This window comes from Kogia breviceps, chromosome 6 (assembly GCF_026419965.1).
Source record: "Kogia breviceps isolate mKogBre1 chromosome 6, mKogBre1 haplotype 1, whole genome shotgun sequence".
NCBI classification, from domain to species: Eukaryota; Metazoa; Chordata; class Mammalia; order Artiodactyla; family Physeteridae; genus Kogia; species Kogia breviceps.
Window position 1 is genome coordinate 24,315,611 of NC_081315.1, and position 72,089 is coordinate 24,387,699.

A 72,089-nucleotide genomic window follows, 5' to 3' on the forward strand; every position below is an offset into this window, starting at 1 on the left:
AAACACCTATTCATTATGCATTTGGAAATAATACCTATAACTAACAATTGTCACAAAGTGTCAGTTAATGTCACTAGTCATTTGGAAAATGCTTCTCAGTGCCTCATCGTGAGGAACTGTGCTACTCTGAATTGTGGCTTGATGTGTAAAGCCCCAGCTGCATGTCTACAGATTATAAATATAATGGGTTTAAAAAAAAATAAAGTTACACATTCAGGGAAAAGTAAGTAACTTGAGATAGAAGAATTAGAAAGTTGGGTAAGAGAAAAAGTCAGATTGCATATCAGACAGATTCTCCATTTTCTTCCCCTAGCTGTTTCCCTTTGATCTTGGAGCTGTAGGTAGCAATCTAAAAAATGTGCTTTGTTAGGTGAAATATGCCACATTCCCTTCTTGCACAGGAATATTTATTATTCCACTCCCATTTCTTTTGTGTAATTCACTTCTCTTCCGTGATTCCTTGGCCTGCCTGGTTGTCTGCCTTCAATGGGTGCAAACGCCCATGTCCCGGGGCTGTGGAGGAGAGCTGTCTCCTCTTGGAGTCTCCTATCTCAAAGGGTCACGTCCATTCTCTTTTTGAGAAATAATAGGCTGTTTTGTGTAGGCTCACATCAGGTTCTTGCGGGAACCCAGAGCAAACAGATAAGCTATCTGCTTTCATTTCTCTCCTTGTGTTCTCCTCAGCTACAGCAAGCTTCCTCCCATGCAATGCTTCTAAATCCCCTTCTGCAGTCTTTGGAAATGTGGGAGCAGGTGGTGGAGGGAGAAGCCTTTGTGCTCACCTGGTGGGCAGGTGAGGACAGCAGGTTTAATGTGTTTTATTTTTATTATTTTTTTTTAATTTAGTTATTTATTTTTGGCTGTGTTGGGTCTTCATTGCTGCATGCGGGCTTCCTCTAGTAGCCGTGAGCAGGGGTTATTCTTCGTTGTGGTGCGCGGGCTTCTCATTGCAGTGGCTTCTCTTGTTGCAGAGCACGGGCTCTAGGTGCGCGGGCTTCAGTAGTTGTGGCACGTGGGCTCAGTAGTTGTGACTCGCGGGCTCTAGAGCGTAGGCTCAGTAGTCGTGGCGCACGGGCTTAGTTGCTCCGCAGCATGTGAGATCTTCGTGGACCAGGCATCGAACCTGTGTCCGCTGCATTGGCAGGCGGATTCTTAACCACTGCGCACCAGGGAAGCCCTAATGTGTTTTAAAAAGAAGTGTTTGGTATATTCTTTTGGGAGATGTCTCCAAACTGTCTTGATGATATATTTGGCTCTCCATTTCGAAAGCTATGAACCCAACATGTTACTGCTATGGATAGCAATACAAGTTTTCTGTGTCCTTTCCCTCCTTCTTAGAGTTTTTCAATATAAACTCAGTGGAAGCGGTGTGAAAAAATACAGAGCACAAGCTTTTATTAGATTCTTCCGTAAGCCTCAGTACGGGCACCATTGGCTGCTTTGGACACAAAATAAAATTATCCAAGAAACTCTGAAAGCAAGACTTTAGAGAACAATAATAATTTTAAAAAGATTATATATGTTAATTACTTGATTACACAAATCTATACATGTGATAAAATGACACAGAACTATGCAAACCCAGTGTACCAATGTCAATTTCCTAGTTTCCAACTAGCAGAAAAGTAGAAATACACTTAATGGCCATTTGCGAATGGCCATTTCTGTTTGGGAGTTAGGGCTCCATATGGGTTAACTGGAAGGCAGAAAACATTATGCCTTCTTCCTTCTCTAGAGTGTATAGGATTCAAGGAAGATGTGAAACATATTCTTCCTTCCAGAGAATGTAATGTAATATAATGTAATATAGCAACTTCCTATTTGAAAATCAGAATAATCATTCTCATTTTTGGATACAATCTAGATAGATCCAGACAAAGTGATGGGGTAATTTCATGTATTTAACGAAAGAATCTTTTAATCTAATTTTTAAAAATCTCACTCTATTTTCTTTGCCCTCCTCATTGGAGGTGGAGACTATATTTGCTTACTATGCTTTAGGGCCAGGGATGCTAGGGGTCTCTGTTCCCTAAGCAATCTAGCAATTTAAATAAATTGCCCATGACAGAGTCTTGATTTTTCATCAGGGAGAAGACCAGAGGCAGTGAATTCCAGCTCCACACACCAGACTAATGGGGGTGTTGAGGCAGCAAGAGGGGTCGTGGCCCTCAGTATCCCAGAGAGCCAGTCGGTGCCTGACTCGGTAAGTACCACATCCAGGTGCATCCTCTGTGCTTAGTATCACTTATTTCATATTCATGCTTCTGATTACTGACCCTGTGAAACAACTTACACTCACTTCCAAAATATTTATTTGGTGATATATTAATATAACTTTTCTTTCAGAGATTCTTCCCTCTGTGTTGAGATTGTAATTAGGATCAAATGTGATAAGGGATGTGGACGTTTTGGAAAAGTTTGAATTTCCCTAAAGCCAAGTTTGCAGGGATCTGAGTGGGAAGAGAGCCTTCCCCACCGGCAGAGGCAGAGGTCATGGAGGGAGTGGACTTTGGGCAGCAAGGTGGCCAGCTGAGCAAGTCCTTCTGTAGATCAAACCACAGGAAATGCTTGTTTTCTTCAGATCAAAAATGTCAGCAATTTTGTGTAGCTCAACTTGGTACGTAGAGATGAGGCAGGATGCAGTGGGAAGAGAACCAGACTCAGGGTGAGGAGACCTGGGCTGCGGTCTTAGGGGCACCACTAACTAGAGGTGTAGCCCTTAAGGAAATACTTCCTTCTCAGGACCTCATTTCTTCTCCTCTCAAATGAGGGAGCGGAATTAGAACCTTTCTGAGTTCCTTTGCAGGCTGACTATTTCATGATGCACAGCGATTAGAGAAAACATATTAACTGACTATGTCCCCGTTTGGACAAACGATAATATTACTTCGTCTAAGTTGGTGTAACTTGACAAATTAAATGTGAGCGGTAAGCTCTCTGAAGCCCTATGCACAGGTGAGGAGAATAAGTTCTCCAGAAGGCACACAAATTATCTGGGTCCTGAGGTGCACTGGCTCATCTAGAGGCGTGATCTTTACCTCGGCTGCATGTTATAACTAAGCCCTTTCATATCCATTATCTCGCGTGAAAATCCAGTCAGCACAACCATCTGGAAGAGGAGCAAGCATGCTTGACACTATACTTACAAATGAAGTACCTGCGGTTCCGGAACTGTGCCCACTCGAGGTCACAGAATCAGTCAATACATTAAAAAATATGCAAAGGAACTTCCCTGGTGGCACAGTGGTTAAGAATCTGCCTGCCAATGCAGAGGACATGGCTTAGATCCCTGGTCCGGGAAGATCCCACATGCTGTGGAGCAACTAAGCCCATGCGCCACAACTACTGAGCCTGTGCCCTAGAGCCCACAAGCCACAACTACTGAGGCCACATGCTGCAACTACTGAAGCCCGCATGCTTAGAGCCTGTGCTCCACAACAAGAGAAGCCACTGCAATGAGAAGACTGCAGTGCAACAAAGAGTAGCCCCTGCTCGCTGCAACTAGAGAAAGCCTGCGTGCAGTAACAAACACCCAACGCAGCCAAAAAAAAAAAAAAAATATGCAAAGCTCTCCACAGTCTGGATCCTCTGCACCTCTCCATCATCTCCTACTCTCTTGCTGCCTTGGAGTCTATAAGCTAACTATATACTAAGCTATGTGCAGTTTGCAAATCTTGTGGTGCTGTTTCTGAATTCAGCTCTGAAAACTCTTATTCATCCTTCAAAGCCCATAGTGGGCATTGCTTCTTGATGAAACTTCCCTGGGTGATGGCTCATCTCTGCCCTTCATGCACATACTTCCTTGGTAGTGCCTCTCACAGTACTGTGGTTAATTGTCTCTGTTTCTGGCTCCCTTCCTATATTTGGAGCTGATTGCTTGTGGCTTTTCATCATGGAGTCCCTAGCATGTAGCACAGTTCCCAGAGATTAATCAGGACTCATTAAATACCTGTTGAATATGACTAAATCCCTCCTGGATAAAAACTGACCTAAATATAGATTTAAAGAATAGACTGAGCACTGCTAATAATTTAACCTATTTACAAGCTGTAAATGTATTACTTCTATTACCTTGCTTCATAAGAATATAGATGATGGTTTAAAAAATCTAGTAATATCATAATATAAAGCTGTAGTTATAGTCTAGCTAGAGCCAGGACCTGCATGCCAGGCTTTTAGATTCTTAGCTTAGAGCTTGTTCTTCTACAAAATACTATGCGTACAGAGTGTGAAACAATCTTTAAGTTTGAGGGTCTTGTTCTAGAGAAATCTTTTTAAAAATGATAAAAACAATGCTTTGCATTTCCAGAGTACCTATTATTTAACCTTTTCCCCATGGTCCAGCATTCTTCTCGTGTTCTAGAAATTGATACCGTAACACTTGTCATATAAATTTGTGCTTGATTGGCATTTGAAATGAGATTGTATAAGAAAGGGAGGAAGGAAGGAAGGAAAGAAAGAGAAAGGAAAAGGCCCATTTCCTGAAAAGCCCTCATGCACTGTATGCCTTAGGAAGACATGATCCCTTACCAAACCAAGCCCCTGCAGTTCCGTATAGATGTCCAACAACAGGACAGAGTCCCCATGGTGGCTATGCTAATGTCAGTGACAAGTGACTCTGAAATAGTGGGCATGATACCCAGATCACCTATTCTCCTAAAAAGAAAGAGATCAATGTCACATCCCATCCCAGCTCATGTACGTAGTACAAAGGATATATAAGACAGTTCCAAGAGCAATTTGATTCATAAATATTAGGAAAGGAGGAGCCACGTGAAGGTCCACATGAAGAAAAAAGGGATCAAAAGGAAGTTGTGGAGGAATAAAAATAAAGTTCTACTGATGACAGGCCAGATTTTAGAGCCAAGTGTATCGACAAGCTATTGTTAGTGGGTTTGGCCAAACCTTGGAACCACCCAACAAACCTCTAAACAAATGGAGGATGACCTGTGGTTGTGAGCTCTTCCTGAGTTTTGACAAAACAATAATTAAGGAGGAAAGGTTGGGAGTTAAAGTAAACCACAGCCCAGCTCTGAAGTAATCATCTCCATTGTTAGTCAACGCTTTACAAAAACGGTCAAGCCAGGGAGCCCAACAGATATCATTAGCCTGGTGCTTGGCAAGCACTTATCAGGCGAAGAATATAAGCTGAGCTTTTCTTTCCAAGGGAAGCATTCCATGTGTCAGCAATTCCTTTCTGCCAGACCACAAATCAACAGTTGCTAGATAAATGAAAAGCTTCCACGCAACTTACAAACTCTTGGGTAGAATATTCATTTTCTAGAAAGTAAAATGCCTTTTTAAAATAGCACAAGCTATAAACGGTCCCAGGGGGTTCCACTAAAGCGATCAAATGTTAAATTCATAAATCTTATGGACCCTTAAGGAAAATGGAAATTGAATTATGCTATAGATTGGCAAGAATTTAAAAATGGCAGAATAGGTCTTAGCTCATAGGTCTGTGAGAGTCTGGACTGAACCCCAGATACTGCCTGTATTAATGGTAAAGAAAAATTCAGTTTGAAAATCACTTAGGATATATTTTATTAAAATAAAAATCATTTTGATGACTTTGGATTACATGTATTATCTTGCGAATTACGTTGCTGCATAATTTGACATGGGATACTATTATATAATGATCATTGGACATTTAAAGTGGAAAGAAATGTTGTAACTGGGGCCAAACACACACAGAATAGCCTAGGCTTCCTGACTTTCTGCGTCTTTCCTTCTCTCATATTCCCTTCCTGGGTGTGTGTGTGTGTGTGTGTGTGTGTGTGTGTGTGTGTGACTGGTTAGTATTTTTGTATACACTCTCTTTTTAAAGTTTAAACACACAAGAAATGATTATTTAATAAGCAGCATCTACAAAGAGCTTTCTTAATTTATTCTCTTTGCCTTTAGCCTACCATTGGACTTAAACCTAGTAGTTCCCTTGAAATTTGTGATACAATCTCAAGGTAAATCTCCTACATCTTTCATTGAACAAAGGAACAAAAATGGGTATGATCTCTGAAGTCATTTCTAGTCTTTAGGTCTGTGATTCTAAGTGAGTATTATCATAATAACAACAATAATAGTTTCTATAATTTTGCTCTTTTTTAAATAAAAAAAATGAAACCTCAATCTGAAAAGCATGTAATTTCTTTTAAAAAGTGTTTCTTGGTGTCTGTAAGGAAAAGAAACATTTCCCCACTAAGAGCATATGAACTGTATTGTCCAAGACATAGAACAAAAATATGACTGCCCCTTAAGCCAAGGTCCTGTGTTTGCCCAGCATGGAGTTTCCACGGTTATAGTAGAGTAGTTCTATAGTTATATATAGAGTAGGTGGCTTTGGGGTTTCTCCAGGCAGGCCCAGGCAGAAGACATGAATCAAGAATTAAAATATGCCATTTCTGTCACAACTACCCTTTCTACAATTATTATACTCATAATTTCCCAGAGACTAGCCCTCACTCTACATATCAATAATGGGTGACATGACAAACTGGGAATAAGTATCACTGGGGAAAAGAGGAGAAGTACTTCTTGAGACATATGACACTGTTTTCTCAAGCACCCTGTGCGCATGAGATTCCGGAAGGGCCTGACGGTGGGTCTGTAGTCTGCCTCAGGAGGAGGGAAACTCAGTGCTTTGGGAGGATGGTGAGATGATCAGTGAAAACACTGAGCTTTTGCTGGGGTGAGTGAAGAGCTCAGTGGTCTCTGGAACTGCTTATCAGCTCTTCTAAATGCCCCTAGTAGTGAAGCCTGAGAAAAAGAGACACTCAAGCTAGCTATATGTTAGGTGTTGTTAATTTCTCTAATCAGGGATTCACATCCTAGGGATTGTCACGTGTCCTTTAATCAGAACAGCTCCATTTTAGAAGCAGATCCATCTGAAATACATGTGTACTTCATTATTTCATTTGTCATTATTTCTGGTCATATATTACACAATTCAATTTTTGTTACAGGGATTCACTGCTGAAATTAGTGGCTTGTCAATTAGCATAATGAATGACAGGAATAAAATCTCATTGGTGAAATCCATGAAAATAAAGATAAGAAAATTTGCTATAACATTATAGATACACTCTCCACATTAGCTGAATAGGTTATGCATCTAGCAGGTCCTATAGCCTGTGCAGTTGAGAAGCGTGCTTAGGACTTTATTCTTAAAGAATTATTTGTCCATTTGTTGGCAGGATTTTCACTGGTTGAGGATGATTATAAGCTATCTCTAAGGGTATAGGATTCCACATTTAGAATATTATTGTACCTGCCTCAAGTAAACTCATGCAAGATCAGGTCAGTGCCTGAAAAAAAAGGAGATGGGATGTTATCAAACTGATAGAACAGGTTATGTAAACTATTTTCTTTCTTCATCTGAAGAATTCAATAAATGTTGGTATGTGGTTAAAAAAAAAAAAAAGACACTGATTTACCCTGATGTCTTTTCATCAAGTGAATGTACTTCTATTTGCTTCAGGAGTGGCTAAAACTTTTTGACAGTAACATCACCGTGATAGTTAATTTTGTGTAAACTTGGCAAAGCTATGACGCTCAGTTGTTTTGTCAAACACTTGTCTAGATGGTGTTGTGGTTCTGTAGATGTGATGAAGACATCAGTTGACTTTTTTTTTTTCAGTTTCATTTATTTAGGGACCTCCCTGGCAGTCCAGTGGTTAAAACTCCACGCTTCCACTGCCAGGGGCATGGGTTTTATCCCCAGTAGGGGAACTAAGATCCCGTATGCCACATGGCCAAAAAAAGAAAATTATTTATTTACTTATTGAAGTATATTTGATTTATAATGTTTCAGGTATACAGCAAAGTGATTCAGATATATACATATATATATATATATCTACATACACACACACACACACACACACACACACATATATATATATATATTTTTCAGATTCTTTTCCATTATAGGTTATTACAAGATATTGAATATAGTTCCCTCTTCTATACAGTAGGTCCTTGTTGTTTATCTATTTTACATATAGTAGTGTGTATATGTTAATCCCAAACTCCTAATTTATCCCTCCCCCCTTCCCCTTTGGTAACCATAAGTTTGTTCTCTATGTCTGTGAGGTTTTTTTTGGTTCTGTAAATAAGTTTATTTGTATCATTTTTAAAGATTCCACATGTAAGTGATATCATATGGTGTTTCTCTTTCTATGTCTGACTTACTTCACTTACTATGATAATCTCTAGCTCTGTCCATGTTGCTGCAAATGGCATTATTTCATTCTCCTTTATGGCTGGGTAATATTCCATTGTATATATGTACCACATCTGCTTTATCCATTCATCTGTCGATGGACAGTTAGGTTGCTTCCATGTCTTGGCCATTGTAAATAGTGCTGCTATTCAGTTGACTTTGGGTAAAGCATAATGTGGATGGATTTCATCTAATCAGTTGAAGGCCAAAAGAGCACAGACTGAGGTTTCCCCAGGAAGAAGCAATTCTACCTCAAGGCTGTAATACAGAAACTCTGCCTGAGTTTCCTTCCTGCTGGCCTGCCCTAAAAATTTCAGATTCACCAGTCCCACAAATGTGCGAGTCAAAAAATTTCTGACTCTCTCTGTCTTTCTCTCTCTCTCTCTCTCTCTCTCTCTCACACACACACACACACACACCCCTCCTACTGTTCTGTTTCTCTGGAGAAACTTGAATACTACAGTCACGACAATACTCCCCTCCACCTCTTTTTTCTCTGATATGTTAAACTTTTCTGAAACTTTTCTAGATGCAGGCACCTCCCAACATGTCCTGCCCTAGTTACCTTTCATCATATTTACATGTTCAGACCCTGTCTTCCTGTTTCATTTGCTTGTTTTAATCCAGTCAGAAGTATTTAGCACATAGACTTTGCAGAGAAACTCTCTGTAGGGAGAAATCTTCTCCTTCCCCAGTGAGAGAGATAAAACACTTTAATGCTACTGAATTTGCCAGAGAACTATCAGGATGCTTTAAACCCAGATTAATCATAAAGGAAAACATAATGGATGGAAAAGAAAGATAAATCTGTGTTTCTAAAACCTACGGAACATTTAGAATTGCTTGAAAATGCTAGGAAATATTAGAAATATAATACAAAGGCTTAAGAGTGTTTTATATAAAATATACCTAATATTCATTCAAAGATCCTACAGAGGAAAACTTGAGTTGTAAAAGTGATGCATTAGCAAGCATTACTTAGGATCATGTTGGGATATATCCTGGTGTATTTTCTGGAGCTAAGGATTAGTTTTTTGGTTTTTTTTTAACTTAAATTCTGTGGTTTACAAACCTTAGTTTTTACAAAATAGAGCCAAGTTCACATTTTAATAAGGATAGTTAAATTAGGTTCCTGAACCCAACTGTAATGTGTGTGTGTGCTTCCCACGCAACACCAAGCAATTTTCAACACCAGCAGGGTATGCAAAAATCCAACTCAATTCTGTCACTATCTACCCAGAGATGGCATCAGATTCCACACGTTAAGGGTTCACTGTCCCCCCAACCCCCCGCCTCTAATTCAGATGCCAGTCTGTCACCTGTGCTGCTGACCAGCTGGCTATAGATTGGAAATTCCGATGATCCTCTCCTTGGTGACTCAGTTCAGATACCAGTCGAAAGCCCGGTTTATTACCTGTACTTCTGACCTACAGGCTACAAATCTGAGCTTCCCAAGAACCCCTCCATCAGATCCCTCAGGTTGTTAGTGAAGATCAAAGGAAGAGATAAATTTGAGTAAATCTAATTCCTTCCAATCTTCTAGCTGTACTTGCTTCCCATTAAATGTGGTTCATAGATTTTGCTGTAAGATGTACACACCAGGTTCCTCCTAAACAACTGTGACTAAAGCAATGCCATCCACTAATCTGGACTGGCCCTGTGTTCCTTGATATTTGGAATTCCTGCTCAAAGAAAAGGAAGATTCCACTTTCCTGAACTTGCCAAACAATAACTCTTGAAACAGTATTTCCAAACCTGTGTTCTTTCTACTGTGCCATGCTACTTTGCAGTAAGCTGTGCAGAGAGTATTTTGGTCTGGGTAAGGAAACAGGTTAGAGTTAAAGAGAGATTACGAGGAGCCAATGGCTGGTGGGAATGGTCATAGTGCAGCTGTTCTCTCCATTTCCGCATCAGGTGGTTCAGGCAGGTAAGTGAGTCCTCGGGGTGTAAGGCTGTGGCTAGGACCTACAGTCTCCGTAGTAATCTGACTGTCAGATCCCTTCCAGATATCCCCATCATACCATGTACTCTCCAACTTAGGAGAACTGAAAACTCTTTGTCTTAACAAATGAATTCAAGGGAGAGAAAAATCGAAGCTGCAAAGGGAAATCAATTAACAGCATGAAAGGTGAAATTATGTAGAAAAATATCACCCTTTCATGCTTAATGAATCAAAGAAAATGTGTCTGCCAACATGAAGCTATTTTATCAGAAAATAGCCCAGGTGAAACACTTAAAGGAAAGGGCATTACCAAGTCCAACTCTGTCACAAATGACCAAGTGAGAGAAGAGGAACATTGCAGACCAACAAAACTGTATTCAGAGGTTCATAAAATTGTAGTGTTTTACATCTAGAGAGTACTTTTTCCATGAATCTCTTCTCAGTGCAACCAAATTAACATTTGGGATGATTTCTAATTAATTTTTCAGTCAACTTAACTTTTGAAATTAAAGGCAAAGGTGTAAATTAAAAAAACAACCCCATTTACAATTGCAAAAAAAGAATAAAAGGAGGTGAAAGACCTGTACAGTGAAAACTGTAAGACATTGCTGAAAGACATTGAAGATGACACAAAGAAATGGAAAGATATTCTGTGCTTGTGGAATGGAGGAATTAACATTGTTAAATGTCCATATTACCTAGAGCAATCTACAGATTCAATGCAATCTCCATCAAAATCTCAATGACATTTTTCACAAAAACAGAACAAAAAAATCCTAAAATTTATGTGGAGCGACAAAAGACCCTGAATAGTCAAAACAATCCTGAGAAAAAAGGACAAAGTTGGAGGTATCACAATGTAATACATTCACATTATATTAAAAGCTATAGTAATCAAAATAACATGGTATTGGCAGAAAAACAGATACATAGACCAATGGAACAGAACTGAGAGCCCAGAAATAAATCCACATATACATGGACAATTAATTTATAACAAAAGAGAAATGACCACACGATGTAGAAAGGAGAGTCTCTTCAATAAATGGTGTTGAGAAAATTGGATAGTCACATGCAAAAAAGTGAAACTAGACTACGATCTCATACCATGTACAAAAGTCAACTCAAAATAGATTAAAGACTTGAATGTAAGACCTGAACATAAAGCATAAAACTCCTAGAAGAAAGCATAAGCAGTACATTCTTTGACATTGGTTTTATTTCTTTCTGGATGTCTCCTCAGGCAGGGGAAACAAAAGCCAAAATAAACAAATGAGACTACATCAAACTAAAAAGCTTCTGCACAGCAAAGGAAACCATCAGTAAAATGACAAGAAAACTACTGAATGGGAGAAGAGATTTGCAAATGGAAACTAAGCTTTTGGTAGTGAGCACACTGTAGTGTATACAGAAGTAGAAATACAATATTGTACATATAAAACTTACATAATGTTATATATAATGTTATAAACAGCAACAACAAAAAAAAGGCAAGGTTGTAACTTTGGTGAAGTGCTCTACAGGCTTGTGGCCCACTCACAGGGATCACAGTTTGAAGACTGTACCGGGTAGTTCTAGATCTTTTGTTTTGAGCAAGAGCTAAGAGAATTCTGCCATCTGAGAAGTTTTAAATTAAAGAAACTATACATTTGATAAACCGATTATTTCTTAAATATATTTAAACACAGGATTTTTTTTTCTTTTAATGCAACCCCTTTTAACTACTAGTTCTACAGGACTCCATTCAGGAAATAACATTTAAATTATTTTGAAGTCATGTCAAAACTACCTGAAGGAAATAGATTCTTTCCATCAGTGCTTCTCAGAACCAGAATAACCCTCAGGGCATATGACAATGAACCTGTCCTGAGGAGGGGCAAGGAATGGGACCTGAGGCATAGCTACAGGCTATGAGCTTTGAAGTCTCAGAGATACCTTTCAAAATTCCCTATTGTATTCTGATTCATAATATAAGCACTTGTATGTAAAGAAAAGTAAAACTCTGCTCGGTGGATTTGTGCCAATTTTATTGAGTCTTCCCACACACCCATGCTCATGGACACAACCCCTGTATTAATGACCAAAATCACTTGCAACAAGTGTTATCGAAGCTTTGAATTCTCTTAAGAAAAAAGATCGAAATCTTAGGTAACCGAACCTCTCTAATGTATTGCACTACAAATTTCTCAGCCCATCGTAATTATAAAATGACTGATTTGTGCAACTCAGAAAATGCCCAGGTCTAGATGTGTTTTCAAAAGAAATTCAGGGACTTTCCTGGCAGTCCAGGGCTTAAGACTCCATGCTTCCAATGCAGGAGGCGTGGGTTCGATCCCTGGTGAGGGGGCTAAGATCCCGCATGCCATGCGGCATGGCCAAAAAATTGCTTTCCTATCAGTTGACAATCATTATTATTCTACCTACTGAATAAAAAGGGTTCCCCAAGGCATCAATGAGAGCAGATATCAAGCCCTGAGTTCTCAAAGCTGAGGGGAAGGCTTCCACTCCTAGGTGTATACCCGAGAGAAATGAAAATATATGACCACACGATAACTTGTTCGTGAATGTTCCTGACAGTATTATACATAGTAGGCCCAAAGTGGAAGCAATCCAAATGTCCATCAGCTAATGAGCAGATATATAAAAAGCGGCGTATCATACAATGGAACATTATGCGTCCATAAAGGCAATGAAATACTGATACATACCACAACCGGGAAGAGCCTTGAAAACACTATGTTAAGTGGCAGGAGCCCGACAAAAGACCACATAGTACATGATTCCATTTATATGAAGGGTCCTTAATAGGCAAATTTATAGAGATGGAAAGTAGATTAGTGGTTGCCTGGGCCTAGAGTGAGGAGGTGGGGTAGGAGGAAATGAAAGTGACTGCTGGGAATTCCCAGGTGGTCCAGTGGTTAGGACTCCAAGCTCTCACTGCTGAGGGCCTGGGTTTGATCCCTGGTCGGGTAACTAAGATCCCACAAGCCACGTGGCATGGCCAAAACAGAGGGAAAAAAAAAAAAAAAAGTGACTGCTAATAGGTATGAGTTTCTTTCTGGGGGGATGAAAATGTTCTAAAATTTGTGGTGATGGCTGCATACGCTGTGAATATACTAAAAACCACTGAGTTGTATACGTTAATTATGCAAATCATTATGATTTGTCACAAGATATTGAATGTATCAGTAAGACCTTGTTATTTATCCATCCTATATATAATATTTTGCCTCTGCTAATCCCAAACTCCCTTCCTTCCCTCCCCTAGACCCTTCCCCTTGGCAACCACAAATCTATTCTCTATATCTGTGAGTCTGTTTCTGTTTCATAGATATGTTGATTTGTATCATATTTTAGATTCCATATATAAGTGATATTTGTCTTTCTCTTTCTGACTTACTTCACTTAGTATAATAATCTCTAGGTCTATCCATGTTGCTGCAGATGACATTATTTCATTTGATTCTTTTAAACTAGGATTTGAATGAGTTAAAATTTGTTAAGTTGTTGAAAAATCATATACACACTGGCTGCTAACATTACAACAAACAGATATACATCTTAATATGAAAAAAATAGTTTTTAAGACTACAGCACGTTAAAAAAATAGGATCACATTCCTCCTAAGGTGTACAGACTAAGTTATCTTATTGATGAATTAGGAAACAAAATCTCTCTGTTTCACCCTTTTTTGAAACATTTATCTTTCAACTTTCAAGAACTATTTTTGCAGAGTCACCACACATTTCAATCACACCCAAAAACATGTTTCATGAGATACGGGTAATGGTATGCCAAAATGTCTCTGGTGTCCAGTTTTGAAATAGAGCTCTAACTTAAAGATATTCAGCATGAACCTACAAACACTGGTAGCATTTTACTTTTAAACTAGTGGCACTAGTTCTTAAACAACAACAGGAATAAAGAAACTATTGAATATTGTTGCCCATTTTTTCTGAACTTGTTCATTTATGCACCTGTACTTCTGATTTGTTCAGAGTAAACAGGCTATGTTTTCTACCTTTTCACTTAAAAAGTAATTTATACACACATTTTCACATGGAAACAGAGTCAACATACTTGTAACTTTTTATGGCTATGGAACAGTCTATTTTGTTAAGATGCTAACAAGAAAAATATGACAGACATACAGACAGTACTGAGTTGTTGGACATTTGTGCTATTTTCTTTATTCATGTTGTTATTAGCCACTGCTATGAGTATATATTATTTTGTAATAAATTACAAGATAATAAATTACAAATTGCTCTTCTATTTTTTATTGGAGTACCTTCTTCAAAATGGAAATACTGAGCCAAAATGTATGGGCAAATTTGTAAACTTGGGGATACATTTTTCTACTGTTTCTGAGTCAATTTAGAGAGTTATACTGATAATGTATGTGTTCTTATCATTATGCCTTATCTATTTTTCATCAACAAATGGTTTTCCTACATTAATAATTCTATCAGTATAATGGTTAAATTGACTGAATAAGACTCAGAATAAAATTAAAAATAACTTTAGTTATGTCTCCTGTATCATTTAAAATGTATTCTATGGAACTGGTTCTTCCACTGTTTTTCTTTCAAAACCTGGGTAGACTCCATTACTATTCTGGTCACTATTAAGTAATACAAATAGTCCTCCAGTTAGTAATTAAAATATCTATACCATATGACCCAGCAATTCCGCTCCTAGGTATATATCTGAAAAAAAAGAAACACTAATTCAAAAAGATATATGCACCCCAGTGTTCATAGCAACATTATTTACAATCACCAAGATATGGAAGTGAACTAAGTGTCCATCAATAGATGAATGGATAAAGAAGATGTGGTGTATATATACAATGGAACACTATTCAGCCATAAAAAAGAAAAAAAATTTGCCATTTGCAGCAACATGGATGGACTTGGAAATAAGTTGGACAGAGAAAGAGATACTATATGATATCACTTATGTGTGGAATCTGAAAAATACAACAGACTAGTGAATACACCAAAAAAAGAGAAGCAAACTCACAGATAGAGAGGAAAATTGTGGTTATCAGTGTGGGGGAAGGGCAATATAAGGGTGGGGGAGTGGGAGATACTAACTATTGGGTGTAAGATAGGCTTCAAGGATATATTGTACAGCACGAGGAATACAGCCAATATTTTCTAACAACTGTAAATGGAGTGTAACCTTTAAAAATTGTACAAAAACTAAAAAAAATTTTTTTTAATTTATACCAATGCAATAATCAAAATTTCCATTCTGATTTTAAATTAATATTTTTACTCCTTCTCCAACCTAGGATCAGGAAAGAGATGGTCAAATTCCTTCCCTCACCCCACCTAGAGCTTTCACTCCTCTTCCTACTTCTTGCTACCCAAAGTTTCTGACCCCTCTCTCATATGAACACAGTAAGGGAAAAATTGGGTAAGGGGGTAGGAAAGTTCTGATTAGACCAATATCTTCACAGCGGCCCAGCTTTCTACTCTTGGAAGAGATTTCTGTTCGAATCTTTCTTTTGTAGGTGCTTTTGTGGGTTCTGCAAAACGTTCCCATCACTGGGGACCGCTCACCTACTATTTGCTTGGCTTCTATAAATCCATCTTTGTCTCAGTTGGTTGTCTCCATCTGTAAATCCATCTTTGTCTCAGTTGGTTGTCTCCATCTATAAATCCATCTTTGTCTCAGTTGGTCATCTCCATCTTCTTCAGTCCTAAAATATCTGGCAGCACTTCTACTTTCTATTGTAAAGCTAGTCCCTCCTCTAGGAATTCATGTCTGATATACCCGACAGTCCCCCACAACCCAGAAACCATAGAAAGCCCATAGGAAAGTCTTTTTCCCATTGGCCCCTCCCCACCAAATTTAGATTCCCAAGTGAGAGTCAGACTTCTGTAGTGTTCAGAGGACACAAGCGCTCCCTTGGTGCTGACCACCCTATGTACTTCATTTTGAATAAATCTCAAGACATTTTTGCAAGGTGGTTATTCTCATCCTCACATTACAGATAAGGAAGCAGAAATTAGGTGAATAAATAAGCAAGGGTTCAAACTCTGGCTCCAAGATCGATTCTCTTTCCATATCATGCCCTCCCACAGGGCCATGTGAAACTTTCAAGATATCACTATGTATAATAGCATTTTAAATATTAAGAAAAGCGTCATGAAATAAGCGAGTTTTATGAAGCCTCACAAGACTTACAAAAACGAATGAAAAGTCCCTGCTTTCAATGACACCCAGTTAAGTAGGGGATGGAACCCAAATAATAGTACAAGCAACGCATGAGAATTCAGAGCACTTGTTTAAAGCTAGAGACTGAAAATCTTTTATCAGTTGCCAGTGGATATAGTCCAGCTAAATAGAGCTGAGGGCACAGATTCATTAGAACTGTGTTGACATAATAAGAGGCTTATGCATGAGACTGGGCAGAATTTTGTACTGATTTTTGTTTAAGTGACATTTGGCTCTTAGGAGTTTCTTGTATGAAATTTGCAAAATTTGATAAGACAAATGCTTAGAATAAATCGGGAGGCTCTCCCTCATTTACTATTATGCGTATCATTACAATAACCCTTTAACCACGTCATTCCTCGCTCCCCATGTTCTGCCTTCAAGCATCTCTCCCCTTTCTCCATTCATTTTCTCCCTACTGTAGACCCTTTGCTCACACTTAAACAAGCAAACACCCAGGCCTGAAGGATGTCGTTTTCTAATCAGCTTCACTCCCACCCCCACTCCAGTCCCAAAGTTTAAGAAATTCTAGTGAACCATTCATAGGGGCATGATGACCTCATACGTAAGATTTCTTTTCTATAATCTTATGATAATTTAATTATAAAAATATGAAGAGTAAAGGCCATTTCCCCCCCACAAACATTCAATTTAAATGTGAAAAATCCTTTGATAGAAGTACAGAGAAATTGAGGAAAAGTTGAAGGAGGTTAAAGCGATTCCTATTTCAGTTATTCTCTGGACTCTCTTGCCCTGGTAGAGATGGCACAGTCACTCTGATCTCTTATTGTCTTTGAGTCATAAATTACTTTAGAGACAAGGTTAGTCTCATGTTCTCTCTTGGTTCAACATTTTGTTTTTATTAAAAAAATACATTTAAAGTTGGCTTGATGCTTAGGCCATTCTTCTGATTAATTTAACCCAATAATACTGTTAAAACTACTTTTATATGCATATACCAACAGAAATATGTTGTTCTTATTCTTTATTTTTATATAATCAATTTAGTACAAGAATACTCTCTGAACATACAAGTAGGTTAAGATTTAGATTTTTTTAACTTATTAAAAAGTAAATCTACATTCCCAGGCTCAAATATGTACATAATATTATTTACTTAATTATTACACAACAATGAAAAGCTATATGGATTTTTATTCATTTGGAAATAGAACATCACAAGAAGGTACTTTGTTTTTACATTGCTTTTCAAGTTTTACTGTAAATGAGTGATAACTGTATAGTCTCTTGTATCCAGAAATTTCTTTTAGATTATTTAAACCAGTTTCCAAAACTTTACTAATAAGAGAAACCAGGACTGGACAGATTAAAGAATTTAATTGACAATACAGAGTAACCTTTTAATATTTTTACCTGCATGTTAAATTTGTACATTTTGTTGCATTTACAGAGTTATTAAGAAGAAAAAGTCATTAATTCTTTCTCAGGATACTCTACCCACTGACATAACTAACTCTCCCAGTAGAACACAATGCATCAGTCAGTGCCCTGAACGAGTTAATGCTCTAGACTATCAGACAGTTATTTTAAATGAGCCATTTACACATGTGTAACACCTCACTTTTTTAATGGGAAAAATCTTTTGTGTTGATTTATGCATTATAGGATGAAAGTAGGTGTCATTTTATACATCTATATCTATGTCCATGTCTTTATGTATATATACATATGTGTATGTATGTATATGTGTATGTATGTATGATGTAAGGCATTTCCAAGCACAAGCTTTATTAGTGTGACTAAAACATCATCATCATTAGTGTAATACATACCTTGTCTGTTCAGCAATGAAGGAAATAATAGCATTTCACTGCCCTCTTAATTTATTCAAAACAATGAAAATAGACTTGGAAGTTTAGAATGAGAAGAGAACTTAGATTTTATCTAGATGTTACAAGCCTTTCATTTGACAGCACAATCATTAAAATACAAAGGAATAGAATGTCAGTCTTAAAGAATTGTGGACGAAGCCAACTAAAGTTTTGGATAAGAATTCCAAGCTACTTAATTATAAAAATTATGCTAACACACAAAAACAAGCATGAAAGAAAATATTTGTCACTGGACTCATTACAATGAAATTTTCATCCTGAAATTGTACAACTTTGGAAGGTATACAATTTATTGGTTTTTTTACATGCTCATTTTTCACTTGACCAAAATTTACTTGTTTATTTTTCACTTGACTGAAGCCTTGTCTTTGAGTTCTTCCAAAACTTGGCTTGGTGAACAGATTTTCATCGATTACTATACTGTAGAAGGATTATAGAGAAAAACAAAACAAAACAGTAGTATAAAACATAGTTATATTTAAATACAACAGGAAATTAATGCATAAAAAAATTTCAGGATTCTATATTCTATCAGAGTTGTCCTGGAATACAATCGTTAAGAAATAAAAGGAATTTCTTTTCATATTAGCTCTATTAGAGTTATGTGTAATGAAAAAAAATTTCTTAGGAAATCTATTCTAAAAACCTTAGGTAAGGAACAAACATAATCACTCTGTTTCTAGTTTCTGCAGAGATGAGCAACTAACAGAGAACTTGTGTAGGGGTAGAATATAGTGGGAAGGCCGTAAATGATAAGTGAGTTGAATTACGGATGTGTGTTTGAATTTAAGACAAGTAGTCTGTAATCTCTTTTAGGAATAATTTTTTTTTCTTAGACATAAGCAAGGGCAAGTCTGTACAGAAACTCACTGCTAAATTCCTCTCTGATTCTAGCATGTGAAAGAAGGGCTGATCTCCTGCACCAAATCTGACGTTCCAACTTTCTTGGCTGGTAGGTTGGATTTATGTTACTTCCGGAGTCTGTGTGAAAGGGATGGGACGAACTTTTGCTGTTATGGAAGCAGAGCATTCTTCACAGTTTCCTTCTATTGGGGAATTATAGGAACTGTGCAGCTCAAAATTCTCCCATAAAAAATGGGCCGGCAGGGGTCACATGTGGCCACCGCTGTGGGCAGCTAACTCAGATTCACTTATTCTCATTTCCCACCAACCATTAATCGTGTGCAAGTTCAAGGAGGTTAAAGCAATTCATTCTTTACACCCTAACATCTCTATTTCTCGTTGAGATGGTAAGATCACTCTAATCTCTTATTGCCTTTGACTTGTAAGTTACTTTAGAGCAGTATTCTACAAAAATAGCGCTAAAGCATTGTTTTGGAATCTTATGTGTTTCCCAAAATTTCCTGTGAGGTGTGGGGATCAGATTTTATAACCTATTTTGTTAGAGCAGACAGATAGCTAGATAAGAGAAGAGAAAGGGAAGCACAGGCCAAATGGCAGGAAACCATACAGCTTGTAAACAAGGGGGTCTTTGGGCAGACAAAAAACCCCAGGACTGACAGGAAACCACACATTTTGGGGTAACAAGTGTCCAGGAGGCAGACAAAGAGAGGTGGGAAAAGTCAGGCATCTCCTGTGTCCAAACGTAACCTTTTGCTCATTATGCCCTCATTACAATAAAATTAGCCTTGCAGATAAAATGTTGCCATCATGCGCCGATGCTGTGACACTTCTGATCAAGGCTAAATAAGGACAAAAATCTCTCCTCTCCTTGGAAAGGTGGAGCTGGGATGAAAATCAGGGAATACAACTCCAAACTTTTCCCTCCCCAGTAAATATTCTGCCCATTCATTTTTGCACCCCGTATAACCAGATTGCTAAAGGAATTCAGGGCAGCTACTCACCTGAGTCTGCCCGCTCTCCCCTTGATAGCACACTATCGCTTAATAATTCCTCACTTTATTTTCTTGACCTCCGTGTCTCGTATCTGAATTCTTTCTGCGATGAGACAAGAACCTACTCTCCAGTAACAATTTCATTAACTTACTAAGACACATTTAATAACTTCATTTGCACAAATATGGGGAAATGAACTGAGCCTAAAATCGGATTCATCTGACTTCCCATTGCCTTTACAAATATTTGAGAAATGAATGGCAAACTGAGCCATTAATCTTGCTAATGTGGAAATGCACCCAATTCCTTGACTACACCATAGCCTGTCTTCTTTTATGCTTTTGCTCAAGCTCCCCTTTTGCTTAGAACTGACTTTCCCCCAGAAATGTTTTTTTGTCCCCTAAGACTGCCCTCTGGTGATTTCCTTTCCAGAAGCCTTTGCTACCTGCCCCGGTCATTTTTAGATGCTAACGCCTCTGCTACCTTAAAACTTGTTCTCTACAATGACCACAGTCTGTTTCCTCAACTAGATTCTCAGCTTCTAGAGGACAGAGATTCCTATTGGTATATCTAATGCGAGTGTGGTGCCCAGCCCACAGTAAGCATGTGGTAAATAACTAACAAGGATATATTAATGCACTTTGATGGATTAAATTGTCCCAAACTTTTGTGGGCTCTTCCACAGAGAGGCTCAAGATTGTATGGAAAAAAAAAAGCAGACAAAACACTAAACACTAAATTTGTCACCAAAATAAATCAGTAGTTAAAAGCATATAGCGAAAAAAAAAAAAAAAAGCATATAGCGATCGATTTAGGTAACAACAACAACAAAAAGGTTGTGACTGGTAAATTCTCCATTTTAAAAACAGCTTCAAAACATTTTTTTGAAACAATGCAGAACGTAGATAAAATAAATACTTAACGCATATTTGTTCTAGCTGCAAGTCCTATAAGGAAGTAACCTTAGTAAATGAAGTGAATCTGGTGCATGACTCAAAACTTTTGTTTTAAGTATCTGCAGATTGGGTTTTATTAATCCTGTTAGCTGAGAATTACATGTAGGCCATTCAGTCTACCGAGCATGAATTTCCTAGGACTAAACAATTATATAACGATCATCGTTAAGCTTTAAGAAGCTATAAGATAATGTGATGAGGCTAGTTCTGCATACAGGTTATGTGGCTGGGGATAGAAGTTTAAAACTCTCTATTTTTTGTGACCCCAAAGTCCTAGCAAGTCCTTTGAAGATAGGTGTTAGGTATAGGGTTAAAACTGGAATCTAGAAATTTACAGCCCTTGTTAATTATGGGAAAAACTTCAATCGATTTTGTAGAAGGCAGAATCAGTTCCCTTTCGCTTGAGCATTTAAAGTCCATTCCATGGGGCTTCCCTGGTGGCGCAGTGGTTGAGAGTCCGCCTGCCGATGCAGTGGACGCGGGTTCGTGCCCCGATCCGGGAAGATCCCACATGCCGCGGAGCGGCTGGGCCCGTGAGCCATGGCCGCTGAGCCTGCGCGTCCGGAGCCTGTGCTCCGCAACGGGAGAGGCCACAGCAGTGAGAGGCCCGTGTACCACAAAAAAAATAAATAAATAAAAATAAAGTCCATTCCATGGAGACTTGTTCCTGGTGGACATCTCCCCAAATAGGTGTCACTTGCATTTATGTCTGAGGCAAATTTTAATAAAACTATATACTCAATTAGTGAGATTATACAACAGGCCATATTTAATAAAATTGACTAGGTATTTAAACACATAGTAGAGGTAGCAACTACTACACAGCTCTTATGAATTGCTCTCATGCTGGTATGGGCGCTCCAGCATTGTTACACTTTACGTTTTTTTCTTTTCTGCAAGAGAGTACTAATATCCGGATGTTTTAAAATGTAAAAATCTCACACTTTTTAAGGTTGGCATGAGTGCTCTTTTTGGAAAACACTGGGTGAGTCAATACTATTCTGGGTGAGCAAGATACACCCGCTATTTTCCCCATGTTTGTGTACCCCTTTGCACCTGGGAGTGGAAATGAGAACAGAGCCAAGTGACTGGCCATTTGTGCAGAAGTCATTTGGAAATGGAGCCTGCAATATGTATAATATAAATAGGCCATAGGTACTTACTATGGCCAAACACTGTTCTAGGTGCTTTACTTGTGCTGGTTCATTTAATCCTCATGAAACTCTATGAGAGGAAGGCCACCATCATGTCCATGTTAAATTATCTCCACATTCACTATCATCATCTCCACATGAATAGCTGGCTCAGGGTTACAGAGCTGGTAAGTGTTGGAGTATGTATTCAAATCCAGGTCTGGCTCCAAATACGGGACTATTAAACTATACCCACCGGAGGGTCTCCTATACACAACTTTGCAGTTTGGAAAATAAGAAGTGCACAGATAACTTGGTTTTTACTTTACTTATCGTATTTGTTTTACTTTTTTCTTTTTTAAAGATATATTATGCCTAAGGGAGAATTTCATTATGCTGCAGATAAACATTCACAAAAAAAATTCTTACAGAGGAGGCATTGATAAAATAGAATATAAATGAATCCTACTTAGGTGCACCCTTCCCTACTCAGAAAGAAGTAAGTCATTAATTTACTTCCCTTTCAAAAACGCAAAAGGCAATAAAAATATTAGCACCAACCTGTTTCTCCTATTTTTACAGAAGTTAAAGGATCGCTTGTTCCAAGAGTTGGATTTCTCTATGAATAAAAACCAGAAGAATGTTAATACCACAGTTTTATAAACTTAGACACAATAAAGAAAAATACCTCAGATTAAAAAAATATATATTTTGGCTAAAGTTTGTTTTCTTTTGATTAAACTTCACTTTGCAGAGTTCTTTTGTGGGAGAAGTCGTTATTTTGTAGATATTTACAAACTTTGATTTAAACTTGTATTTGTATTTCTAAATAGTATTTGTTATTTCTATAGGTGAATTATTACCCCAAACGTTGACTCTGTCATATTTCCCTGCTGTAATGAAAAGCCAAAATGGAAAATTTTTAAAAAGAGATAAGTTCTTTTAGTCATACTAACCATGACCCAATTCTTCTATATCCATATAGAAGATTTTCTCTGAATTTTGCCAACTAAGTATGTCATTGACTTTTTCAGATTTTAGATCATCAACCAAGAGAGAAGACAACTAAGTTTAAGTTTGCCATCTATGCCCAAACCCAAGGAGATTACTTTTCCCCCAACATTTAAACTGCAAACGAGGGGTCATCTCCCATTCAAGTCGTTACAAAATCTCTCATATTAGAGTAGATACTCTCAATTACTTTACTTTTATTAAGAAAGTATTATTTAGAGAAGATACGTTGACATGGAGTAATGCTAATCAATCATAGATTTGGATGATTATCAAAATCACCTAATAAAAATAGTTAAAAAAGAAAAGGGCAAAGGAACTTTATGTAGATTTACTGTCAATTTTGTTATAGTCCTGCCATTGCAATATATATATATATTTTTTAGGTGATCAGGGATTTATTTGATCTGGATAGGGGTTTAAGAAGCTGGGTTTTGCAGACTGAATAGGAGTTTGGCTCTTCATCAGACTCTGATGTGCATTCTTGGTTGCAGGGGGTCGCACTGTGACCTGGAGGCCAGTGGGGTAATGGGTGTGGGCCCTGTGCATGCCCTGCCCAGCACCTGTCTAGAGAAGGTGGAAGAACAGCCAGAGGATGCAGATAATCAGCGGAACGTTACTCGAATGGGCAGTCAACCCTCGGATCTGAGCACCACTGTGCATGTCCCAGTGATGCTGACTGGCCTTCCTGGGGAGACCACGGTTGTTCACAGTGAGTATTTCCCCATAACATCAGGGCAGGGCCCACCTTGTGCAGGCTCGGTTTGCTCTCCCCCCTTCCCTCCTGCTCCACGGCAGCCACCTGGGGACAGAGCTTGCCTCTGTGAATTGTTCCCCAACTGGAAAGTCTTTGCTGTCAGCATCTGTGCCTTGATATCCCTTCGCTTTCCAGTGCCCCGGAGGAGCACTATTGCTATTACATGTCACTTAAGCTCTAGTCTGCTTCCTTCCAACGATATTTGCAAGTTACCAGGTAAGTGCCAGGCATGGTGTTAGAGTGCAGGGGCCACAGCAGGAGGGAGTGGGACTGGGCTGCCCTCACAGGGCTCAGAGTCTCATCGGGAAGGCAGACCACAACATGGTCACGGCTCTTTGTAGTCGCACAAACGCTGCTAAGGACTGTGGCCACTGACCTGACTGAGGTCTGGAGCTAACGGGTGAGAGGATGAGGGTTTCAGGGTGGTGGTCTTCCACCCACTTACTTATGGTCCTGGCTCTGCAGGTCCTCCCGGACCTTTGCCTGAGCTTCCCTTTTTCTCCCCCTCCCCTGCCATTGCAATATTGTTATCTATCTAAACAAGCCTTTTTAAAAGAATATATAGTGTTTATAGTATGGAGATCACAAACGGAAGTAAAAAATAGTGTGAATAAGAACTCAATTGTACCATGCTTTTGTGACTAGGGACTTAATGATCTATGATTATAGTTCCAATTACTAGCATTATAATCACACACACCAATGTTGTGTCCGAACTGTCTTATAAAGAAAGTTACAGTAAAGGTTGTATGCTTTGGAATCTGTCATACAGACTCAAAATTAACTTTAGGGGTGAAAGAAAATCACTCATGCTGGAAAATTCATAGGTGGAGTTTGAAAAATCTGTCTCAGGAAATATGAGAATTAAAAAAAGCAAACGTTTTAAACATGCATAAATATATCATGTTATTTAAAATATTTTTCATACACAAATTAAACTAGATACTATAATTAGAAATTTGACTATTTCATCCATATCCATAAAAATATATTAAATCAAGTTAGACAAAAACTTTGGAGGATCTTTCATTGGAAAAGGGGGATAGATTTATATTTGGGGTTTCTTTATAGGGCAAGTGCAAAAAAAAAAAAAAGATTCTGCTAGAGTAATGCAGTGACTTCTATGTATCCAGTTGAAAAAGATGAGTTTTACGCAGTTTTGTTTCCCCTCCTAGAGCTATTTACACCAGCATTTACAGCAAAATTAAAGACTGAGTCCTCACCTTTATCAGCAGGCCAATAAGCTGAGCACTTATGAGGATAATTCCAATGATAACAGCCATCACAGAATAAATAATGACTGTTATTACTATGAGAGAAAAATAAAGCAGCAAATTACAAAAGTGTGAAGCAAATGACATAGCAATTGAAAAGTAAAGCAGGTAAAATCAGGGTAATATCACTTTGTCTTTTTTATAGAAAGTACATTAATAAACTTTTATGTGTATTTTAGTCTTTCAAAAATTAGGTTTTTCACAGTAACCACGTGGGAAACTGCGACTTTGAGTTGTAAAATCTTTTGTCCAAGGTCACCCAACTAATGACAGTACCAAGACCCAGGGGTTTCAACTCCAAGTCCGGTGGAGTTTACAGGACCTCAGAGGTATAATTATGGATAAGAGCTATGTAGACCTTCTACCCAATAAGGGAGAAACCACAGACTCTTTCATAGTTTCAATGATATGGGAGAAAATAATGTCTTGATGTATAAAAGAGTATTGGACAGATCATAGAATCAAAAATTTGGAAGGAACCTGGTATAATCACGTTATAAAAGGAAAAGAAGTCTAATGAGTTCAAGTTATACTAGGTGAGATAACTAGTTAGAAGTAGACTGGTAACTACTATCCAGCTCACCTATATTCTAAGCCTCTGTTCCCTCCACAGTATCCTTATATGTAGTCTATAATAAAATCACTAAAAAATCTTTTTCAAATCTTTTACATGTTGGGAGTGAAACAGAATTTAAGTTAGAGGTACTCTCACATATTCACGGCATATTTGCAGTGCTTCCAAATGAAGTAAATAGAACTGAGGGCAAGACATACAGGGAAAAGAGCATATTTATTTGGCTAGTTTATATTTAAAAACCGTATTACTGGTAAAAAAGTAAAAGTAGCTTTTCCGATCACTGGTATTGTCCAGCCTTCTTCTCCACTTAGCTTTAATTTATGAGATAGTGACTCAGTTATACAATCCATTTTTCTGGTGTGAAGTATGGACACAGGCCAAGTGGGAAGGGAGGCCTAGAGATGCAGAATAGTAAATAAGCACATAAATGAACCAGAGCCAAAGCGACAGCAGCACCTAAGTGGGGAAGCGACAGTCCCCAGATAGAGAGGATTGGTAAGATAGCTCCAAATTGGTAGCACAGGGCCCAGAACGAATCCGGATGGAGACACGAATGGTCTATATTTATTCTGGATTGGTGCCAATTAAGTAGGTGATTTTTAAGCCCCTTGATTTCTTTATAGTAGGGAGGGGAGAAGTTCCAGTGTTTTATAAGCTCTTAGACTTTTCTCAAGTACCCATAGTTACTTAGAAAGCTAAAAAATCTCTAACTTAAAAGAAAAATCATGATCAAATTATGTATTGCTGTTTCCAAAATGTTTAAGGAAATTAGAGATGCCTATTTTACTTTTGAAAAGAGCATATTTTGTTTGCCTTTACAATTTTGTGTGACTAAAGTCAATAACATATGCTCTCTTGTTTTTAAAATAAACTAGTGGTTACCAGTGGGGAGAGGGAAGGAGGACAGTCAATATTGGGGTAGGAGAGTAAGAGGTACAAACTATCTTGTATAAAATAAGCTACCAGGATATACTGCACAGCACAGGGAATATAGCCAATATTTTACAATAACTATAAATGGAGTATGACTTGTAAAAATTGTGAATCACTACATAGTACACCTGTAACTTATATAATATTGTACAGCAACTATACTTCAATTAAAAAAAAACGGCAAAAAAAGAAAGCAAATAAACATAAAAATAAAATTGATGTTTCTATTTTCATAGGCATTTAAAACTAGCAAAACAAAATTTTAAATGGAATGACCATCATTCCACGTCAAATATTACCATACCTGGTTCTGAGAAATTGTGTGGATATCTTGATCTTGCGGCTAAAAGGACAACGTTTCAAAATAAAGTTAGAGAACATAAGGCATGTTTTAAAAATACCATTTTGGAATCAGACTGTCTTTCTCTTAACTGTGCTTAGAGAGCTACTGTTCAACTTTCAGCAGTGAGCTAGTAAAATGTATGAGGTAATGTCAGTCTTAACATTAGTAATTCCAATATCTACTTTCAACTACCCAACAAGTTTTCATGAATCAGAAATTAGTAAACCATCTCATGAACTAAAGGGAAGAGAGTGAAAAAGTATTGGAAGAACCATCCGTGGACTTCCACAAGAAGCAGTGCATTTTTAAAAAATGTAAAAATGGTGATCGGAAAGGAGACATGTTGAGCCATCATCCCGCATGGACACCAGTCCAACCCCCAAAGAGGCCATGTTGCTATCAATTTTCCAGATTTATGCCACAGCCACCATAAGGATCCAAACCCTTACTGTCTCTCAGCTAAGTTTTTGCCAGCAGTCCCACTGGATTCCCTTTCTGTAGGAGTTTCTAATACTGTTGCTTTAAGGCTCCGCTAGAGTTAACCTCCCCCTTATCAGTCCACAAATACTATTTCTTTTTCTGCTGTCTCCAAATGTCATTTCATGTCAAGAAGCTGCCTTACTATTGTAGCCACACCATTTTCTTGAATTTAAATATTACGAATAACATATCGCACTATGTTGTATGACATACAAATCAAGGACTTGGTTATATTTGGTCATTTCTTTAGCACTTATGCATAAAGGTTAACTGGGCTTGCCTTCTCTATCTTTGTGGCCGTTGATAGTTGTGGCTGGTGTATGAGCTCTGGAATAAAACAGATAGGGTTTCAGTCATCTGTATGCCTCTTACTCATTGTGTGGCCTTGCTAAGTTACTTAGTTTCTCTGTGCTTCAGTATTCTCTTGGCAAATGAAGATTATAATACCCATCTCTTTGAGTTCCTATGAGGATAAGACCAGCTAATGCATGAAAACACTTAGTACAATGCCCCACCCACCATGCCATTTATTATTTGTAGGATTCAAGGCATGTAGCACTATGTGTGTCTGGAGTTGACCCATCAATGCTTTCTGGTTTGACACTAACATGTAGGCTTCACACTGCAATCACTTTGAAAATTAGATTGTTTAATTGGACCCAGAAACCTAATAATTAGTTCCAAGCACTCAGCCTAATTTTCCTCTCTTGCTCTCTGTCCTTCTGAAAATCCACTGCTTCCATCTATCTCAGTGTATTTTTTCAATGTTTCTATTAGCTAATGATCCGGTAGCCACGCTAAGTCTTCTCTGAGGCTTTATTTTAAATCCGGAGGACCCTGCCTAAACCCCACCTACAAAAGACTCTCTCCCCTTTATTTTCAACCTGCTCTTGTAAAGTCATCTTCTTCTCCCTAGAAAAATAACCAGAGAGAGAGTGAATGCCACCTGACCGTTCTTATCTCAGCAGCCAGATGGCTTATAGTTTACTGGGAGATTATGATGTGCCAGGCTCTGAGCCAGGCAATTTTATACACATTTTCTTATTTAATCCTTAGAGAACACTGTGAGATAAGTATAATGAGTCCCATTTTAAAATTAAGAAGACAGAGGCCCTTTGGGGAACTCAGGGTTCAGCTCACTCAGGGTCAGCACCTGGGACAGGGCCAAGCCCTTGGCTGAGTCCAGCTGGGTTTAACCACCACAAGCCCCCCTCACCACTGCACTACTGGATCCCTTTTATCTGGCCCACTATTTCATGGTCACATTCGTTACTTATGTGTTTTGCTAGATTGTTTTAATTTTTTTAACCTACAGTATTTTTTCAGTGTGACATTCCAGAAGTGAGAATTCCTCTGTGGGAGGGACTGTGTCTACTTTGCTTCCATTTCTCAGTCTTTGTCACAGTTTCCCCACAGTGGTAGGTCCCATTAAATACAGTTGCACCATAACAATGACTCCAGAGCAACTGCTTTAAAATATGCACAAACCTTCTTCCTTTTTTGTAGTAGGTACAGGCCTACTAGGAGGGGTTGTCTTTGGACCACTAGGAGCGGTTGATATTGAGCCGTTGGTGGAAAACGAAGCTGTACAAAACAGAAATTGAGAAAGGAATCAAGAATGAGGTGATGAGTGGACCAGAGAGCGTGTCACAAAAGACAAATTTATCCCACATCTCTCCCAATGGCAGCTCCAGAATTAGTACATCACAGGGCCTTACAGAGAAGGAAAGTGAGCCTTGATTTCCTCATCTGTAAAATGATAATACCTGCCTCAAAATGACATTGTGAGGACTAAGTTAGTTAAATATATATATGTGTTTGTATTCACACACTCATCAGTTAGTACAGTACTTGGCATGTAATGAATGTTACATTCAGGTTGGCTATTATTATTGTTCTTATAAGGGGGGCGCCTTGAAGCTGCGTTTGCATACCATTTTACATCACTTTGGAAAACTGTCCATGTCAAAGAAAGACGGAGACTCACGGCAATTATACAAAGACTGAAGTTCTGCCCCATGCCTCCATCTCCCCAGTAGGATCCTATTTCCCCAGTAAAAATTAAAACAAAGACACTATTAAATTAAGTTTTCTTCTAACTTGATAGAGGATGAGTCAGTTCTAAGGTTCTCCATCCATTCTCTCTTTCAAAAGTAGAATTTCCGAGCTCTAATAGAATTGTAGGAAATCCTGGCTCCGATCTAAGATTACTGGCTAAGGATCCAGATAACCAAGTGATGTAATGAATTCTAGGTCATGGTTATTCTTTACCCCAAATATATATGCACACAAATTCAAATACAGAACATCTATTCTCATGTATTTTTTAAGATCTCATTGAATACATAATAAATTGGTTTTTATAATTAAGCAATTATCCATTTATTTTAAAATAAGTTTTATAAATTTATAAATTCTTTAATGAAGTTTTATGAATTAAATAAGATTTTTTATTGTAAAAGCAATATAGATTGAATAAATTAAAGTTGGGAAATACAAGAAAGGGCAAAGAAAAATACAAAAGTCATCTATCATTCCACCACCCAGAGACAGATACTTTAAACATCTTGGTATATAATCATCTGAACTTTTAGCTACTACATCTAAATATGGAATAATTGTGTTTAAATATGTAAATAGCATTTAAAACATATATACCATGAACATATACCCTATATTTTGAATACTCTTCTATTACAAGATTTTTAATGGCTGCATAGTATTCCATTGTATGAATACTGTAGTTTATTTATGAATCTCTGACTTTGAACATTCATATTATTTTTACTCTTATGAGAATTAATACCATTCTGAGACAAACAGTGCAGAGGTATCTCTACTCATTCTTTTGAGACATTTTAGTGAAGGAACTGGTACCCAAGTATGATGGTATGGGGGTGGAAGGACCCCTGCAGACACTTCTCAGGACAGCGTCACCCTAGCTTCTCAGCTAAGTGTTCGAGGTTTCCTGGAGAATCCACAAAGAACTGAAAATGCCTTTGGCACTTCTGCTCAGTCTACTGAAAGACAGATTTCCAAGATCTGCCTCTTCCTACCAGCTGCCAGCTACTCAGTTCACCCTCAAATTGTTCAGGCAAGAACCTTGCTATGTCTGAAATATTTTCTCCTCTCCTGTAAATCCTATTTTCACCTTGTTCCTTGACTTGTCCAACTGCTTGATTCATTACCTGTATGTAAACAATTGCCACACAAATTAGGTAAATGGTGTGACAAATAACTTGTATCTCTAAGTTATCCTTCAACATTCAGGGATGGTGGTGTAAAAGATAATATAAGAAGAAGAGTGTTTTTAGAAGTGTTGTATACTTGATTTTAAATGTTTTACGTATCCAGCAAAGGAATTCAGTTACACATATATCCATCTATCTATTCTTTTTCAGATTCTTTTCCATTATAGGTTATTACAAGATATTGAGTATAGCTCCCTGTGCTATATAGTAGGTCCTTGTTGTTCATCTATTTTGTATATAGTAGTGTGTATCTGTTAAGAACAAGTGTTTTTAAACAATAACCAGATGATAGGAATGTTGAGGTTTCATAAAATACTCAGATTAAAATTATGGAAAGAAATATTTTCACTAGGAATCAATGAAAGTATGTACAAATTATTAAAAAGGATATGTAATGAACAAAAATCATCTATCTCTCTTAGTTAGTGTTACATCTCCTTTACATCTTTCAGTTCAGTGTAATTCATTCACATTTAGGGCACACGTTTATAACCCCTTGTGGATACCAATGAGCTTTTCTGAAACAAGTGTCCTGGGCTCCTAGATCCCAGGGCTGGCACATTTTGAATTCCTCAGCACTAGAACAGGGCTCTGTACATAATAGGTATTCAGTGAAATACTAACAATTGTAAATGTTTGGCCAGTTTCTTTTCTGGTTTAAAATTGTTTCTTCCGGTTTTATTGAGATATAATTGTCATACAGCAATGTATTGTTTGGCCAATTTCTTATTAAAGAAACACAAAAGTGAGTTTCCAGATTGCGTCTAAAATGAACATAACAATGAATTAAACAGGTCACATGGCAAAGTGGCATGCACAGAACGAGTGCAAGGATAGTAGAAACCTGCATCTACAGACGACCAACAAAATATTTTTGATATTTCAATCACACACAACTTTACAACTAGAAGAAAAGAAATCCCGAAGTGGAAAAACAAAACCATACCAAATTTAAAGTTTTTAAGTGGTAAATGAGTTAAAAAGTTAAAAGTTTAACTGAAGCCATCTAGGAGTTTTGACTGAGTGCAAAGATGGCCCTCCTCCAGGCTTCCTGACTGTCTGAGTCAGGATTTGCTGGGGTTAGTTAGGGCGGTGTGTTCTGTCTACGGGACAGTGACCCCTCCTGTCTGTGAATACCCTCAAGACCCTGCGTGACCCAGCACCCCCGTCTCCCCATCCTCATTGCTGGCCACTCCAATTTCCTCTTGCGGTCCAGCCATGCTGGACATCTCTTGGTTCCTCAAATGAGCCATACTCTTCTCCATGCCCAGACCTGTGTGCCTATTCTTCCCTTCGCCTGAAATATCCTCTCGTGGCCCTAACTTTCCTAGTTATCTGCTTTTCAGGTCCCAATTCAAGGCCATTTTCTTTCTTTCTCTTTTTTTTAAACTTTTAATTTTATATTGGAGTAGAGTTGATTTACAACGTTGTGTTTGTTTCATGTGTACAGCAAAGTGATTCAGTTATACATATACATGTATCTATTCTTTTTCAAACTGTTTTTCCATTTAAGTGGTTGCATAATATTGGGAGATTTCTCTGATCTCCCCTACTTAGATTTAGACTAAAAACTCCACAAAGTTCCCAGTGCTTGGCACGGTGTGGGAAAGCTCAATGAAATCTTATGATAGACTGTTAGAATCCAGATGTGTTCCATAGGCCTTGATGGTGTGGATGAAAAAAGTTGCCTTCCATATCAGTAAACAAAGGATATTGCAGCCATCAAGCTGTCAGCCACTGCAGCTTCCCCAGGCTGTGCACCCTGAGGGGGGATTCAGGATGGAGGAAACCGGGCTACTGGCCCTAGACAGTTAAGGTACAGATCAAAGGAATGATTTCAATGAGCCCTGACTCTTGCATGTTCCCACACATGGAAAAGCACTAAATTTATTAACTTGAGGTGTCTGGTTTTCTTTAATTAACAGTACTTTTTTTATATTCTGACTACTTGGTTTTTATTCTAAAACTCCTACATATCTTGGCTCTTCCTTTACCTCTTCGGAGCAGTCCCTCAGAGCGACCTGAAAGGCTGTCTTCTGGGCTTAAGTCTTCAGAAATTCCGCCGAATAAAACATGATTCTCAACTTTTAGGTTCTGCATTTTTTTTTCAGCCGACAATGGTTCCTAGGGACCTTGGGTATTTATTCACTTGTTCGTTTATTTATAAGAGTGTGTAGGCGTGTCTCTTTTGTACTAGGAATACAATGATTTAATAAATAATTCATGGTCTTTCCTTCAAGGAAATTCCAGCTTAGTCAAGAGAGATGAAAATTTAATCTAAGTGTAATGAAGTATTTTAGGGGATGGTGAAGTGAGGGCACAGGAGACAGTGGTCAGTTCTATCTGAAAAAGGAGGAGGTGGAAAGACCTCATGGAAGAGTTTTCTGAACCCACCTTGAAGGAAGTCTAGGGTTTCGCCCAGCCAACCATGTGGACATTTAGGTACAGAGTCATCAGGGTCAGCGATGCCCTGGCCCTTGAGACATCCTGGCAGTTTGGAGGAACTACAAGAATCTATGTGGCTACAGCATATGGTGTGAGAAGCAGTGAAGGCAGTGAAGTGCCATTTGCTGTGGACCATGGCATGGAATTTCCATGGGCCAAGGCAGTTGGAAAGACAATGAAGGGTTTGAACCAGACTTTCATTTGGGGAAGATCACCATCCATGGCATGAAGGATGATGTGGGAAAAACAAACAAAAAAACCATGCCCAGAACTCTTCAGAAGAGGATCCCATCTTGTGTTCAGTAGTGGTCAAGATATGCAGTCCTTTTGAAAACAGGGCACTCCTCCTTACAGAGGGTCCTTATCACTTGTCAGCATTGCCTTTGGTGGAGAAGGCCTATAGATTAAGGGCTTAAAGGGACAGAAAATTACAGCAAAAAAAGAATATGGCAAAGACCTCACAGCAGGATCTCATGTCTCTTAAAGCTGGCACTTTCATGCTTCTAACTTTAAACAAAGTGACAGAAGGGGAAAACAGAATTTGCTAGGGATAATGAAAGTCTGTAACATTTTTGCTATCAAAATGAGAAAATGCTTAAGGAGAGAGAGATCATTAAAATTAGTTTTGAACTTTAGCAAAACAATTTTAACCCTCTAGCAAAGAGATAGACTTCTTTCTTCTCTACCAGCTACTCCTCAAGGGAAAGGACCATTTGGTGGAAATTTTGTTCTGAAGAAGCAGAGGCTGAAGTCCCAAGCCTCTAAATTGTAGTCAGAACTCAGGAATATCTAACATTGAAGGCAACAAGTTGTTGAGAGGAACAAAGTCCTTGAGGCAATTTCCAAAAATTGCACATGCTTTATCCAAGTTCCATTGGTGAATGTCATGTGCTACAAAAACTGATTGGTGGCCAAATGGATTTGAGGCTGAAATTTTCCATGTATGGTCTTAGAAATACCTGCTTTAATTCTCCAGGTTTAGTTTCTCTGATATAATTTCTTACCGAAGTCACCTAAAACCACCAGCACAGTAAATAAATGAATACTCACTTGCAGTCAGTAAATAAATGACCTAAGAAGAACTTGATAAAAAGTGTTTTTAACATCATTGGTTTAACAATCTAATTTCTGTAGCTGATCCGTGATATGACCTTTGTCATAGTTATCCTTCCGTTTTCTGAAAAAAATAGATAACCTTATAGGTGTTTCGTTACGAATACCCGTGCTTGGTTAGTGGTACAAGAAGGGCTCAGAGACCTCAAAGTCCAGAGTTCACAATCAGTGTCAGCTTGAAAGAACACGGGCTCTGATCACACAGACAAACTTTTAATTTAATTTTATTCTAACATAGATTCACATGGAACAAGTTAAAGAATTTTATCCATCACCTCAAATTAAGTAAACCAGCCCCTGATTGGAAAATGTCACTTAGGAGAAACAAAAGAAATATCTCTTTATACATCCTCAGTTGCTTGAGCTGCTTTCACAATTCAAGAGAAGGAACCCCTAATCCCACAAAACATATCTCCAACAACCACCAAGAATGTTCTAGTGCTACATCGATAGCGACAGAGCTCACATTTATCGGATTCCCCCAGGTTCCTAAGGCCTTAATTGGCTAATAGGCAAGCGGGGATATAGTTAGTCACGCGAAGTTACAAACTTTCTACGAATAAGCAGATTTTAAACAGGGCTTTTTACAACCTAATCTTCAGCTGGGCCAACTAGGTAGAAAGATTCCAAGGAAATTTGTAACCATTAAGCAACAGACACGGTTTGCCTGAACCTCATAGAGGCTGGATTACAGGAAAGGTTTCTCTCCTGCTTCTTTTTCTCTTGTGCTCTAGGTCCCTCCTTTTCGGTTGCTAAATCAGCTTTCAAACTGTCTGCCTTGTTCGCTGAATAAAGGTCAATTTAAATATTGTCCTAATTAATTCAGAATGTCCTTTTACATTTTACCTTACAAAGTCTCTTGGATTATTTAATCCAACTTCCTTACTTTATAGATTAGAAATTTGAAAATTAAATGATTAACTCAGTTTAACACAGCAGGTAAGGAACAAAACCGAGAACAAATTCTGCTGATTTCCTATAATAGTCCCACTTTCCAGATCTCTGCCTGGTTGAGATCTTGTCAGCAAGATTTCTTTGATGTATTAGCATATTAGCTGGTGAACATTGGGGTGCATTGTACACACACAAAAAGGCAACTAAAATCCTTGAGATTCCCAGACATCCTAAGGGCCAGAATTGTTATAATAATCACGTACTCTTCATCTTGATGATTTTTTCACACCAATATATTGTACAACTTCCATTATATCTCTTAGCCCTCGGTGTCCTCTTGCTATAGCCACTAAGAAAAACTGTTTTCTGCTCTAGCAATACTGACCCGAGAGTCTTTTCCTTAATCCCTTTACTTCTTTTGCAGAAACACATCCAGACTATACCTGAAAAATTCCCCCTCTCTCCCCAAGAGAAGCATATTTACCTTGTGGTATCATGGAAGACATTCCAGCATCTGGCCACCCAGGAGCAGATGGGTTTGGGGCCATCACTGAACATTTCCTTAGCTGTACTGGGCTCTGAAAACTTACTCTGAAGTCCTTGCGCTGTGCCTACTTGCAATGAATCACTGGCTGAAGCTTGAAGGATGGGTAGAGTATTTGGTAGAAATGTAGAGGAGGAGGAATTAAGGTAAAGAAATAACGTGGGCTAAAATACGGAGAAAGAAAGAACAAGGTGCATTTATGTGGAGGCTCGGGGGCAGCTAGCAGGCTAAGGTTGGCAAACCTCTCAGACTGACAAGAGTTTAACGTTCAAGTGGCGAATTAGCGCAAAATGGAATAGAAGGGTAGGTTTAGCAGGGCCTCAATCTCCTAGTTAAAAACATTTTTTTTTCATTCTCCAGGTACTGAGATGGCGTTTGCTTTGGTACTTTGCACAAAGTACGTATTAGGGACGTGAATTGAATCACTTCATTTTAGATTTGGGAAGGAAGGAGTGAATGAATGAATATACCACCCAGAATATTAAACATTCCAAATCTGCACGGTGGTGTCATCTCATATTTGCATGACATCGGAACTGTTCCGGAACATTCACCCCTTTTGTCTCTTATCCTCACTGCTCTGACCTCACGGTTGGTCATGAAAACCGTGTCTGGGTGTTGCAGGAGGGACATGACAGGGTCCCTGACACTGTTCTCAGTGTGTGGAGGAGGTGGGGTGGCTTGGGGGTTAGGGACACAGTTGGGAACGGAGGTCCTGTCTCCCGGCACTCTGCTCTGGGTTCCAGCCACTAAACCACACGGCTCTCCCAAACAACTGACCTTGCTCACATGGAATGTCATCAGAAAGAAGTTAAAATGCAACGTTGGACAAACACCCTACACTTTTGCTCTCTACCCAAACTTCCAGCCGCCGAGCTACTGTCAGGATGTGATAAAGTCATTTTACGCAGCTGTTGGTTTTAGTTTGGTTCCCTCCTGACTTGCAGTTGATAGAAGTCTTATCTCACAAAAGCCAACTCTTACAAGGATACACCCCACCTATGAAATGCCTTCAATAGTTTCCAAGTCAGAAAAGGAAATTTCTTAAGTGCTACAGTTTTCTGGCATTGTGATGACCAGGAAAACGGATAGGTAAGGTATTTGTGGAAGTTCTGCCCAGCTCATTTGTGGTAAAACTGGGAAAAAACCTCACATCTGCTGGCTTCCAACTCAGTGTCCTGCCAGCCTTCTTTGTTTTCTACAGAACAAACGTACAAACAGAGCTCTTGCCTATTCCAAAAGATGTTTGGAGAAGGCTACTGCCACGAAGTAATATTTTAAAAGAAATACTCAGTTTTGCCCCTGAACCAAAGGATTGACAAACTCAATTTGGGTCAACTTGTGATAATAGAATTAGATGTCCCTCTTGTCTCTTGTTATTCATTTTTCTTTTTTGGAAAGGTTTTAGTAAGCCAAAGTAGCCAGTTACAATTTAGAAAAATTGAACTTTCTAAAGGATAAAGTTGTTGATAGGATAACATTTGAGCTTAGTGCTTTGAATAGCCCTCAAAATTTTGTGCACTCTCTGGTTAATAGCTCTTAGAGAAGGACACAGCGTGTCCACTGGTGCAATTAGTGGACCAGATGTCAAAAGCAATGACGCAGTTTCTGCTCACTTGCAGAGTGGCTTGCTTTGGCAGTTCCCAGCAGCCAATTAATTGGTTGGGGATCTGAGTAAGTCACTGAACTTTTTGGGGCCTCAGTGTCTCGTTTCTAATATGAGAGTGAAGGAACAGATGTCCTCTAAGGTACTTCGTTATTCCAAAATCATAAACATTCATATGTCTGGGATAGTATTCATTATCAACACATATATTTACTACATAATAGGCATTCTCTCTTCAAAACAATTACCTGAGAACATATTATTATATATTAATCATTATGGGTAGAGGAGAAAAACAAAGATCAGAAACATCGCCTAATTTGCCTAAGATCATGCAGCTGATAAATGGTGGAGCTGGAGTTTGAATTCCTATCTACTTGACTGCAGAACTGTCTGCCAAGGTCTACCATAATCTATGCAAAATAAAAAGAATGAGGGCGCCAAATAAGTTTCCTTAAGAGAAGATGACATTCTCACCAAATTAGGCAACAAACTCTCAAGCAAGACTTCCCTTGCAGCAAATCAGGGCTAACTGGAAAGATGCAAAAGTAATAGTTCACCTTGTGCAGAAGCTGAGGGTAGGAGAGGTTATTCCTCTAACATACAGTGACAGAGTGACCTGTAGTGTCAGATCCAGGTTACGGAAGGCCAGGTGTTTCTGGTTGGTAACAATTTGTTAACTGAAATCTCACTTTTTCCAGCAAAGCATCTTCCAGTCCAGTTACTCTTGCTTATCATAAATCCTCAGAACGAAGGGAGATTTCACATACTTTAGAGGTGTGGGCTTTATTTTAAGATATTGGCATTTCTGTAGCTAAACTCCCTATGCATGTTAGGGGTTAAAGGAAGTTAGACTGGATGAGAAAAATTCTAATTAAAAGTGAAAACTATACCCCAAAGTTCTCACAGCACCGAGACTTCCTGTCACTGGCTGGACAACCACGAATAGAGACAGTAGAGATTAGATCAGTATCCTCACTCTTGACTGCATGTTAGAATCATCTGTGGTACCCAGACTTTGGAGTCTAATGTGTTGCCTGCAGCAAGAACCATTGTCCCAGTCTCGATAAACATGTAGAAACTTCATTTTCTTAATCTTTAAGATCTTCTCTTACATTTTCAAAGGTTCTTATGTCACCCTTACCTGGTGTTGCACAGATTCATAAAATGATTGGATATTAGCCTGATTTGCTAGAGAAAGAATAACATTCACACTTTCCATATTAAATGATGGTATTTCTTGGGGTTTTGTCTTAGGAAACCCCATCTCCCCAACAGTTGATTTCACTGGAATGTACTTCCCAAGGGTAAGTTCCTCAGTGTGTGAAACAGACAAAGTGGAATGGCTCTGGTGGAAAAATGGATTCCAGGCCTGGAGCCTCATACCCCATGTCTACAGCCACCTGGGAGCTTCCCCAAGGAGCTCCACAGGCACTCAGCTGGAGAATCCTCAGTCTAAAACTGAGTTTTCAAATTTCAGGTTGGGATCCCTTAGTGCAAGAGCTGGAAACTTTTTTCTGTAAAAGGGTAAGGAAAAAACATTTTAGGCTTTGCAGGTCAGTCTCTGTTACAGCTCTATAATTCTGTTATTACAGGGCAAAAGCAGCCACCGACAATATATCAGCCAGTGTATAAATGAGTGAGTACAGCTGTGTTCCAGTAATTATTTATGGACACTCAAATTTAAATTTCATATAATAGCCACAGGTCACAAAATATTCTTTTGGTCTTTTTAAGCACTTAAGAATGTAAAAATCATTCTTAATTTTCAGTCTATACAAAAGCAGGTGGTGGGTTGGATTTGGCTCGTGGGCTATAGTTTGCTGACCCCGGCATTAGTGTATTTGGACTCTCTGGATGTGGAACTCAGTCATCAATACTTTTTAGAGTCCCTCAAATGATTCCAACACGTAGTCAAGATAGTGAATTCCTGCTATAAGGGGCCATGAAATCAGTTTACTCAGTTGTCACTGGCATTAAAAAAATTAAATTGTATAAAATAGAAGAGAGTACATGAAAGTGCATCACACATTGTAAGGACAGTTATGATTTAGTGAAAGTTTGTTTCATACATATATATGTTTATGTGTTTGTCTCTGTGTACAAATGAGTTGCAATGTACATTCACTATGTGTTAATCATCCTTGGATATGTCTTGTCGGTTGATACACCTGGCTATACCCTATCTGAATACCTGGCCTCCAGAGGGGCTAAGGGAATCAATAGCCCTCGTCACAACTGAAATCCACTTAAGGCACCCACAAGCTATTGGCCAGTTAGCTTCATACTCGAACAGCCTTATCTGACTTATATAAGGTCTGTAAAAGCAGTTAGAGTTTCTATGTGTGCTGTACCATTTAAATGGTTTGGGAGTTCTGAGAGGATATGGACAAATACACCATAGCATGTGTATCAAAAGATCAGAAATAAGAAAAACATTTAATAAAGAAAGTATGGAATAAAAAAAAAGATACTAAAAGTCAGTTGTGAATTCATAAATACATATGGATTAAATTTCTGTATTAAAAGACGAGAACCTTTAGATTGAGTCAAGATAGACAAGAAAACAAAAAACAAAAACCCCAGTAAATATACACTAGATCACAAGGAATACAAATAAAACAAAAGAATGTGAAATGTAAATAAAAATGCAAAGGTAAATTAGAAAAATAAAAATAAAACCAGAAATCACCATTTTAATATTAGACAAAGTAAAATTAAAGGTAAAAACAATAAAAAGACAGAGAATTAATTTATATTGTTAGGGCTTCCCTGGTGGTGCAGTGGTTAAGAATGCGCCTGCCAATGCAGGGGACACAGTTAGAGCGCTGGTCCAGGAAAATCCCACATGCTGCGGAGCAGCTAAGCCCGTGTGCCACAACTACTGAGTCTGCACTCTAGAGTCCACGCCCTGTAACTACTGAAGCCCATGCACCTAGAGCCCAAGCTCCACAACAAGAGAAGCCACTGCAGTGAGAAGCCTGCACACTGCAACGAAGTGTAGTCCCTGCTCGCTGCAACTAGAGAAAGCCTGCACACAGCAACAAAGACCCAATGCAGCCAAAAATAAATAAATTAATTAATTAATAAAAAATATTTTATATTGTTACAGGATACTTTGCACAATGATTCGTAAATAAATATAAACTGATCAAACCATTATATGCTCAAAAACATATAATGTTTTCATATGCTCAAAAACAGCAAAACGAAATATAAAGCAAGAGAAGAAATCAGCAGAATTACAAGAGCAGTGAGAAAATATTACAGTTTTCTCCAAGTGTGATAAGTCAAGGAAGCCAAAAGAAAAACATTGAGAGAATGTTAAAATTATCTGCCTTGCAATCACAAGTGATTGATGTATACTTCTTTTGGTAATAAATCAATGAGGATAAACTTTATCACATGTTCCCATATTCCCATACATTCATTCTGAAGTGACATTGCTGAATTGCTTGACAAGATATTTTGAGATCTGTACCTGACAGAACAGGGAGGGTACCAAGAGGCAAATTTGTGTCATGTTTCTCCTGGTAAGACGCAATGTCATTGCCATGATCCATCTTCCCAGTTGCCTTCAACAGATGCACTAAGTTCACATTTTGTGCTTTGGGTTTATTTCCTTTCCTTTCAATTTTAAAATATCATCATGACAGAGAAGTAAGTGGCAATATCAAAGGGAGAGCCCTAGATAAAAAGTTATCTAGTCCAGATAAAAAGGAGCAGAAGGTTAACATCATAGTCATAAAATTAGGGTTCATTAGCTGCACCAAAAGGAGAAGACAGACTACCAGCCTTCACTATAGGCTTCATTTTAGTGAAAGCACGAGCAGAACACTAAGTGATAATGCCACAAGAGTAAGGAAGGGCCAAGCTCAGAACATCAATATGTATGGCAAATAAGGCAATATCATATATGGATTAAATGCACAGACTCTAGAGCCTGAATGCCTGGGTTCAAACTAATTTCACTAACTACTGGCTGAGACCTTGGGCAGCTGATTTAATCACTCTGTACCTTTGTTTCATAATTTATGAAATGGGGATAATAATTGTCTATCATATGGAGTTATTGACTAAGATAAATGAGTTAAATATATATGTACATATTTATATAAATGTTTACAAAAACAGAAAAACTGATCTTAAAATTCATATAGAATTGCTAGGGACCCCAAATAGCCAAAATCATCTTGAAAAAGTACAAAGATGGATGACTTACATTTCACAATTTCAAAACTTACTACAAAGCAACAGTAATCAAAACAGTGTGGTGCTGCTCTAAGGATCAATGGAATAGTATTGACAGTCTAGAAATAAACTCATATATCTGTGATAATTGATTTTCAGCAAGGGTGTCAAGACCATTAAAAGGGGAAAGATCTAAAATATCAAGGGAGATAAGGCTGTAGACAAGCTGAGGCCAGAACTCTCCTCCTGCATTTTGTACTGGGGGTTGGTATGGTGCTTGGGGACTAAAGGAAGAATGTACAATGTTTTGTGACTTGGGGCTTGCAGTATTTCTGGAGTCATTTACTTTTCTGAAACAGACATGGGTCAGAACACTGCCTCACTCCCAAGATGTGGTAGAAGTCTCTCAGTGAATAAAGCATCCTAAGGTTCTATATGCTGCCACTTTCCAGATACTCTTAGCTACTAAAGTGTGGCAGCTGGGAGCTTGGAGATTAGTTATGTATCATAACAGAAACAAGCCCTGTAAAAAACAGAAAATGGACCTTTTCCAAAGAAGACATACATATGGACAGCAGGCACATGAAAAGATGCTCAACATTGCTAAACATCAGAGAAATGCAAATCAAAACCACAATGAAATATCACCTCACACCTGTCAGAATGGCTATCATCAAAAAATCTACAAATAACAAAATGTTGGCAAGGATGTGGAGCAAAAGGAGCCCTGTACACTGCTGGTGGGAATGTAAATTGGTGCAGCCATTATGGAAAATAGTATGGAGATTCCTCCAAAAACTAAAAATAGAACCACCATATGATCCAGCAATTCCACTCCTGGATATATAGGGAAAGAAAATTAAAACACGAATTTCAAAAAATATATGAACCCCAATGTTCATAACAGCACTATTTACAATAGCCAAGATATGGAGGCAACCTAAGTGTCCATCAACAAATGAATGGGTAAAGAAGATGCAGTACACACACACACACATGAATATTACTCAGTCATAAAAAAGAATGAAACTCTGCCATTTGCAACAACATGGATGGACCTAAAAGGTATTATACTTGTGAAATAAATCAGAGAAGGACAAATATTATATCTTATCACTTATAATGTGGAATCTAAAAAATAAAACAAATGAATGATTATAACAAAACAGAAATAGAGTCACAGATATAGAGAACAAACTAGTGGTTACCAGTGGGGAGAGGGAAAGGAGTAGGGGCAAAATAGAGGTAGGGGATTAAGAGGTACAAACTACTGTGTATAAAATAAATAAGCTACAAGAATGTATTGTACAGAACAGGGAATATAGTCAATATTTTATAATAGATTTAAATGGAGTATAATCTACAAAAATATTGAATCACTATGTTGTATACTTGAAACTAATATAGTACTGTAAATCAACTATATTTCAATATTTTAAAAAAGCAGAAAATGGGAAAATAGTAACCATGGGTTATCTCATACGTTTACTGTCAATTCTTGCTCTTTTGTCCGTCAGATCCCTGAAATCAATTTCAGTATACATCACAACCAAGTTTATTTGAGTAGCAATAAGCACGATGAAAGGAATATGATGGTGTCTAGGTTTTCCTCTCTTAATGTTTGTCAGCATTACTTAATGATAGAGGCATCTTAGAAAGCAAAGATTGTGTGTGTTCAGTTTAATTTAAAAAGTTTTAAAAAACTTTTCCTAATCATACTTGATATATTTGACTCTTTTCACAGAGAATTTAGAAAGTATGAAAAAGCAGAAAAAAATGACCCCCAATCCCAATACCCAGAGATAACCCTGGAATATTTCTTTTCACTATTGTTGCTTTAGTTTTAATTTAGTTCATTTATCACAGGAAGCCATACAGAAAGGTACTTATTAAATATATAGATATGATAATAATGGCTGGAAATCTATTGCCCGTCTGCTTTTGTTGGTAACTTACCTGATGGTGTAGGTGTAACACCTATTTTTGGAGTTGTGGCGACAGCTTTAGTTAAAATATAACCTATAAAGACATTTGAGAAAATTATTTAAAATGTGCTTCCCCAATAGGTTCATAGATGTTTTCAGTCATCCTCTAGAGACCAAAGTAAACAGAAATTCATCACAAGAATGTTAAATTCAACTTCCCAATTTAAAATCAGTGTAAGTCAATTTTGAGATACTGTCTCTTCTTCCCCCCTTAAAATTCCTTCTCCAGGAGTTCATAGTAAGAGTGTTCATTTCTTTCTAAAAATTTCTCATCAAACTAGAGATTTATAGATTTGGTAGCTAGCCTAACAGGACATCTCAGGTTGACCTTTGAGGTATCACTGAAGTTTAGAGATGAAAGGGATTTTAGATGCCATCTAGTCTGCATTTTATTTAAGAGGCAGGAGGAAACTGAGGCCCATGGGGGGGTCAATTGATTCTCCACAGTTAAACTAACCTGCAGCAACATTCTGGTCATTTGTCATTTCTGCAACTATTATTAATTGAGTGCCTATTATGGGCCTAGCAGTGTGGAGGATGCATAAATGAAGCACAGGTTTGACTTTTAAGAAATTTAGAGTGCTGTGGTCCCTGAAACCCAGTTCAGAACTCATTCCCGTCACAGTTAAATGGAGAGAAGGGTCTCCTCTTGGATCACTGAAGAAAAAGCAGAAGCCTTGTTTCTTTGTTTAGTCATTCTAACGGTGTGTTTGCAGGCGTGGGTGGTAAGGTGCACGGGGATAATCATGGTTCAGGGACACAGAGCTTCTCTCCAAGGGCTTCTTAGCATCAGGACCCGATTTTCAAATCAAAGCTTTGGCTTTTCCTTGAACACATTATGTCTCCTCTTGCTTTAGAACTTTCGCCCTTCGTGTCCCCTCCACCTCCGGTGCCCTTCCCCAGATTTTGCAAGGTTGGCTTTTTCTCATTGTTCAGCTCTCATCAGAAATGTCACGAACTTAGAGAAAAATTTCCTGCTCCTCTTCTCTCCATCAGCCTTCTGCACTGTGTTCATCACCTTCTCTGGTTTAATTCTCTGTGTGCTATTTTTCACTGTCTTTTCTTCTTTTAATAATTTACTTGTTCTGCTGAATGTCTGTGTCCCCCTCCCCATCTGCCCCCACCCGCCCTGAACTCCAACTGTGGGAGCTCATTTATCTCCCTGCCGTGGCCTCGGTGTTTGTCATCTGACACATAATTACTGAATGAACAAATGAGTGAATGAATTCAGGGATTGGGAATCAGATCATTTCGAAAAAACTTACTCTCCATTGGGAGGATGACATCTGATACTCTTAGAATTCGAAGTTTTGACTTTACCCTTAAGATTACTGGAGAAAGCAAATAAGTTTTTTTTTTCCCCATTTCCTCACACTTTTCACGTTCTCCTCTTCAACTAATGAATAAGAAGGGGAAATTTTTTCCAGCGTCTACCTATTATTCTATAAAGTCGTCACATCAAGAGAGTTTCTCTGGAGCAGCAGTCCCCAACCTTTTTGGCACCAGGGACCGGTCTCGCGGAAGACCATTTTTCAATGGACGGGGGATGTGGGTTGGGGAGGATGGTTCAGGCTGTGATGTGAGCGATGGGGAGCGGCTGTAAATACAGATGAATCTTTGCTCCCTTGCCTGCCGCTCACCTCCTGCTGTGCAGTCTGGTTCCTAACAGGCTGGTTGGGGATCCCTGCTTTGGAGGATTCCAGAAGATGCAAAGATGATGACAGCCTTGGCCCTGGAGACCAAGGCAGCCTTTGGAGTCAATTGAACTTGCTGACCTCCTGAAGCCTCATTTAAGGCCTTACTGCACTACCTGTTTGAGCACTGGTAAAATGAATTTCTTTCTTTTCCAGGAATCCTTTCCAAATATTCTGCCCCTCCCCTCCCCCAAATGGGTAATGTGTCTAATTCGATTGAGTAACCCCACTTTGCCCTCTGGAACCACGCAATGAATACCTCTTGTCTCTTCTGTGTAAGAGCTCTACAAATGTTTGAATATATTTAAATATTCTGCCACATTCCTTCCACGTGTTTTCTTTTCCTCAAGCTAAATGTTTTCATTCCTTGCCACTTAAAAAAATTAGAGCAACTTTGTTAGTCTTCTGTTTTCCTGGAATTTTCCCATTCTCCATCACTTCTCAGAAATCACCATCCCATACCCAGGTTTGTTTCCTAGTTTATAACTATTTCATAGCTAAATACTTATTTACTACTTTACTATGTGCCAGGCACTGGAGTAAGGACATGACAGTAATTAATTTGTTCAGTCCTTAGGCGCTTACTAGGAGGCAGGTACCAACATTGTCTGCATTTTACAGACATGGATGCTGAGGCCAAGAGAGGATAAGTAATTTGCCTTAATGTTCCCCAGCTTTCAGATGTGAAGCCAGGTTTGAACCTAGTTCTGTCTTTCATGCCCATGCTTTAATCATGACTCTACTGTATCCCCTGATGCATCTTAGAAAATGCTGGATCCCTTCCCCATCTCCTAGAGTGCCCGGTAGATCCTTGATGCTTGCTGTAACTCGGGTTACAACCATGTTGGAGGGGCTAAACACATTTCAAGTCATTGCCTGCTCCTTATCTATGTGCCGGGCACCAGTATTTCTGACAGATAAACACCCCATTTGAGAAGACGTTAACCATAACACTCTCGGGAAGAGGCCAAAAGTAATGCTAATTTGATACCGCTTCATAATACGCCTATGTTATTTCTTTTTTTAATGAATGGATTTCAATTTCTCCCCAAACCACATAACCCCTTAGCCAATAAGAGTTCTTTCTTTTTTTGTTTTTTCCACCTTACACCTCAGTAATGGACCACAATGTGAGAAATAACTCTCCCATGGATTCAGGGTTCATGCTTGCAGCTTGTACATTTTTGGCAGGAGAAGGAGGAAATCGTAAGTTTTTGGAAGACTTTTTAGAAAACTGAAGACCGCATATCCACTATCACCTTCACGAATGACTTTCTAACTTAGAAGTTAACTCGTGAAAAGGCCAGTAAAGCAACACATTCCTTCACACGGAGATGTTTCTCAGTGTATTTGATAACATTCTTTTAATTCTGGCTAGGCGTAGGATTGAAACATGCTTCTCATCCTGGAACTGTGCTGTGATCCAGTCACAATTACTGGGCCCCTTGGAGCCATTTCTTCTACGGACTCCCAATAAGAATCCATCCTCCAGACTGGGATCTGAGATACTACTCATTTAGGTATTCGTTTAAGTCAGACAGGACTAAAATCGGATAGTTTATCTTTGCATGTATAATCCTATATCCCATATAACAGCACCCTGCAAAAAAAAAATTCCACTTACCCGACAATAGTAGTACAAAGATCATTTTTCCGTGCATCCTGAGATCATGAGCTCACTTGCCAAGGTCAGTGCAAGAAATCCCCCAAGGAAGACTGGTGTGACATTTGTGGCCTCAGCCTGCACTTTGTTATCTTTCAGGCCCACCTTCTCCAGGCATTGGGTGATAGGCCGGGTGGCATTTTTAAATGATGCAAAGTTGTGAACCATCTGTCCATAAAGATACGTGGGTATCTGCTTAACCAGGATTATTAAAGTGTTCAGTCAAATCTTCACTTTAGGGAGCTGGCAGCTACATGTTAAATTTACTTTGCATAAATTCAGTGGGCTTGGTAAGGTAGTAGCAGTCGGGGGAAAATGACTTCTTACACGAAATAAATGTATTGGAGAACCGGAATTACCACTGGAGTGCTCTGTGGTTTGAAAAAACTCTCCAACCCATGGCAAGTCATACAAAAATGTAAGAATACGTGCGATGCAAGAAATCTTTAATTCAAAATAGAGTTTGAATGCAACAGAAACAGCGAGGTGAGTTTCCCTCCAAACACACCTCACTAAGGAAGCATAAATGGATGACGAGACAATAAATGTGAACACTCAAAAATAAAACAGACAAACCCAAAACCTTGTTGCGAAGCAGGTTAAAATGAGAAGTATGGCCATCCGAGGAAGGTCAGTTTTAAAGGGAGGCGGAATTAGACCTGAAACAGCTCAAAAGAAGGTGTTTGGTTACTCTACCTCAAACACCTCACTTCCTCGAAGAGTCTGTGCAGATCTTTCCTGCTTGGCCCAGAAAATCAATTTGCTAAGTCAGCAACTTGTTAAATAGATTCTATTTCTATTTTTACCCAAAGATGGTTTAAAAAAAAATATCTGTGAAACTGATATTTGCAGCTTCAGGAAACTGAGCCACCGAGAAAAATATTTACTGGGGGAAAAGGTGGAGATAAATATCTGTTAACATCCCAATCTCCCTGAGATTGAGGGGTAGATGGGGAGCTAAGATGCAGACATAGAGGAGTGAGGGGCACAGGGGGGCACTCTGAGGGACAGTGCAAAATCTGAAAGCCCTGGAATCCTGGAGCCCCTCGGAAGGCCCCACCGATGCATGCAAGACAATTGCAGCAAAATTTACAAATAATTCATAGTAACCAATATTTAGCAAACCAATGACTTGCTTAAATTCAGTATTTGCTGCGGGGGGAATATCAGGTTGGGTTGCAGAAGTTGTTCTCAACAGAGAGCCAAGTAAAGGAGTGTTTTTGGATATTAATATGAGCAATAAAGATTATTTCACATGACTGTATTTTTAAGGGGAAAGCAATTAGCATGCGCCTTGAAAATGCTATGTCTCTGAAAATCGGTAAATAAATCAGTTACTATCCTCACAAGGGACTATTAGGCAGCTGTTAAAATCAAGTTTTCAAAAATATTTGATATGGAGATGGGACAAAATAGCTAAGTGGAAAACAGCAAGCTCGGAAACTGTATGTGCAGAAATAAAATCCTGTTTGATTCTTTTTTCTTCTGTGCTGTGTTCATTCTGCCTGGAACATGCTTATGCTCTTCTCACGTGACCTACTTCTATTCTGCTTAGGATCTTGATTTAATAGTTGTTCTTCCAGGAAGTCTTCCCCTACTTCCAACATCTGCGTCAGGGGTCCCTGCTCTGTACTCATACTGTACCCTCTTCCTCCCTTTATACAGGACTTACCATATTGTGTTGCAATCATTTTTGTGTCCTCAGTGGACTATAAGTTCTAAGCAGGCATGCCCTGCCTGTGGCTATCTTATTTACCACTGAGTGTTTGGGGCACAGTTGATAGTAAATACCTGTCGAATCAATAAATGACAAATGAATATTGCAGTTCAGAAGAAAGTAACTTCTCTCAGGCAGTCTTGGGGTGCAGAAGCTGCTCTCTATATGTACACATAAATATATACATATGTACACATATATATATAGAGAGAGCTAGAAGATAGATAGATAGATATTCACTATATCATACCTTAGCTTCAGGTTTCCCCCTGTATGGAGGTCCCTAATAAGACAGGAAGGAGAAAAGGAAACTCGGCCTAAAATCCAGTTTCTTACCTTCTTCAGCCTGGGCTGATTGGCCTCCAAGAACACTTCTTCTTTTTTTTTTTTTTTTTTTTGCGGTACGTGGGCTTCTGACTGTTGTGGCTTCTCCCGTTGCGGAGCACAGGCTCCGGACGCGCAGGCTCAGCGGCCATGGCTCACGGGCCCAGCTGCTCCGCGGCATGTGGGATCTTCCCGGACCGGGGCACGAACCCGCGTCCCCTGCATCGGCAGGCGTACTCTCAACCACTGCGCCACCAGGGAAGCCCAAGAACACTTTTCTTCATGAGACCTCGTGCTTTCCTGGAGAATCACTTCATTCATCCGTCTTTTAGCTCCTGCAGTACTTACACTGGTTCATTTGTTATCCTGCACGACCCCTTTTCTTGTATCTGTAGGTCCTGTGATCTTTATTCTAGTTCCAGCATCTGCCAGAACACCCTACAGAGGCTGAGGGGCAGTCAGGAAATTGTCCTCAGTACTGGCAACTGGATGACATAGCAGCTGGATGACATAGCCCCCTACATGAACCTGAGGCCACAGGACAGGAATGGATGCTTTGCTCTTGGTCACTTGAAAGGACTAGATATCTCCTAATGACATGAGGAGGGGGAAATGACCTTGGATCAAGGATGGGTCTGCAGCTTCCTTCAGGCAGACACGTTGACCCTATGTGATCTCGTTGACCCTATGTGATCTGATTGAAGATAGACAAAAGCTGTAGGGCTTTCAGTGAGGTAACTGGAGGTCGGACCCGGCATTACACCACAGGGTGTGTGGAAGCAGTACTGTATGGTGCCCTCTAGTGGTGCATCCGCATAATGGAAGGAAAATGTGAAATCTGAAAATGAAGCAGAAAAAAACACAGGACGTCACCTTACGCTTTTCCCTTTCTGGCATTTCCCCAATTTTCTTTATATTCTTACTGAGACACATGTGCGGGATCACCAACAGATCCTACCTGTGAGATATTTCGTGGAAAGGTGTCAGAGAAATCTACCTATCTTTTGAGAATTTTGAGTTTATACCTTCAAACGTGGAAACCTTATACCATTTCTAGGTACATTATGTCCTTGGGCTATTTTTTCGTATTGTCATTAGTTAAGGAGAAAGATGAATTATAATGTTGCAAACGTGGAAAGTCAAACTGGATCTATTAAGCTAGCTCAGACTTGTTTCATGACAGGAACTGTTACTTTTTGTCAATTACTTACGCCCCAACTATTTCAGGATCACATGATTCATGAAGATCGTTGCAGGCTAGTCGGATCTGCCTATGGAGAAGTCGGCTTTTTATGGAGGCTGAGGAAAGTTGAGACACGGTGCTTGCACTATTGGCCTCTTGGTATCTTGTCACCTTAGGAATCTCCAGCCTGCTTTGCCAGGGTTGTTCAACTTCTTTCCTCGAACTTCTTTCCTCTTATCATTTCAAAATTAAAATAAAACAAACACAAATTGAGACAAATCTGACACTCAAAATAACCCTGTTACAGAGGCAGAACAGATATTATCATTCTTCTCTTACACATCAGAAAACTAAGGGGTGCATAAGAAATTACAAATGTATCCTTGATTTGATTTGACCCTAAGGGTTTTTAAAAACATATTGATTTAGTTGCCAATATTTATTTATTTATTTTTAACATCCTTATTGGAGTATAATTGCTTTACAATGCTGTGTTAGTTTTTGCTGTATAACAAAGTGAATCAGCTCTATGTATACATATATCTCCATATCCCCTCCCTCTTGCATCTCCTTCCCACCCTCCCTATCCCACCCCTCTAGGTGGTCACAAAGCACTGAGCTGATCTCCCTGTGCTATGTGGCTGCTTCCCACTAGCTATCTATTTTACATTTGGTAGCGTATATATGTCCATGCCACTCTCTCACTTTGTTCCAGCTTCCCCCTCCCCCTCCCCATGTCCTCAAGTCCATCCTCTACATCTGCGTATTTATTCCTGTCCTGTCCCTAGGTTAATCAGAACCACTTTTTTTTTTTTTTTTTAGTTTCCGTATATATGTGTTAGCATACGTGTATGCTAACGTGTATGTGTATGTGTTAGCATATGCGTAACATAAAAGTTATCACTTTAGTAATTTTTAAGTCTACATTTGAATGGCCTAAGTAGGTACATTCACATTGTTACAATCATCAGCTCTTATTTTCTAAATATTATTTGCCACATTTTCCTGTCTCTTTTCATGCCTAGTAATTTTTATTCTTTTGTGCAGGACATTGACCTTAACTTTTTTTTTTTTTTTTTTTTTTTTTTTTTGCGTTATGCGGGCCTCTCACTGTTGTGGCCTCTCCCGTTGCGGAGCACAGGCTCCGGACGCGCAGGCCTAGCGGCCATGGCTCACGGGCTTAGTTGCTCCGCGGCATGTGGGATCTTCCCGGACCAGGGCACGAACCCGTGTCTCCTGCATCGGCAGGCGGACTCTCAACCACTGCGCCACCAGGGAAGCCCGACCTTAACTTTTAAGCTTCCCATCCATGCAGCTTCCATGGAGATGTCTCGAGGAAGAGATTCATCATGGTTTGTTGCAAGCCCCTTCCCTCTGGTAGGATTTTGTTCTGTTTTTCCAATTTAGCTCCCCAGACTCCTGTGCCATTCTAGAACTCAGCAAGTGTCCTGTGGGAGAAAACAAGCCTCGTAGTTGGGCTCCTCTTGCTCTTAGTCTGTTACGCCAACCTGATTAACCGCCAAATGCTCTGATAGTTTTTTCTCCCCCTTCCACAACCTAATGTCCCCATGGAAGAAATCAACAAATAGGTAAATTCCCTCAGTGAAAAAAAAGATTCCTTCTATGTGACGATGTGACCTCCTATTACCTCTCACATCTGCACCTGATTACGATACCTCTAACAGAATCTTCCTGATGATATTCCCACATTTTCCCCAATATGCCAAATTTGAAGGAGTAGTTGTAGCACATGTTTCAACTGTCAATGAGCAAATAGCTCATTGACACTTGAAGGATCACTTTTAGTGACAGACTTCCGATTTCTTAAAAACTAACCCAGAAACAGGTGGTATTTTATAAAATTCTGGGATTATAGATCTCAATATCTCTTCCATTTTCCCTTTCTTGGCCTCACTTTTAGGGTCAGAGGACAGAAACTGAGTGGTTTGCTGTAGCAGCAAATATAGATGAGCTTCTCTAGGCCCCGAGAGCCAGTTGAACCCAAAACAGTAGATTTATTTTCAGGTTATAATACCATGGGATGCCTACTACATTGTTACTCCATTGACTCCATTATTCTTGCTTCTGGCCAATCCACGATATTAATGAAAAGTTATTGAATACTAACCAATTGTCAGGCTAATTACTGTACTAATTGCTTCTTGTGGGGAATGTATTAACCCTCATCATGATTCTGTGCAGTAAGTACCGTTCCCCTAGCATGTGGTAGAGTCAGGATTTGAATCCAAGCAGTCTCTCACCAGGTCCCATGTTTATATTCAATACTACACTCCCTCCTGCTATGCCATCATATAGTGAAAATCAGTTAGCACGGTCTGGAGGGGCAGGGACAGGACAAACACTAAGATAAGGACATTGTTTCTTAGTTGCACGCAGGAGTAGGTGAAGAGCCTTTATGTAGAGACCACTCTGTGCTCTGAGACAGGTGCATACTGTTCAGAGGAGTAAACTTGACTCATTATGGCTGGGGAGTAGAGTGTGAGCAGTGAGGATGGTGGCAAGAGAAATGGCTAAAGACTGTGGTTGGTGAGACCATAAACTGTGTTAGGGTTTGGGGTTTTATCCTGTGGACAACTGGTAAACCATTGAAAGCTGTGCAGCAGTGTGATGCCATACTGTCCACAGGATGGAGAACAGATCTTTGGGAGGTAATATTGCTGTCAAGGAGAACAGAAAGAAGGTCTTAGCAGACAATGATGTGAGAGTAGAGCCAGATGATTGAATAAGGCAGCTGTTATGGAGTAAGTTGAACTGATTCAACAACTGTTTAGAACTTCAGTTTGAACGGTCTTGTGTTGAATTGGATAAGGAGGATGAGAGAGGCAGGCTAAAGGTTGCTTCCAACCTTTTCAGCTTACGTGACTGGGTAAAGCGTGATCCTATTTACGGAGATGGGAAACGCTGGAGGCAAACCAGGTTCATGAGGGAAGATCATGAGTTTCATTTGGGAATACTGAATTTGAGATTCCTCTGGAAGATCTTAGTGGAGAGGTCAAGTAGGAAGACGGATGATTGAATCTGGCACTCAGAAGAGGAATCTGGACTGGAGATAGAGGTGCCGCTATTGTCAGCTTGTAAATGGAGAGAATGGAGGTAATGTTGGACAGAAGACAAGGGAAAGTTTATAATGTCTTCAGGCTGGATGGACAGTTTCCAGAATGTCTCTAAGCCTCGCCTTGGTAACTAGAGACATGGACGGGATCTTGGCCATATTGTCTCAACTAAGTTCTGCGTTCCTGTAGCATCCAGCTGGAGCCTTATAAAAGATACCATTAGTCCAGAATTCAGAGGTGGGCTCACAATAGATATATGTTTTATTGTGTGATGATTAATTTTGACCATGGCTGATGAGCTCATACATGGACAAGTGATACCACTTGAGCCCATCTGATTCCCCACTGGATAATATTTTCTTGAGAAACACAGAAGACTAGGAGTTAGAAATTAAGCTCTATTAGCGATGGAATTATCGGGTGAATAGCAACCAAAATTTCCTGAGCTCCACTGAACCACATGTGTTCCCACGCTTTGTGATGTCTGGAGTCTGTGAGGTAGCCCAAAGTTCTTCCAAGAAATTCTCTCATTCTATGAAACTATTTTGAAGTGGGCTTGGGATACTTGTAACCAAAATAGTCCTAATTAGGACAGGCCTTGATGTGTCTAATTAGGGAATCATTAAGAGAATAAAGCAAAGGCTGATGCTGAGCTGAGCTGGCCGGGGACCAAGACAGGCAGATTTACAAGTCTCCGTGATGGGTGGGAAGACAGCAGTGATCGCACTCCTGGAAGGTATTACAGATTGCCGGGCTGCAGAGGACTAAAGAGCCCTTTTGTGCATGGCTGATCGCGTGGGGCTGTTTAGCACAGTCCAAATATGCCCCTTCGCCCTGTCATGACACTCCCATAAGTGAGATGTGAGGCTGCACTGTCTCTTCCAGATTCCAGACAAACCCTGCTGACTTTTTATTTTTATTTTTTTATTTTTTACTATCTGTCTAGTGCAGAAGGGATTCAATTACCCTTTAGTCTTAAAAATATGCCAAAGGATGGCATTGGCCTTCTGTGGCTTGGAGCAAGCTTGTATTGCACAAATCTGTTTCTCATTTATGTGGTTCAGCCGAATCGCCAGGGTTGTGTTTTTTTTTCCCTCATAGAATGTGGCCGTACAGAAGGCCAGCATCTTTTTTTATTTGGGTTTTCTACTCAGCTCCTGGACAGAGTAGGGAAAAAGAAGAAATTACTGGAAAATTTTGATGTCTATCTTTACAGGACAAAAAAACCCACTCAGAATAAAAACTGGGGGAAGAAGGCATTTTTAAATACTCTGTTAAGTTTCATATTTCTATTTATAATATAAACAAAATTATTATAGATTAAAAAATACTCTGTTAATTTCTGTTACTAGCCTCATGTCTTAATCAGTGTGTATGATTTGACCAATGAGTCATATGGGAATATTTCTCATGCACTGTCTTCAATATGAAAACTGTAATTGGCACTAATGGGGTTTAAAAGAACGTACAAGAAAATGTTATGTTGTAAGAAAGAAAACAAGGTTTCAGGCGTGTAACACTTCAGTAGCTTTGATAACGATTTAGGGATTTAGCTGTTTAAATGTGGTAGATTATAATAATTCTGCAAAGTGCTATAGCTAGTAAAAAAAAATTAGAACCCAGAAATAACCTAAAAGATATTCCTTAAAAAGACATAAGACTTAAAAAAAAATGATACAAATGAACTTATTTACAAAACAGAATTAGACTCACAGACATAGATAAGAAACTTATGGTTACTAAAGGGGAAAGGGGGTGGGGGAGGGATACATTAGGAATTTGGGATTAACAGATACACATTACTATATATAAAAGAGATAAACAACAAGGACCTACTGTATAGCACAGGGAACTATATTCAATATCTTGTAATAACCTATAATGGAAAAGAAACTGAAAAAGAATACATTTATATATATATATATATATATATGTATGTGTGTATGTATAACTGAATCCCTTCCCTGTACACCTGAAACATTGTAAATCAGCTATATGTCAACAACAACAAAAAGACACAAGACTGTCAATGAGACACCTAATTGACACCATTATTTGTATGGGGAGACGTTAAAGTACAAAATAAATGTCTCATTTTGATAATATGTATCATTCAGTAAAGAAAAATAACTTTGGCTCTATATAGAGTCTGTGCCTTGGGTGAGCAGGGCTAAGATACCTCGGTATATCCCTCAAGGTATTTTGAGTAGGAGGGAATCAAACACAGAACGTGTTTTAAGCTGGTTATTTCTAGCCAGGCTCAGAAGAGACTATATTTAGTACCTTCTTTCTGGATCTGCTGAGCTACTCTTTTTGTTTTTACTTTTTCCATTTTTGTTTTTTACATATTTCTTTACTGAATGATGCATTAGCCAGCACTGATTTATTTTGCTTGAAATCATATAACTCTAACAGAATAGAAGAAGGCACACACCGTCAGAGAGAAGTAGCCTGAAATTCAGAATCTGAGGCAATGCCACACCTGGAACCCAGGAGGCACAGATTCAGCCTGGATCCTCTAATCAAGGCATCAGTAGCTTTGTGGCATCTGTATCTTCATGCTGGGAGAAGGCCAAGGACCCAGCCTGAGAAGCCCCTCTCTCTGTGGATGTTTGGCTTCAGCTGTTGTTACTTAATCCTGGGGAAAAGCCAGAGTGGCTATTTGTAGGTAGTGGAAGGCCAGCAGTGCCTGGAGAGTGTGGCTTGAGAGCAAGGGCAAGTTGGCTGGACCTTGTAACACATCCTTCAACTTCACCAAGTGATGCTTCTACTGCAAGGACCTGGTACACATCCATTGCTCTGAAGAAGAGCCTCTCGATTTTTCTAGCTCATGCTACCCATCCCTTCCATCTTTTCTCAGTTTTAAAAAAACTTTATTTATTTATTTATTTTTGGCTGCATTGGGTCTCCGTTGCTGTGCGCGGGCTTTCTCTAGTTGCGGCGAGCAGGGACTACCCTTCGTTGCAGTGCGCAGGCTTCTCATTGCGGTGGCTTCTCTTGCTGTGGAGCACGGGCTCTAGCACACGGGCTTCAGTAGTTGTGGCATGCGGTCTCAGTAGTTGTGGCTCACGGGCTCTAGAGAACAGGCTCAGTAGTTGTGGCTCATGGGCTTAGTTGCTCTGTGGCGTGTGGGATCTTCCCGGACCAGGGCTCAAACCTGTGTCCCCAGCGTTGGCAGGCGGATTCTTAAGCACTGCGCCACCAAGGAAGTTCCTTTTTTCTCAGTTTTAATCAACCCAGAAGACAGACTGATTTTTACTTTCTGTAATTCGTATTAAGAAACAAAGGGCACATGTATATGTTTTATTAAAAACGACACAGCCCCCTCAGAGCCTAATACATTCTCCTAGGAGAGAGAGGGTATGAATATGGTACAGGTCTTTGACAGTGTAAACTCAAGCAGTGTAGCCAGGAAATGTAATTTATACATTTGGAAAGTATTTCACGAGGTGCTACCCTTACTCTGATCATTGGAAAACAGATGTTCAGAAATTCTGTTCTCCCCGCTTACCTTTCTTCTACAAAATTTACCCAACCTTATTTATCTTATAGAGAGAAGAAAAAGAGAACTTCGTATTTACCCTGAGAATGCAAAAACCATTAAAACAAATTAAGCCCTCAGCAAACACTTTCCAAATATAACCTTCAGCTGATAGCTGGTGAACAGATACCTTGTGTAAAAGTTGAGGTTTATGCTGATGTGGGAACCATATGTTTATATGTGTTTACCAAACAGAGCTCCTCAGAACCTGCTAACTCTCTACTTATTCCTTTTTTCCAAGTGGCATAACCTTGCACCAGTGGTCATGTGCTCTTAGCTGACACATAGCGTTTTGGGTTACTCTTGGTTCCTTCTTTGGCCAAAGGCCCTTCAAGGAATGCCTGGGTGGCTGATCTATACACAGACCTCCTGCCAAGGAGTTCCCAGCTCACCACATGCTCCCTTGGACAGCACTACTGTAGTGTTTAGGTGACCATTTCTTTCTTAGAATTATCTGGTAATTGGATACTAAGTACTGAGAACCATTCTGTTTTGAACATTTTTTTAAACCAGAAATTTCATGTCTAAGACTTTTTAGCTGCAGGGATAATAGAAAAAAAATTGAAAACAACCTAAATAGCCAGTAATAGGGAAATGAGTAAACAAAATATGAATAATGAAATATTGTGATCAGTAAACATCATGTGTAGAAGGATATTTAAAGACATGGAAAGATATTCACAATATACTGTTAAAAAATACGAGTTGGGAAATAGTATATTACCAGATTAGTATGTTGTAAAAAATACAAATTGCAAATAATTGTCCTGTGTGATCACTTTGTGGAGAATTACCTACTTTTGTGTATTTCTGGGAGCCTGTTTGTAAATGTATAGAAACAAAACTGAAAAGAATATACCCTCAAGTGAGGAGATTTTCCCCCTCCTTTTGCTTATTAAATATTCTACTGTGAGAATACATTGCTGTTTGCTACTAAAAAAACCAGTTATTTTATTTAAAGCATGAGTAGGAAAATTGCAAAACAAACATACATTTCCTGACTTTGGAAGATCCCTCTTTTCTAAAAGGAAAATAAACCCGGTAAATTTGTTCTCTGTTTTGATCACTAGAGGTCACCAAAGTCATAAAGATTAGTAGTCTTTTTTTCTTTCTTTCCGTTTTCATTTTGAGTCACAGAGGGATGTTTCTGGCCTCTCCTGTTAGGCAGTTTTGAAGCATTTACTGGAAGACCTCTTGCTACTTAGACTTAAGGAGAATAAATTGTTTGGAGTAGTTTTTTTCTAACATTAAATATTCCCTGAAACAGACAGCCATCTATCTACAGGACTATTCAAAACAGATGGGTGTTTCTAGAGAATGAGATTTATTTCCTCCTCTGATACGAAAGGGCCTCTTGGCTGATACCTGCTGAATGTGAATTCCGAGCCATGTTGTTGAGACAGAACCACAGAACGCCCAGCAGCAGGCATACACCGTTTCAGATGAAACACCATGGACCATTTCAAGGAAAAAACGTTGTGCCTTTACTGGTGACGTGTGGTGTAGGAGGGCTTCAGTGAAGCAGAGCACTCAAGAACACCCATGGCATCTTTTGAATGACAGACCACACTACCTTTTCACATGGTAATGATCCCGCATTTTTTGAATTCAACATAAGCCCAAATCCCCAGACCCTAAAATTACAGAGAGGCAGGGAAGATTCAAAAACTACATTGGAATCCTGCAGACACTCAAGGAAACTGTCTCACTCCAAAGGCTTCACTGAGCAGAGAAAGGAAGGTGTACTAACGAATTTCAATATTCTCAGCTTGCATTTCAGGAAGGCAGAATTCATATTAAAAGATGAGGTTTCTGTAATTAAACAAGAGGCAGCATGTGGAAGGTATATGCTTGTCAGGAGTTATATACGGTGGACAAGGATGCAATTGGTGAGAAGACTCTCATATTTTCCATGTTTCAGTTACCAAGAGAGAAATGAGTTACCTGGTGTCAGAATCGGTCTCCCGGAAAAACTAAGCAAACCATTCTTTTCCATAAGAACTCCCAGCGCTTACATACCTGACAAATCCAAGGACAGGTCTTTGGTACAAGCCATAAACTAAGAGACTTCAAGCCAATATCAACGTGACACATTTTGCAGGCAGCCTTATTCCTTATTCCGTGGACCTCATTTGACTTTGATCTTGATTAACTTTGAAGTAGCCAAGGTTCCCACTTCCTATAATTTTTTTTTAAGTTAAATCAGACAGGCAGGCAAAGGAAATCTAAACCTTAAAAGAAGTAAAAGCAACGAGACACATTCAGTTATATATTTTCACTACTTTGTTTAAAGTAGTACATTGCTGTACTTAAAACACTTCACATCATTGAGTTATTTATTAAGTTGTAAATAAAAGTCACATTTTCCACTGTCTCTTAGGAGACACATTTAAAAACATATTGTTGGGAACCTGTTGTATGATTCGTGGGAGAGGTTTAGTTAAATGCAAAACTACAGGCTGTAGTCCACGATGCCCTAGAAAATATTACCATGAAAGAGCTGTTAATTTACAGGAAATATTTATATAGAAATTCTAATATTGGAGATCTTATATCTGTAAGCTGGTCTTTTATGGAATTTCACAGAGCACGTATTCTAAAGTCTACTAGAAACTCAGGTTTGCATTTGTATTTATCAAGTGATCCAGACCCATACCTCAAAACACTCAATTTTATTTCACTCTTATTATGCTTCAGATATATGGGACTATTTTTCTTATTATCATAAAGGCAATTATATTTGAGAATGAGGAGCTATACACAGTCACACACATATACACCCATTTGTGTGTGTGTGTGTGTGTGTGTGTGTGTGTGTGTGTAAACCATATTTGTATAAACAATCATTTGGCACAAAATCAGTTATGTGTTGTTTATAAAATTTGTCTTAGAGGGTATTAAGAGGGAAAATTTCTTTTTGAGGGATTTTAAAATTCAGCCCACCCAGGTACTATTTATTATCTCTTCTGGGATACTTCACTCATCTAGTCATCCTTCTTTGTCTAAATCACAAAGTGGAACTTTGGTCTATCAAAGAAAACAGAAAATTTATCTTATACCAGGTCATTAGCTGAGTGTCCTGAGGACATTTCATGTTACTATTACAGTTCTATTCCAGCAAGTAGCAAAAAGTCTGAGTCACCTTTTGGCCACCTAGAAGAGCTAAATTCTCTTTTGGGTAAGTCAGATCTTGCCAAAGTGCAAATCTGATCCTTATTGTTCGTATAATCTGAACAGTGACACACATAAGAACTTGGTACAATTGAGTTACCGCTGGGCTTGAGAAACATTTTGAAGTGTAATGAAAACTTCATATATCTAGAAGCAAGAGGTCTCATGCCTGGACATCAGAAGGAAAGCCAGGAAGGAATTAATTTACTTGTCTATAAATCAGAAGTTTGGGGAAGAAATGTCAAAGAAGAAAATTTAGAGATATAATGGTGATGTGGATAAAGATGTATAAGTCTCTCTACTCATTCTCCTAGAGAAAAATTGTTTATGGAATAAGATATATAGTAGATGCTAATACCTCCATGGCTTTGACTGTGTTCTTTGGGATGAAGCCGGGGACCACCTTAGTAGGCTGGGATGTCAGAAACAGCGCAGGGTCAGGCAACAGATTTTGGATCTCAATACTCTCAGTTTGAATCCTAAAGCTGTGTGGTGCTACATAAGTATTTAACCTCTTTGAACCTCAATTTCTTCATCTCCAAAATGGGATTAATACATGCCTTGAAGGACTGTTGTGAAGATTAAGGGAGAGTCTAAATGTAAAACACCAACATAACGCCTAGCTTGTGATAAATGTTTAAGAAAAGGAAAATGTTTGTTTCCTTCCACCAAAAGTTGTTGTAGGGTTAAGTGACTTAATATTTATAAAAGTGATTTGTAAACTACAAAGTGCTAATCACACATCAGTCTTTATAAATGTTACTTTAAACCTGTATTTAATACGCACTTAGTTCTTTTGGGAAGCTTCAGGCAACACGTATATGGCCTGGAACTGATATAGGAATTCTGCCAGATAATCCAAAGCCAAATTTTAGAGAGTATTCATTTCCTCCCAGGAAAAAGCATATAATGACATAACAAAGAACTAACTTTATTACTTGGAATGACTACTGTTTCTTGTCTTCTGAATGCCAAAATGCTTCAAGAGTAGGTAAGAAAATACATAGGGTAGGAGTGGAGAGGGCAAGAGAAAGACAAGGAGAACAGGGGCAGTGGAACATTCTACCATGGGATGATTGAATATGGCTTGTAATCCTAATTACTTTAGGGAATGGAAAAGCGTTTAAAAATGTAGTTTATTTTGAAAGACACATTTATTTAACACTTACAAGTAGATAGATATCACAAAATAGGTCTGGGAAACGCTGATTGGGCGTTTCTCTTGTTGGGCTCAAGAGAGACTTCCTAGGAACAGGAGGTTATTCTGGAAGTTCCCGTGTGTGTGTGTGTGTGTGTGTGTGTGTGTGTGTGTGTGTGTGTGTGTGTGTGTGTGTAGGAAAAGCTTAAGTTGTGCAAGTCAAGTCATGAGTGCATCCTGGCAAAAGCTGATGCCACTTGAGAGTTAGACCCTGAGAATGTAGAGCCCTGGGAGAAATACTGTATACCCCTCAGTGGGGGCACTAAAAATAGAAACTGAATGTTTAAGTCACTAGAGCACAGAGTATATACAGGCCTCTCCTGTGAGCAGGAAGCAATTGGAATTCATTAAATCCAAGTTAATACTCTGTGGGGATGTTTCTTCATAAATCAGGGTCCTAATGTACGGAGACTTGTTCAAAGTCTTAGAAGATATCTTAGAAGAATCAAGGTCTTAGGTCAATCTGATATGGAATTACTAGGCAACGAGTCATAGGAGAAGAAATAGCATTAAGGCAGAGAGCTGGCTTTGGAGTTAAACCAGCCGGACACTGCCCCTTACTTTGTGATTTTGGTCAACTTGCTCAACTACAAGCTTCAAGGTTTTCATTTAGAAGATGAAGATAATAATAATAAGTACATTATGGCACCGGTGTGAGTAGGAAATGAGAAAATGTGTGTACAGATTTTAGCACTGTGTCCAGCAAATAACAGGTAGATATGACTATAAAAATCTATTATTCATAAAATACGGACAAGAATACACTATCATTGGGATAGGGCCCTCCAACCAAGGGCCCTTTGTGGAAATATGTGAGGAATGTAAGGGCTGTCCTGAAGAATGTTCTGTGCTAATTTTAACTGAAAGTGAAAAATGACTGCTTAGATAACAAGAACCAAACAAAATGGGAATCTTATTCTAATATATCCTTTGAATGTCTCTTCAGATAGTAGTTACATTAAACTAAGTAGAAACAGCCTCACCCTAGAAGATGCATCTCTTGAACTTGGAAATTGTCTCTGTGCCCGTAGAAATGAAAGCATACATTTGTTTTTAGATCTGGGGAAGGCATCATTTAAAAATATATTTTATTATATACTAGTCAGCTAGAGGAGCTACATTAAAAATGCTGTGTTCTAATAATTATCTGCAAAATACATTCAAACTTGTACTTGATCTGCATTTAGTTCTTTTTGGTCACTTTGGCCAACAAAATAGATGGCCCAGAATAGACCTGGAAATTCTACCAGATAATCCAAAGCCAAATGAACTGCATTCATTTTTTTTTTTTTTTGGAAGAAAAATTTTACAATCATTAACAAAAGTTCACTTTATTATTTGGGACAACGACCTTCTTTCTTCTTCTGAACATTAATATGCTCCAGTGTAGGTACCTGTTGAAAGACAGGGGGAAAATGATGCATCATCTTCAACGTGTTCCTTTTCCTCATTGTCTGCACTTTGGCGCTGCCTGCAGACTGTGCCAAATCAATTGTGAAATCTACATGGAGGGGTGTGGGGAGTTCCCAAAGAAGGCAAAACAAAGCCCCAACTAGAGTGAAGAAGGAATGATTCTCACTCAGGGCAGATTTTGTCTTGACACCACTGAGATTTGCATCTGCAACCTCCAAACCCTCTTGGATGGTTGTTCATTAACATGGTCATTGAAGGTCATGCCTTGTTACAGTCAGCAGGTATAATTTGTTTAGGTGTTTTTTGTGTGTGTGTGTATGTGAAAATAAGTATACTCTTTTATACATAAAATATTAGCATTATAGTGTTCCGTAATGCAGTCATAAAAGTGGAAGGTAATAGTAAGAGAGTAGAGCTGAATAAAATCAAAATTTATCTGGCGGTCCAGTGGTTGACTCCATGCTCCCAATGTAAGGGATGCAAGTTCAATCCCTGGTCGGGGAACTAAGATCCCACATGCCATGCTACGCGGCCAAGAAAATATTTTTTAAAAAATCAAATTATCACTAGTGTTTCCAAGAGTCACCAATTCATTATCACAAAGTAGAGCCATGGCTAAGAAAAGATTGAAAATCAGGATGGGAAGAACAGTCTGGAAAAGAGCTGAACAAGGTTTGCAATAAGGCAGTAGCCGTGGGGCTGGGAAGGAGAGGGAGGTGTAAAGAGAAAGGAGTAGAGTGTATGTAAGGGGTGAGATAGAGGGAATAGTCTAAGATGCCTCTCCAGCGTCTGGATGGGTAGACTGTGAGGATGTTGAAGCTATTCCCTGAGATCAGAAAAAACAGAAAGAGAGCAAGTATGGTGGAAAAGATAATGTGTTTGCATTGGATAGTTGAATCATCAGATACAACCAAATAGCAAATGGATTTTAAGATCTTATTTTCTAGAATAGCGTTTAAAATAAAAGGCAATTAAATATAAAACTAGATTATACATGAACAATATTTGGTGCTCTAAACAAGTATAATTCAGTCACGCCACAGATCTGCCTGTTGTGAGTCAATAAAATTTTAATGGATTAGATTAGTCATTAGTACAATCAATTTGGAAAATATTACATAAATATCGAAAGCATTGAAAATATTAATATTTTATTTAATAATTTTATTTCTAGGAGTCTGTTCTAAGAAACTAATCACAGATACAGACAATTGCAAAAAGATGTCGACTGCAATAATTAAAGGAGCAAAAAATTGAGATCAACCTGAGAATCCAGTAATAGTAAGTTAAATCATGATACATCTATAGGGAAGAATATTAGGTAGCCATTAAAAATAGTTTTCTTGAAGACTCTAAAACTGTGGATGCATTTGTTTTCTCTTGCTACACCACAAATCACACCAAAACATATTAGCTTAATGCAACAAGCATATATTACCTCACCCAATTTCCCAGGATTGGCTGGGAAGTGGCTTATCTGGTGGTTCTGGCTCAGGGTGCCTTGTGAGATCTCAGTTGGGCTGTTGGCCAGGGCTATAGTATTCTCAAGACTTGACTGGGGCTGGAGAAGACTTTTCCATGCTCATGCATGTGGTTATTGGCAGGCTTTCTGGGTGTTGGCTGGGGGGCTTCAGTTCCTCATCTGTCATAAGGTTGTTCATAATATGGCAGCTAGTTTCCCCCAGAGTGAGAGAGAGAGAGAGAGAGAGAGAGAGAAAGAGAGAGAGAGAGAAAGAGAGAGAGAGAGAGAGGGAGAGAGAGGCAGCGAGAGGCAGCCAGCCCAATGTGAAAGCTGAAGTCATGTATAACCTAATTTCTGAAATGACATTCCTTCGCTTCTGTCATGTGCTGTTGATGGCACAGATAAATCTTGGTGTAAGGAATGGGGACTACACAAGGGTGTGCCTAGCAGGAGGTAAGGATCAATGAGGAACACCTTGGAGACTGACTGCCACAGTAGGACAATGCTGATGATAAAAATAACTGAGCAAATAAAGAATATTAGAGAGACCTTAATTACTCAAAAAATGAGAAAGTCAACAACGTGAAGATGTCAGAATATTAACTATGTATCTCTCTGTTGCAGGACTACAAGAGTTTGTTTTATTTTCTTCTTTATAGTTGGATATTTCACAAAATTTTTATAATTAGCATGTATTTCATTTATTATAGTTTCCATAAATGCTAAAAAAACCTCAGAAAATATGTTGAGCTTTTAATGCTCTTATTTTTACATGGACTCGAAGTTGTTCCAATAAAACACAAGTCATTGACTAAAAAAAATATACTGATGTATTCTATTAATTTAGTACAACTAGTTAAGCTTAGGATCAAGAGATTATACTTTGATTTCTTTTTGAACAGCTCCATATATTTCCTAGAATATTTTATAGAAATTCAAATGTAATAGCTGGCTCCTAAGTTGATGACCATTAAGATGTTTTTGATTTTCAGTTTTCCCACTTTATCAAAGGTACTATGTACCTAGGCTAGACAATCTCAAAGGAAACTTTTAATTCTGAAATTCTTTGATTTATAGCATCTGTTTGTTAAAAACGTAATAAGTACAAGACACAGAAGTTTCTTAGCCAACTGTACTACAGTCCAAGATTCATGAGGAATTTGAAGGTGTTTTTTGGAAAGAAAAGTTGAGGCAAATGTTTATTTTTTTACTTGCACCATGAAATCTAGGCCTTGTCCCAACACACCAGAGGCTGGCATTTGGAGATGTAAAGGAATACAAAAATTTTCTGCAGCATTTACAGAGTTTTAGTAGCTCCTGCATGGAGTGGGGCATATTTGTGGACTCATTTAGTCCTGAGAAGTGTCTGCAGATACCCCAACAAATGTCTTTCTTGGAGTTTTAATGTTTACTGGTATATCCTTCTGCAGGATATCTGCTCTGCTTGTCTTCCTGCATGAGAGAGTACAGATGTTCCTGAAAGCATCTTTGCATGGATGTACTTGAAGCAGGATGCTGAGAGAAGGGGGTGAAGCTTGGAGGGAGGTGTTGGAGAGAGGAAGGCAGGGCTTTCCAGACTACGGTCACGAAAGCTTTTCTTTAGGAAATGGATGCACTTTTTTATGAGAATGAGCTCTTGCTGTTACAGAGGCCAGAGATGTTCTAGTACAATTCCAATTTTTCAAAATTCAAATATCCCCATTATGATGACACTCTTGGATGTTCTGTTTGTCTCACTGAGGTCCTGAGATTGTAATTTAATGTGTTTCAGTTGGTGAGTGTTCTAAAAAATGAAATTACTGAAACATTTATCAGTGTCTGAGAAATAGTAGTCCTGGAGATAAAATAGGGAGGTCCAAAGAAAAAGGAAGACTTGATTTGACTCCAAGCAAGTAAATGAGTGATTACAAAATCTAGTCAAAAGAACTCTATAAACATATCTTAAAGTGCTACTCATATGATAAAGCTACTGCCCCTGAAAAAGGGGGATTCACAACAAGGACTCTAAGGTGTAGGTGACAACACATGCAAATAAATAGTTAAACGTTTAATAACCCATGGTGTATTGTACTCTTGAGTGTGACAAGGTGCTTCCTTGAAGATGGAAAGTACTGAGATCTGCCCCAGGGAGCTGCAGACTTACTAGAGGGGCAGAAATGCCTTGAGGATATTGCTGTCAAAAAGTCAAAGAGACAAATTTAGAAGTCCATGTATACACTGTGATGATAAACATTCTAAAAAAGGGGGGGACAGAACTCTCAAAAAGGCATGGAAAGCAATGCACACAAAGTAGTTCAAACTGTAGAGGGCTAATACCCACCTGTTCCACTGGAAGTACAGTAGGGCTTCTAGACATGTGTTTGTGCTAAACCAAACCAAATCAGTGTGCCAATGAATGCAGAAACTACTTGGCCATGATCAAGTCACAAGGCAGATGGAGAATCCATAAAGATGAGTCTGAGAAAACAAAAACCCTGCTGATCTCATCTTTCCCCAACACTTTTCCAAAGGACAACAGCCTACCCTAGAGCTTAAAAGAAATGAATGAATAATGAACACAGAGAGAGTAAGATGGAGAGGAGGCCCACTTAGAAGTCTGACCTTCACACTGTGGTGTACAGCCATGAACTTCTGGCTTCTCCCAACCAAGTCCTTAACTGTATTAAACATGGCACAAATCATAAAGGAAGTGTCCACAGAGGGATGGATGGCTATACTAAAGTCCATCTCCTTATAGAATGACGATCAGGCTCTCCCTCATCCTCATTATTGTGAAGCAAGGCCAGTTCTCTGAGATGAGAAAAGAATTTCAGAATTTACAAAATGGAAAAGGCATGAAAGTTGCCCAGCTTGAGGAAGAAAGGAAAGAGGGAAAAGAGATGATCTCCCACTCACCACCCCCAGGACCACGTGTCAAACAAGGAGTAATTAATATTTAATGCATGTTTGCAATGTCCTGTAGAGCAGGAATAATTTATGTGCATTATTTCATATATACCTTGTCATAATTCAATGAGATCGGTCTCCTTGTTTTGCTAATGAGAAAAATCAGAGGATCAAGCATGTCAATGATTTGCAAAGAGTAATACCAGCTATAAGGGGCAGACTCCATTTTTGAACCATATCATTTTACTCCAAAGTCCATCCTTTTTCCCCTCCTCTATGTTTCTTTCCTAAGCAAAATTAATTCATTGCATAAATTAACCCATGCAGCACTGCTGAGATGGAATCGGCTATCCGCTGTTCTTTGGGAAAATCAAGTTTGCTTTTATAAGATGTTACAGAAAAACCTGAATGAACTTTTTGGTCAACCCAATACCCGAGGGCCTTGCTTTTCCCTCAGGTGTCCTTAAGATCCACCTCCCCACTTCATTCTGTTCTCTGCTCAGCTGTCACCTCCCTGAAGACATCTTCCCTTCCGTCATTCTCAGTCACCTTATCCTCCCAACTTTTCTTCACAACACTTTTCCCAATTTGACATTATACATCTCTTTGTGCATATGCTTATTTTTTGACTCTTACATTAGAATGTATGCTTCATAGAGGCAGAAACTTTGTTTTGTTTACTGCTATGTCCTTAGAACCTAGATCTGGAATTTAAGAGATGTCCTATACATATAGAGAACGGACTGGTGGTTGCCGAAGGGGGAGGGGGTTGGGGGAGGGCTGAAGTGGGAGTTTGGGGTTAGCAGATGTAAGCTTTTATACACAGAATGGGTAAACAAGGTCCTACTGTACAGCACAGAGAACTATATTCAATATCATATGATAAACCATAACGGAAAAGAATGTAAAGAAAAAAGAATGTATATATATGTATAGCTGAATCACTTTGCTGTACAGCAGTAATTAACACAACGTTGTAAATCAACTGTATTTCAATTTAAAAAAATAATAAAATGCATATGTGACATTAAAAAAATAAAACCAAGTAAGAAACTAAAAAGAAAAAGAGAGAGATGTCCTATACATATTTGTTTGGTCAATGAATTAATAAGTGTACCGTTGTGAATATTTCTTAAGCAGAGGAGGAAAGTCGTAACCAGCCTCAAGTCTGTTATGTTATCCTCTACCCTTCCCTCCTCCACTTTCCTTCCAAATTTGACTGAAAAATCAACCCTCAGTTTCCTATTCACTTGTATTATGGTCACATTCGCGACCAATGTAGGTGAAGACAGTTGTGGCACAGACGGCCACATCCACCAAAACCCATGTTTCCTCTTCCTCAGTGAGGCACTATTGCTTACAGGGGACTGCTCAGCCAAGAACTGCAGTTCCCCAAGCCTTCTCCTTGTATCTTGGGACAGCCACACAATTAGTTTTCAATGATGGAATATGAACAGAAGTTGTTTCAGAGTTGGCTTTATTAGTAGCAGGTATGCCTTCTACACTTTTCCCCTTTTCTCCAGCTCAGTGTGTATAATGGTGATAAGGTTCTAGGGGTGGTGGACCCAAGAGGTGGAAGGAGTCTGGGTCTCTGAATCACGGTGTGGAAGAAAATCACCCACTACACCTAGGCAGAGCGCCAACATTTCAGATGAGTGAAAATAAACTTCTATTAGATTAAGTCACTGCAAATTTAGGGTTTGCTTCAATATCTGTGTTATCAATATTTATAAATAGCTGAGTAAAATTTTAGGGGACAAGGATTTGGTGGAACTCTTGAAACAGTTTTGCAGTCATTTTGGACTAGAAGAAATATCAAGGATACTTCTTGTTCTCTAATTTTCAATGTCTAGTTTTACAGTACTCTTAAAAGAGGACTCTCCTAAGAGAAACCCATACAACTCTTTTGACTTTTTGATGTATAAATCTGGTCCCTACTTATCCATTCAAAAAGCCACGTAGAAGAATTTGTGGATAAAGACTTTTAAAGATAGTAGGGAATCTCTTATCAGGCCAAACCAACTCTGTCTCCATGATATTGTGTCTTGTGCTTTCAGGGGTTGAGAACATATGAATGCCTTTCCCTGAAATGTGATTGAGATCACTGGACAGCTATTTGGGATGCCCCTCTGGGACCAGGTTGTCAGGTTAAATAAAGATAGTGTAGTCGATTCTCTGCACAATTTGTTTTGCTGCTACTTCTTTTATAAGCCTTGAAAAGAAGTGTATTACTTTTCTGTTATGCATGTCTTGCCTTTTACTGAAAGGAATTATTACTCATCTTTGTGCAGATTAAGTAGGTCCACTGAGAAAGAAAGCATTTGGTCAATTGCCTGCATTAAGGTGTGAAGGGCTCTTCATGGGACAATGGTGCTCTCCTGGTCTCCTTACCAAGTTGTAGAGACAGGCAGAAATATTTATAATCTAGCCCGGCTGCTTCTTTGTCACATGGCTCACCACCAGGCTTACCCTTCCTACCTGGCTTGAAATAGCACCTACTAAATGAAGGGTGAACTAATTACACTAATCTACATAGGCGAGTTGGTACAATATTGTTTCCTAGAATTAGGCAAAATTTGCTTAATGTTGCTCTTTCATTAAGTAGATAAACAAAATAAAGGACGGAAGGATGAAAGAAGCAGGTTAGAGAAGACATGAACTGGAAGTCCCTATGCTTGATTTTGTCAGCCATCGGGCTCATCTTTCAGGATTATTGCTTTGATCATATAGAAGTTGTATCACAACTGTTCTCCTAAGCAGTATGAACTAAAGAGACAAAGCCATTTTAAAAATTTCTTATTGATATAAAATACATATATTGAAATGTGTATTTACCTTAAGCATATTTCTTGATGAATTTTTCACAAACTGAACAGACGTGTGAAACTAGCACCCAGATCAAAAACAAACATAACCAGCCTCCGTAGAAACCCTCCCACATTCCCTTCTAGTCATAAGATTAACCACTATCCTGAATTCCAACAGCATAGCTTACTTTTCCCTCTTTTTGTAATGTATACAAGTGGAATCATACAACAGGTACTTTTTTGTACATTTTTTCTGAGTATTTTTTATAAGATTTACCCTATTGTTGCATATACCTGTAGACCATTCATTCTCAGTGCTGTATAAAAGTCCATGGAGTAAATATGTCACAATTTATTTATACACTCTACCACTGATAGACATCTGGATAATATCCAGGTTGATTTGGGGCTATTACAAATAGCACTGCTGGGAACATTCCAGTGAAGCCTTTTGGCAAATTTAAGTACATATTTGTGCTGAATATATATATATATATATATATATATATATAAAATATATCATGTATATATTTTATATATATATATATATAGAGAGAGAGAGAGAGAAGAATTAGTTGACACTGCTAAACAGTTTTACAAGTGCTTGTATCAGTTCACACTACCACCAGCAGTGTATAAAGATCGGAGTTGCTTTTATCTTTGCCAATTTTATCTGTGGAATTTTAAGTCTTTATTGTTTTAGTCAGTCTGTAGGGTGTTTAATGGTATTATATTGTGGTCTAATTTGCATTTACTTGGTTACTAATGAACCAAGTATATGTGAGTATATTTTCTTAAATTTATTGGCCACTTTGATATCCCCTTTATGAAATATCTGTTCAAGTCTTTTAACCCACTTCTCTCTTGAGTTGTCTGCATTTTTCTTATTTACTTGTAGGAGTTCATTATATGTTCTAAGTAATTATCTTTTCCCACCCTGTGGGTTGCCCTTTGACACTCTTAATTTTGTCCTCTGATGAACAGAAGCTCTTAATTTTATTTTATTTCATTAAACATTTTTTATTGAAGTATTGTTGATTTACAATATTATATTAACTTCAGGTGTACAGCATAGTAATTCAATATTTTATAGATTATCCTCCATTAAAAAGTATTACAAAATAATGGTTATAATTCCCTGTGTTATGCAATATATCCTTATTGCTTATCTATTATATACATGGTAGTTTGTATCTTTTATTATTTTTTAAAGATTTTTTGATGTGGACCATTTTTAAAGTCTTTATTGAATTTGTTACAATACTGCTTCTCTTTTATGTTTTGTTTTTTTGGCCACGAGCCGTGTGGGATCTTAGTTACCTGACCAGGGAACAGGTGTGGGATCGAACCCACGCTCCTGCATTGGAAGGCGAAGTCTTAACCACTGGACCGCTAGGGAAGTCTCAGTAGTTTGCATCTTTTAATCCCCTACCCCTATCTCGCTTCTCTTCCCTTCCCTCTCCCCACTGGTAAGCACTAATTTCTTTTCTATATCTGTGAGTCTGTTTCTGTTTTGCTATATACAATTGTTTTATTTTTTAGATTCCACATGTAAGTGACAACTAAGAGTGTTTGTCTTTCTCTGTCTGACTTATTTCCCTAAGCATAATATTTTCTAGGTCCAGCTATGTTGCTGCAAATGGCATTATTTCATTCTTTTTTTATGGCTAACATTCCACTGTTTATATATACCACATCCTCTTTATCTATTCATCTGTTGATGGACACTTAAGTTGCCTCCATATCTTGGCTATTGTAAATAGTGCTCTTAAGAATATTGGGGTGCATGAATCTTTTTGAATGAGTGTTTTCATTTTTCCAGATAGATACCCAGGAATGGAATTGCTGGATCATATGGTGGTTCTATTTTTTTTTTTTTTTTTTTTTTTTTGTGGTACGCGGGCCTCTCACTGTTGTGGCCTCTCCCGTTGCGGAGCACAGGCTCCGGACGCGCAGGCTCAGCGGCCATGGTTCACGGGCCCAGCCGCTCCGCGGCACGTGGGATCTTCCCAGACCGGGGCACGAACCCGTGTCCCCTGCATCGGCAGGCAGATTCTCAACCACTGCGCCACCAGGGAAGCCCCTATTTTTAGTTTTTTGAGGAACCTCCATACTGTTTCCCTCAGTGGCTGCACCAATTTACATTCCCACCAATAGTGTACAAGGCTTCTCTTTTCTCCCCATCCTCACCAGCATTTGTTAATTGTAGACTTTTTGATGATAACCATTCTGACAGGAGTGAGGTGATATCTCATTTGGTTTTGATTTGCATTTCGCTAATAATTAGCAATGTAGAACATCTTTTCTTGAGGCTGTTGACCATCTGTCTTCTTTTGAAAAATGTCGGTTCAGGTCTTCTGCC

At 38.7% G+C, this 72,089-nt stretch overlaps 1 protein-coding gene across 1 annotated transcript; it reads right to left on the reverse strand.

The window, feature by feature from the left end:
• Positions 1-17,527: 17,527 nt before the first annotated feature.
• GYPA (glycophorin A (MNS blood group)) lies at positions 17,528-47,016 on the reverse strand. The gene is made up of 7 exons (XM_067036906.1): positions 46,913-47,016; positions 43,566-43,628; positions 29,054-29,149; positions 27,047-27,085; positions 25,182-25,267; positions 22,752-22,809; positions 17,528-18,664 (listed from the first exon to the last, which is right to left on the reverse strand). The coding sequence occupies exons 1-7, from the start codon at positions 46,947-46,949 to the stop codon at positions 18,660-18,662; spliced, it is 384 nt and encodes a 127-aa protein (XP_066893007.1). The 5' UTR covers positions 46,950-47,016; the 3' UTR covers positions 17,528-18,659.
• Positions 47,017-72,089: the final 25,073 nt, after the last annotated feature.

Coding starts and splice junctions, on each gene's coding strand:
- GYPA (XM_067036906.1), bottom strand. CDS start 46,949: ATGCACGGAAAAATGATCTTTGTACTACTATTGTCGG. Junction 43,629..46,912: donor CTTTGTACTACTATTGTCGG/GTAAGTGGAATT, acceptor ATGTCTTTATAG/GTTATATTTTAACTAAAGCT. Junction 25,268..27,046: donor ACACAATTTCTCAGAACCAG/GTATGGTAATAT, acceptor TTTCTCTCATAG/TAATAACAGTCATTATTTAT.